The following is a 72,089-nucleotide window of genomic DNA, read 5'->3' as shown; positions in this document are numbered from 1 at the left end:
TGAGCCCCACGTTGGGCGCTAAAAAGGACTGTTGTGGTTTAACCCCAGCTGGCTACTAAGCACTACACAGCCGTTTGCTCACTGCCCCCCCCCAGTGGGATGGGGGAGAGAATAGAAAAAAAGGTAAAACTGATGCGGTGAGATAAAGACAATTTAATAGGACAGAAAAGGAAGGGAAAATAATAATAATGGCAAAATAATATACAAAACAAGTGATGCACAATGCAATTGCTCACCACCTGCTGACCAATGCCCAGCCAGTTCCCGAGCAGTGGCCCCGCCCTCCCAGCCAACTCCCCAGTTTTTGTTCAGCATGACGTCATATGGTATGGAATAGCCCTTTGGCCAGTTTGGGTCAGCTGTCCTGGCTGTGTCCCCTCCCAGCTTCTTATGCACCTCCAGCCTCCTTGCTGGCAGGGCAGTATGAGAAGCTGAAAAGTCCTTGACTTAGTGTAAGCACTGCTCAGCAACAACTAAACCATCAGTGTGTTATCAACATTATTCTCATCCTAAATCCAAAACACAGCACTATACCAGCTACTAGGAAGAAAATTAACTCTACCCCAGCCAAAATCAGCACAACAGTGCAGCTGCCTACCTCAGAGAGCACAAGCTTACGGTGACCTTGCCAGGATTGGGACTGATCATTTTTGGATGTCTAGTTATTCCAAATCTCCTGCCTAGACTACCTTAACATTCTCTTTGATGACAGAAGTTTGAAAACACATTTTAAAGAAAAATATAAATATAAAACAAAAATACATTGAGCAAGTGGTTTTATCTTGACTATCCAGAGATGAAAATGTTCATGACTTGTGAGCCCCTTGGCAAATACCCTCATGGCATTTTCTCATCCTTTGTACTGTTAGTAGGATGTATTTCTCCATTCACTAGAGTCTGTCAGTTTTCATAATAGCATCTATCAAACTCCAGTATGCATAAAAAAGTATTCTTTATGTAGTTGAACTATTTGTTACAGCTGAGTCAAATTCTTAGCTTTGTTTGCTCAAGGAAGCTGCAAGTATTACAGTAAGTTTAACACCAAAAATATAATCTATAACATTCTTAACGACTCATGCCCACACTGAGCACTTTCAGCTCTTTCTCCTTACTTTTATTTATTTATTTATTTTTGCATTAATTGATGTGTGATGTTGCCCACAGCTCTCATTTCTGGTGCTTGCAAATACAAAGTTCCAAGTTTTGCCTAGGCTGGCTGGCAAGCGAGGCTCTCCGTACTGAAAGGTGCAGAATATGGTATGAGCTCCCTTTTATCATGCCAATTAATGTTTGACTTGTTTGTCTGCCATGCGATGAATTAAAAATGCATGATTTAGATGCTGGAGAGCTAGCCATTTTCTAGATATAATCCCCTGGATACTGCCATTCTTCCAGTTGATCTTTTTGCCCTCCGTGTGTTGGCGAGTACCATATATAGCCTACTGCTCAGATCTTTCCCTAACAGATGGCTCTCTTTACTAGTTGGGACTCAATCTGGTGATTCCCTTTAATATGCTTTAGACTGAAGAATATCCAGGGACAGGCAGCTGATTCATTTTCCTAAAGCAAAAACAGCTAAGAAGATAAAGTTAAGTAGACGTGCTTTCCGGACTATATGCTGTGCTGTATAACCCATAAATCAGAATATTTGTCAACATCAATTAAAGTGTAGTTTCTCCGGTAATAAACATTACATGGAGAAACAAATCAGCTTTCATTTATTCTGTCAGAAATGGAAGGAGAGCATTTCATGTTATTTTGTGGATAATCACTGTGGAGTAAACTAAGCACAATTACATATTTGATTTTAATTAAAACTCTGGGTACCTTTCGAGTTTCGTTAGGAAGATGTCCTGGGTAAGATTATAGCTGAGGCCTGCGCTGAGAAGTTAATTTGACATACAACATATTTTTCATGAGGTAACTGTCGCAGGAAGTTGTTCGTAATAGCGATCTTTCCCAGGCCTGTGGGGGCAACAAAAAGTAATGGCTCATCCTGAAGCAGCAACTTCTTCGGTATGCAGTACATCTGCATAACAGTCCCACTGGTGCTCACAGTAATGTCATTAAGCTGGGAGAATAAAAGAAAGAACCAAAAGATGCAGATAAAGGTGTTTCATTACCCACTGTACACACAACAACAATTGAACTCGGTCATAGAATAGTTTCGAGTCACAATAAAAGCAAAAACCACAGAAAATACCTGGGAATGACAAAGGAGTTACAGTTTATGAGCAGCGGGCTGGGTGGAATTGCCAAGTTGGAGACTTAAGCACAAAAGAACACTAAGAAATCCTGTTTGGTATTGAGGGAGGGAGGCTATTATACCCAAAGCTGGTAATGAGAATGCAGTGTCGTTAACTGTTTTCTTTTACAATATTTGACACCAGGATGGCTTAATGCTATGTTGTTTTCTCTTCAAGCTACAGTTTTCCTTTGCAAGAGTGTGAGAGCAGAATTCTAATGTGAGTATACACTGGGAAAAAGGGCCTCGCTGCTCTGCTTTGTCTTTTCCAATCTCTTACACTTTAACTGGAAGGTCATTTCATTTATTACACACAGAAAAGGGCAGGAGCCAGGCTTAAAGCTTGGTATGTACTCGTATATCAAACTGGCACTTATTTTGTTCTCCCTTATCTGGGTTAGCCTCCTGCCCTCATCGCTGCTATAGGTGCATGCGTCTGGCTAGAGAGAGGTCAAAATGACCTCATTGCATGCACTCCTCCTTCGCACCCTTCCAAAGGAGTTACCTTAACTTGAGGTATTGGCGTCAGAATTGCTCTGCTGATCCACTGGGCATTTTCTAACCTCAGCAGCTATTCCTCTGCATGAGAAAGCTACAAGGAACGTGTGCTTCATGCAGCAGGTTCACAAAGCAATTTCATCTATTCACAGCTGGCTTATTAAGGGAATCTAGCAAATGGCAGTATCATTGAAGCATTATGTTTCCTGCCCTTTTCCTTTTGAACATAGCTTTGAAAATGTAACCAATATAAGCTGATAGAAACCAATTGCTGGGGTTGATAGCTTGTCACTTATGTTTCCTGAAAACCAGAAGCTATTCACAGTCCCCTCCACTGGGGTCCAAATTGTGCTTTGAGCACCCATGGCTGCGAGTACCTCATTTTCCGTGGCTGTCCAGGGCTGCATGCAGTGCCGTGGCTGACCTGCCCACCCCACCCCAGTGTGTGAGCTGGCATCTCTCCTCCCAGCTCAGCCTGACCGCAGCACAACTACCAAACCTCCGAGCAGCCCGTGTGGGCTCTGGTACAGTAACTTAGGTCAAAGTGTGGAAATGCAGAGGACTGAAGAAAGAAAATTCTCATGTAATGCTGTATTTTTCATACAAATGCTCTCTTTGGTCGAGGTCAAACCACTCAGGCCTGCTCCCTTGTTTGTCCTGGATTAGCACTGACAATACATTTGTACCACACCAGCTATATTGCCTGCAGCAACATTTTGCTAGGAGCATGCAGACACACAGGTAAAGGTAACCCACCTCCTGCAAGAGCCTATGCTATGAACTGACAAGGCCGATAAAAGCTGGGAGGGAAAGTCAGAGAGGTGGTGTAATGTCCCAAGGTCAAAATAGCAATTCTGGGGCAAAAAAGTTAAGAGGGTCCCTGGCTGCCTGTGACTCACTCCAGGGTCCTTTCCAGCAGGATGCCATGGCAAAAAACAGAGGTGGATAAGACCCACTACCCTCAAGTGAGGATGTTTGTAACATTTATAGAAAGCCATGGCCAAATATACAAAATACATCAGTGGGTAGGGATCTAACAACATCCTCTTTATTTTAACAAGAAGCCTTTGAAGCCTTTTAAAGCTGCAGATTGAAGAGGAAGCACTTGGCCAATGCTCCTGCAGTCGAATATGGCCTCTCCTCTGGGATTTCCACCCATTTTAGTAAAAAAATGAATTAGTTCTGTTTGGAGTGTGTCCTGAAGTACTGTCTCTCTAATCACCTGCCCGACCAGAAGCTGGCCCTGGGCCTGGCTGTACATTACTGATGGGCTGGAATTAGACATCCTTGCAGATAGGAAAACATTTTATGTATTGCCTCACCCCTGCACAAATCACACACCAGGGGCCCTTGTTGTGCCCTTTAGGTGCAGAGCTTGAGGCTGCCATAGAAAAGGGGAAGGAGAAGAATCTGGGAGGGACAGAAAACTCCAAAGACTATTTAATTACCACAGACGTTTTGTGGCTCCAGAGACGTGCACTGTATACACCTGTGTGTATACAATTAAGCTGTGAATTAGCCACCGTTTGACCTGTACAATATTGGTAGCTGTCCTTACAGATTGGTTTCACTCCAGCCCAAATTCTCAGCCTAAAAGGTTAAATATATAATACCCTATACTGTCGATAATCCATTTTTCCTGCTTTCAGCAGTAGGAAGAAGGTGAACGTACAGCTAATTAAAATACATTTGTTGAAAAGGTCATGCAGTAAGCTGCAGTTCAGCTGAATAGAAGGATTACGATCCTATTCACCCAATCTGGTGACAAACATACTGAAAATGGAGCCCGAGATACAATTAATCTGTTTTGCTGTCACAGAATGGGAAATGGCTCAAACTTAACGGCATTCAGGTTCTGAAAAAAATCCCAATCCTTAGTGTTCCCAACATGCTCTGGTACAGTGGTAATAGGCTATGCCCATGCTTTTCACAAGGGATTTGAGGAGTCAGCTGCTCCAATTCTATTCAAATGCAATTTGAGTATCTCATTCACGTTCCTGTAAAAATACCAGTTTACTTTACAGAAGTAATTTGTACAGTGCAGTCACATATTAGTGACTACTACCTCCTGGCAAATAACTAAGAAATTAAAATCTATGCTCAGTTTGAAACCACTGATCATCTCCTTTTTCCTGGGAGAAAACTTACAACAAACAAAGTTGTGTGTGCCTACATTAAATGTTCTGCTGCGGAGTCTGATCTCAGTTCAGGAGTCTGATATTTGACTTTATCAAAGACGGGAACTGTTTTATGTTTAGATTTCACCAGCCACCAGAGGAATCTAAAGGTACCTCCTCTGCATGAATGCATAAAAAAAGAAGTTGTGAACATCGCATTTTTCATGCTATTCACTGTTCTGAGTCAGACACCTCCATGACACCATAGGCCTGAGAAGATTTTTATGCCAAGGGTAGTTGAACAACAAAGAGAAAAAGATTACATTCATCAGCCTCTCATATTATCCAGAAGAGATTCGAAAAGCCACATACTTGTGCTCCTTGTGATCAGTATTTACCCTGGGGCTCTCTGTTGAAGTGCCAGCTCCCCATCCTACTCAAATTTTAACACCAGGGCTCCTGCAGGAACTAAAGGAGCTCAGCACCTCGCAGAGCCTCTATGCGTGTGTGACCTATGAGGTGATGCTGTAGGACTGTATGACCCATGCATTTCTGAATAGTCAGCAGCGTGCCAGGGAAAAAGATGCACTGTTATCACTTGTACTAGAGCAGACTTCTCCCTGCATGGGAATGCAGAACACCAGCAGAAACAAGAAGGGAGTGAGAACATGGTACCTACTTGATTATATTCAGAGGTAAAAAAGCAAATAGGCAGACAGCAATCAGTTAGCCACAGATACTGGGCTTGCTGAAAATGAAAGGCAGCCCAAAGTAAAATCTATTTATAGTTCTTCAGGTTGAATTACAGGAGGTTTAAGTTCATTATACAACTACAAAGACTGACAGAATATGGAGTTTCAGAACACCCAAAATAATGCATGAAAAGACAGATGGTCAATGACCAAGACTAAAAGTTAGGTTCAAAATAAAATGGACTAAAAGCCAGATCCAACAGTGCTGAACTCTTAGCTGCCTTCTCCTGCTGAGATTCCAGATCTCTCATTCAACCTAAAAGGTTGCTGGCATAGGTGATCTTGTATGTCATCGTCACGCAGGGCAACACCATGCAAAGTTTTGCCCAGCTATCTCCAGAATTTGAAACAGCATTGAGAAAGAGGGCAAATTGGCATGAGCTACAGCGCTTCTGCACTGCAATGGGTAAACAACAGATCCAGACTCAACAGGGCACAGTAGAGACTCAGATGGCCATGGAGTGCCCTGTGCAATAACTATACCCTAACTGCATGACACACAGCACCGTTTCCCCAGTTGACAGCACATCCAGCCTGGTCTCCAATGGCACCACAAAACCGTGCGTCACACAGGCATTCTCATACGCAACATGGGCTCAGAAATAACCAGCATGCTGGGCAGGAAGCTGCCTAGAGCTAATTGACACATGCAGCTAATGACAACAATAAGTCTTAAGTCCTGTCCCTCAGGCAGAAGTCATCACCAGAACTCTCTCTTGAAAACTGATATCTGTACTCTTTCTTTCTTCCCAAGGCCTGAGCAGGATCTCAGTTCTTGATATCAATTCCACTGCTGAGGTAATTCTTATTACTTATTATTCTCCTTACTCCTTACACAAAGACAAAACCAGGAAGCTGTAGGCTAGCTTGGGAAAGGATGCTAAGCAACCCCTATGTTGAAGGTGTGCCACTATATAAAAATAATGCAAGATGGGTACAGGAACCAGGAAGAAGGGGCTGATGAGAGATATTTAAAAAGCAAACCTGAAGATAATATAAACCCCATAGCTTAAGGAAAGGATGCTTACCTGTGAGAAGAGAGGCCTGGGTTCCAGCACTGTTTAATCCAACAACCCCAGAACAAGGACCAAAGTGTAGTGTTTGTCATCCCAAGCGAGTCTCTGAACCAGTAGTCTATAGTATCATACACAGTCTGCTACATTATCTCTGAACTTGTTCAGTGCACACTGGCACAGCCTCAGAGGCACCTCCATCCTTGCCCCAGAGCAGACCTGAAGGTTAGAGGATTTGGAAGGCCTCTTCAGGCAAAGCGGAACTGAGCAGTGGTCGGTTGACCACTTGGCAGATGAGCACAGTAACCACAAGCAATAGTTGTACACTAAGGGAAAGAGGAGGCAGGTGCTTTCAGAGCTGTTCTGAAGGAGGACATAGCTGGATTGGCCTCCCCAGGGAGCCCGATCTGGCTGCTTATGGCCTCCGAAGGCTGGTCAGGCTGACCTGCAGATGACTCTTCAGAGAGAAAGTTTCCTCTGGGTTTGATATCAGGTCAGGGATGGGCTGCTCAGCTCTTTCAAAACTGGGGGAAGTTGATAGGGATCAAACAGAGTCTTTAGACATTTTCAGAGTCAAATTAATAAAATAATTAACTAAAGTAATAATAGAGTAAAAGGAGAAATTCTGCGAGCAATGCCTCCAAAAGCTGGTTTCTTTCTTGGATTATCTACTCTCTGACAGAACATGAGTTCTGACCGGAGATTTCTGAGACCACAGCTGGGGTTTGTTATTCCTTCATTGTCTCTCTCATAGAGTCTTCAGTGTCTAATAAGGATTAAACTCATGCTGCAGGCTTTCTCATAGTGGGCACCCTAATTAAAGTCTTACTCCTCTACACAGCTGTTTATTTTCATCAAACATGTGGAATTTAATATATTTAAGACTCTTATTCCACTTTTAAATCTGATTGAAACTAAATAATGAGTTCAAAATGTACTTGAAGAGAATCTGTAGGTAAAACAAATGTATACTGGATGATCACATCAGTCTTGTTTCCTTAAGAAACTAGGCAAAAATCTGCAGTACCTGTGAAGCTTAGGTACTTCCAGAGGTAGGTCACAGCGAAGGGAAGTTTTCAAAGGTATCTTTTGGAATCAGATGCTCAAGTTTGATTAAGTCCACCAGAAGATCTATTTCTGGGAGATTTTTCTTCATTAAAACCAAACCAAAACAAAACTAACAAGCACTCCAGAGGAAAGGGCTCATTTGTTTTCTTACCATGTTGGATAGAAATCCTCTTCTTTCGACCCACATGACCCTGCATAATGTTAGCTGTACTAATTGTAAACAAAAGTCACACTGTCAAAATAAAAGGGAGATGAATTAACAACAATAGAGTTCATTAAAGCTTGTTAATCTTTAAGAGGATGGGTGTGATGTAATTGCAAGAAAGGCTAAGAGCTATGTGGATAAAATATTTCAAGGGAATACATTACACTTTAAATGACAAAATATAATTAAAAGTGAGCAGTTAAATCAATTTTCAAAAGCACAGTTACAACTGTCTTTTTATTTCTTTAAATTTTATATACAGTGATGTTCTCTTGCCAGCTTTCTCAGACTGTCTGACCTACTGTGCTCTGCTCTGGTTTTAGCTGCAGGCCCCACCAGACTGGTTCTCATTGCTCCAAGGGAGACTGTACCCCTCATGTATTTTCCTCTCTTTTCCTCCTTTGTATCCCACCCCAGGTACTTAGCTACCAGGTCATCCTCGTAACAACACCTGCTGCAGCTTTCCTTTTTCTCACTGTCCTCTGCTTTCCTTCCTTAGCAAAGCTGATACTCATTCTGACAGCCAACCACAAAATCTACTATTTGCAAGTGACTCTCTCTTGTCTGTAAGCCAGACATCCAGGGACCTGCAGTATTCTGCTTCAGTCCCTGAGAGATCGACCTGTGTCACATGTCTCAGCCTCTCTTCTGGACTCTTTCTGTGTTTACTCTCTGCCCATAGCCCTCATCTCCTTCTCTGTAAATTCGCAGCTGTAATATTTTATCAACTATTTGAGATGCCTGAACTTCTGCTAACAGCGCTTTTTGTGGTTTGAATCTCTTCTCTCTTCTGCTGGGCACAGTAGTCTTGTGGTTACGGTTCAGGTCCTCTCAGCCAGTGTAGTGCTCTGTTCCCTGGACAACCTCTGCTATCACTGCAGTGCCAGACTTGTCTATCAGCCTGTATGTAAGGAAACCTGGGAAGTGTAAGCTTAACGCCGCAGCATCTGCACCCACAGCATACACTCGCCAAGAGGATTTTGCTTGTCTCCCTTTGCATTATTGCATGCTATCTCATCTCTCAGTTTAATGCTGCTTCTTCTGGTACTGCCTATCTCAGCTAGACAGCTCCTTGAATCACAAGCTTTTATGTATAAGCTATCTAAACAGCACACATACACTCAAGGTGTCTCTTCCTTCAAACGTAAGCACATATATTGCTCTCACAGTCAAAATAGGTGCTTTCCAGGGAGGAGAGACAGGACTAAATAGCAGCATATGGTGATTTCCCACCATACCATTACTTCTAAGTGCTCACAGTCGTACTTCTGAGGCCTGGTTTGTGACCAGAGATTGGATGCTTATACACACACACCTGCATTTGTCTGAATATACACACAGAGAGCTGTGAGTGACTATTGCCATGGCCCTGAGGGCACCCCCAGCACCAACTGTCCCTGTCTTGATCCCTGGGGTTCCCCCCACCGCGCCCAGGTCCCAGGACCCCATTTCAGCCCCCCAGATCCATCAGTCCCTGCCCCAGCGAGGCCACAGCAGGGCCGGTCTCCAGCTCCCCACAGCCCAGCCTTGCCTGGCCATGGGACCCCTGAGCTGGGCCCACCTGCAGGGCCACGCCTCAGCCTGGCCTTGGACCTTCCCCACGGCCCTGTGCGGCCATCCAGGGGCTGCGTCTGAGCCCAGATCCTGACCCCCACCCACAGGCTGATGTCCTGGCCCAGCCTCGACCTGTCCCCGGGAATGTGCCCCATGGCCAGGGCTGGGGTTGCCCTGGTGCCCCCCGGCTGCCCTGCTCCTGGCTGGGGCAGTGGGACGGGCCTTGGCTCTGCCATGGAGAGCCCCTGGCCCCCACAGGGCCCTGTCAGTTGTACCCCAGGGTCCGGCATTTTCTGCAAGCTTTCACAGAGAAAATATTGGGAATGGTTGGATCTCTGCTGCAAGTGCTGCACCTGGGTCACCTCCATGCCTGTGCCCACACTGAAATTACGACAATCTGTAAGATTTTCATATAATACACAGGGTTTTGGTACTTAACATTTGTGGAGGGCTTCTTGTAGTGGACTGGTGCAAAAAAATCAACCTGCCCTACATCTTTTGGCATCTCATACTTGCCTTGCTGTCAGGCTTACCACGTTGCCTCCTGGTGAAGGCTGTACCAGCCTGATGCTCCTGAAATGTCAGATTCTCCCCTCCTCACACCAATATCGCACGATGCCTCCCGTGTTTGGCTAGATGCTGAATGCCGATTTCCTTGACTGTAAATAACAATCACAGAGGACTCATTTGATAAGCAATGTATTGTGAAACTGCTATTCTATTAAAAACCTCTGTTCCCACAGCTGTCGGCGAATGAGTTTTCTGTCATTTTTTACAGGAGTCACCTATTACAAAGCACCTCCAGGTCCACAGGCAGCATTTGAAGTGTGCCCCATTGACCAGCGGCAGCAAAAAGATTGTCTCTGCAAATAAACTAAATGTCAACTGCCCTACTAGCATACGGTTTCTGGGAGAGACACAAGCCTAATTTTTCACTCTACCAAGGGAACAAGCTTTTTGTTCTCCTCTCGGCTCGGAGTAACCAGCTCCCACCTAAGCGCTGGGAGCTACCTGAGCACCTCAGGTCCTCAGGGTTCCGGAGCTGAGCATCTACCCACCCCTTTTGCATGCCAGTGGCATTGCTTCATCCCCTCTGCTCACAGGACCTGCTTGTGGTGGACTTCAGCCTCAGCCCACGCTGGCGTGGTTGGCATGTAGAGGAAGGCCTGTGCCAGCACTGGTGTGAGCTGGATGCTGTGGTGGGCCCTCCATAAAGATGTACTTCTAGACTCTGCTGTGAGATCCAGTGCTGGAAATGAGTGGTGGAGACCGCAGAATCCCTAGGCACGGTCTTAGCTCCTGCCTCCAACACGATGATCCGAACTAGCTCAGCATCTCCTGAGCAAAAAGATGACATTTGTTAAAAACTTATCATCTCATAAGACACCCCAGAACAACCTCAGTGCCTTGAAAGCACTCCAAAGAGCTGGGACCAGCAGTGCACTGCTATGGTATCATCTGCTGGCTGCTTTCACCGAGTATGGGGGCAGTTGTGGGCACAGCTGGCTGTGAAATTATCCGGGATGGGGAAATGAGAGAGAATCATGAAAAAGGCAAAAGGAAAAAGACTACAGAATTTACAACAAATATTTCAGTTTGTATGCTTGTATCCTGTATTACTTATTAGTAAGAACTCCTCAGTAACACCTCCTGACTTTAGGAATGGGGAGTCGTCTGATTACGTGCATGTGAAATGTCTAGCACCCTGCACATGCTATATAAATAATTCATAATGTTCCTAATGACATGACAATACTATTCACAATTTTCACAATTGTCATTTTTATCCTAGCCAAACAGGCAGATAAAAGCCTCATCTGTACTAAATGGAAAACACCATAAAAAACAAAAGTATAAACAGAAACCAAAAGAAGCAAAAGTATCCTTTCTAATATACCTGAATCTCTGACCCATCAGCTGTAAGCGCTTCTGTTTCAGGCTCAGGGTTAGAGTGTGAAATGCGTGGGACCAAAACTCTGCCTAAACATGAAGAGTTCAGGGGTCCCCAAAAGTTGCCTGTTCAATTTACAGGGGAAAAATAGTGTACCAGTCAAGGTAAAACCATTAGTTCAGTGATATTTATACTGTCAGCTTAGGCCATCTTCCAGATGAGGTATGTATAATAGTAGTAACAAAGATTATTACTGCAGGTTAATTGCATAACTACAAGTATATACAGTTGTTTAAATAACACTGCTGTGAACAGATCTGCTTGCCCACTGTCACTATATTTTAATATGCTTTCTTGCAGCATGAATTATGATTAATGAATTTCTAGGTGAATGGATTACAATATTGTGATTAAATGTAATACATTAACATGTCTCTGCTGGCATCTCTGTATTAGAAAGGAATTAGGGTGATTCTTTAGTCTTTGCTCGTGTGAGGGTTTCTAAAACATATTTTAGCAACTGCATATGTGACAGTTCTGGAAAACTGGAAGGAGTTTATTCCAAATAAAACTTATAATTAAAACATTTAAATAATTAATAGGAAATAAACTATACCTTCCTTTTAGAGCTTCTGAACTGTGTCTTTTGGGATGGGTACATTCTGTCCTTGGGGACTTAATACAGATTTTTCTCATTTGCTTTCTTTTAAGTCATACCTTGGTGGATTAAAACAAACCCACCTTATAATACCAGTTCAATGAAGTGCTTGAGTACCATGTATCTCCACTACTGTCATATATGTAAAGTTTTGTATAGGCTTATTTTTCTCATGAGAGCAGGGAGTTTATGATCATTTCTAGCACACTGAGAAAATACCTCGTGTTAAAAGGCTCATCATTAATTCTGGCAAGAAATCTAACTTAACTCAGTCACAATTAAAAATGGAACTATTGACTATAAATAATACATAAAGAATTCAATTTTTTAAATACTTATTATTTTTATAAAGAAATTTCAATTTTGTTTGAAGCCTTGAAGTTTTCTTTGCACTACTGTTTTAATGAAAAGATTATAATTCACCCTATTTTCTGATTAGAAGTATGTAAAAGAAACATACACATCCTGATTTTTTAATGTTTTTTCTTTCTGTCTGATCGTAAGAACATGAATGGCATTTTCCCTTTGGCTTTTTGTTTTGTTGTGTTTTACTTTGGTGCACATAAGCCACAGAAAAACAAAAGCTCAAATAAGTATTCCAGCCCAAGGATACAGACTGAAGACTAACAAAGAAATTATTCTGTTTTCAAAAGATTTATATTTCAAAGGATGATGTGGTATGTTGCAAGTACAGTTGATGGAGTACATTCTCCTTAAATATTGCATTCTAGTCTTAAAAGCCAAAAAGGTGCAACCCCTCTGCAAGATATTGACGAAAAACTCCACTAAATTGTTTGTGCCACCTTCAATTCCCTGAACAGTGGCCCTTTAATATTTTTTCTAATAGGAATCATAGATCCAGGCTGCAGCATACTAATGAGTCTAAGCCTACCAATTACATTTTGCTCTCCATTTCAGATTAAATGACTGTCTGTCTACGCACTCATGCAGCCCACCCCCTCCTCACACCACCGTGTCCTGGTTTTCAAAAATAGAAATAATAACAATAATAATGTACTGTATCTTTTCAGTTAGCTACAACTCTATATGCTTTGTGAGGCTAATGATAAAGCAAATGCCTGAATCTCAATGTTATGGTAGCTGCTTCATGAGGATAATCAACTTGCCATGCATCCCTGATGCTTTGCACAGCAGAACAGAGAGACAGGCTTTAAGGAGTCAGGAAGAGCAAAGTGCATATAGAAAAGAAAAATAACCCACAGATGAAACAGCAGAAGAAAGTTGATGGGTAAAAACAGTAGAACTGCTTGGAATTTTCCACTTCATTCTTTTCCTCTGGAAAAGACTTTTTTCCATGAAGTGCCCTTTCCATTATTTTCCTTTTGAAGAAGGTTCCTTCGAGCTTTCTGGCATCTCTTTTCTCCACAGCCCTGGTCCAGAAGATAACTGGGATAGCTGCTGTCTGTAGTCTATTCACCCTAGCTGCCAGAAGAGCAGTGATTTGGGGTGCTCAGCTTCCAGCAACACATGGGAAGGTTGCTCTCAGTCTCACCACTTGCCTGCCAGATGCAGGTGGACACCCAACCATGCAAAAACATTACACCTCCTTTGAGCTCACACCCCGTATGTCTGCAAAAGCAAGGAAGTTGAACCAGATCCATGCCTCTCATGATCTGCTCTCCACTTCTGTACATCAGGCCCCCATCTTGGCCATCAACACTGTACTCAGTATTTTATTAGTTGTGCCAAAACCATAACTACACCGACTTGGGACTTCCAAAATGGTAACACAGGCTTTGCTGTCAATAGAAAAATGTCCCCCAGCCCAAGTCTTAGTCTCTTGGGTTTCACAACAGATGGGGAAGTAAGAGGAGAGTGAGGCTGCAACTATAGGCTACTTTTATGAGAGCCAGAGGTTCGGTTTATGTAGAGTAGAATGTAGGAAATGTTTGACACAGACTTGTAGGAGAGGGCTATAATATTCCAGAACTTGAAAGTCGCATGCATCCAGGAGTAGCATGGGAAGGGTTAGAGCAGGACTACAAATAGACAAGTTGCACAAGATCAGAGACAAGCTAAGGCCTCTCAGCACGCCTGCGTTCACACACATCAGTGCCTTCACATAACTTCAGTCCCTGATCTGCAGGAAATGGAAAGCGTGCTTCCAAGGGATATTTTTCACTGCTCTTGCCCATAAGTAGTAGCCCAGTTCATTCTTTCCGTACTGGGAGGATGTTTTGTGCCAGGAGGATGAGCATTCAGTCCTATGGACCTGCAGCAGCCTGCATGGCTCTGGAACTTTAGAGGATGCAGAGCAGTTTTGGGGGCTTTTGTGCACTCATCTTCATAGAGGAGAGGGTGACTATTGCCCTCTGGAGCCTCCCAGCCCCCACCTTACATGTGGTAGCAGGAAACAAGTTTTAGGTTGACAGCTTCACCATTGGCCTGTAGGTAGTTGAGGTCCATGTTGACATTTTGCTGATGGAGACCCTGTGCAGGTGAGGACTGGGGGAACACACTGAGCAAAGAAATATCCCCATTGCTTGGTGAGACCCCTATCTATTGCTGTGCATGGCAGGAGGACAGGGATGAGGCCATTCTGGAAACTTCTTGCCTCTAAGTGCCATGGCCTTGTATTGCCCTTGTCTCAGCTGCAAAACCCCTGTTTGTTGCTATTTAATGAATTTCTCCTGAACATAACATGCATTTCCCTTCCTTCCTTTTTCCTGTGTTTCACCACAGGTTGACTCCTGCCCCATGCCAAACTCTTTTGCTCTGCTTTCGAAGCAAGAAGAAAACCACCTCTCTCCAGCCTGATAGGTCATGCACGAAGAGAGGGAAATGGGATCCTGCAAGAGGTTGGTGTGCTGCCTGAAGAGTGGATGCAGCAGCCCTCAAATTAGCTAAAATTAATGGAGGGGAATGGCTGACCTACACTGTAGAGCCATTCCTGGATTGCTTAATGATGAGGAGGAAAGGTAATAAACTTGCTGCCTAAACCATGTATCTCTCTTGTCCTGAGCCTCTGGAACATTGAAAAACCGGAGAGGAAGGATGATTGTCTTTCTCAGCTCCCTTCCAAAGCTGGTAATATGTTCCCAAACTCCTTGCTGGCTGTTGTACAAATGTGCTGGCTGGGCAGAAAGGGCCAGGTACCCAATTTCATCCCCATCTAATTCTCATATGGCCAGTCCATTTAGAGGGCTCCTGGGCCATCTTCTAGTATAGATTTGTGTGATGACTCTGATTGCCTTCTCTGCACAGACTCCAGAATGAGAGCAGAATTCACCCAACTGACACACAGGAGGGTGCATGATTACACTACCAAAATTAGTGGCAAAACTCCACATGGGAGCCATAGGTAAGTTTTAGAGAAATCACTGCTAGGTTACAAGCCACTAAATGAGTCCCACTGGTTTTGAATCAAGTACATACACTGTAAGAGAACCAAGCGAGTTAACCTACACTAGGGTTGTTAATTTTGCCTGGTAGGCACAACTGAAAAAAAATCCCACCACAAAATATAAAAATTACAGGTATTCTGTCTGTCCCTTCGGAGTTGAACCACATAAACTGCTGAACTGGCACAGCTACAGGAGGGAGCAGAAAGACCTTGCAGGGGAGGGAAAGGGATGGAGACTCAGTGGTTTGCATTGGGAGTTTTCTAGGGCAGATAGGTGGCTGCTGGACGAAGTCTCTGTTCCATCAGGGAAGACCGCCTTTGACAGTTCTCCATCCATCCTGTTCATCCTCCCCTCCCTCCAGGGTGCCAAATGCCAAATCAGGCATTTTGACACCTATGGAGAGGCAGGATCAGGAGGCCTTCAAAAGAATGAGCAAAACAAAAAGGGATTACTGTTTTTAAAAGTGATCAGTAGCACACAGGTCCTCACCTAACAGCCCTAATTTGGACTTGATCAAACAACTTTGTTGGAAAGAGTACTCAGGGGCAGCTCTGCTTTGATTACAAGTGCAAAGAGACATCATAGCCAGTTGCACCTTGTCTTTGACTTCAGTGGCATTAGGATTTCACCCAGTGAGTCAGTTTAATTGACGTTTACCATACTCAGATACTTTTTACATTTCATTCCCCTCAAATCTACTACTGTCAACTTCCGGTCAGGAATACGGCACCGGCGGCAGCCTTCAACATGATTAACTCTACTGCAGAAACAATTTTACTCTCAGGTAAAAATCTTACTCAACTGTATGAATAACCTATCTGGAAGAAGAACCATTTGCCAAGAAAGGTTAATTGACAATCAGAGGGCCTGATGGAAGGGTGAGAAACCTAAATATGACTAGGGTGGCTGAGCACCAAGAACGAGTGGGAGGACACATGAACCATCCAGAAGTACCAGAAACACCTGAACACTAAGGATGGAAAGGAGTTGATTAAAGTGTTATCACAGGTAAAAGCAGGAGCAACAGTAGAATCATCTTTTCAGAAATGATACATGCACAGCTAAATATAAAACCAAGCTTTGGTAATGAAACTTGCTATATAGGAGAACAGTTTTTCACAGCAAGCCATTAAGCCCTGTCTCCTGAGACCTTAAACCTAGACTCAGAAAGTACCTTGTAAGGCAGGGGCAAAACTGCCACAGCCTCCAGTATGGAAAAGATGACCCAATATATCTTTTTCTTCCAGTATTTCTATAATTCTATGAGTTTCATATTTTGAAAATAAAATTCATTTCTGTTCATCGTACGCTGCCACTGCCTGTTGCCTTGTGAAAGTAGAAACCTCTCCCCAAAAAGTTTCAGCTGCCCTTTATTGCAGTCTTTCGTCACTGTCACATCATCGTCTTCAGGCTATCTGCACCAGAAAAAAAATGTTTAGGAACTAAGATTAATAACAGGTTTATTGGAAGGGGTGAACATGCAATAGGATGCATGGTATTTAGCCTCTAGCTGTTAATGCAGCGTTTTACATACATTGGCACTCTTTGCCTGTGGAAAACAGGAATGCTGTTTCTGCTGATACTGGAAACGCGGCATGTTCACAACACTCTACTCTGAGAAGACAAGTAATTGTTGACCAGTTGCTATTAATAAACAAAGAAACCGTGACTTGGAGTACAGCAGTGCTTTCTGAGAAGGACATTTTTTCCAGTTTATCTAACCTACCATGTTTTTTTTAGCACTCCTGAAATGCAGTGTGCCATTTTTAAAATGAATTAAGGTTGAAATGGAGTAAAGCAGTAAAAGAAACAGTGGGAATGGAAAGGAATTCTTGATTAAAACAGGAATGACTGAAGCTAGATATACTAAAAAAGCTTGCTGTGGAAGAAAACTGCTCTGTCTCTAGCAAGTGACTTACTTACTTTCCCTTAGCACTAACCATGAACTACACTCTCAGAGAGAAATCAGAATTTCAACAGGACTCAGTAGGACCAGAAAGGCAACACAAAGGAAAGCTGGACAAACAACTGTGAATAAATTCCCTGAATATTTTGTCTTGCCCCTTCTTCCCCCACAGTGACAACAAATCTTCATCCTACCCATTTAGTCATTCTTGTGTATTGCGTGCTAAGTAGTTAGTCCAAATTTCACGGAGTGAAATTTGTTCCATTGGGAAATAATTGCTCAGTTGGGGGTGAGGAAGGGGAATGTTTTATTACACATCTTGGAAAAAGCGATGTGTTTGGATCATTAAGCCATTCTTTTCTCCCTGGATAAAATCAGATCAGAGGGCACTGGAGACATGACAGCAACGGGAGCAAAGATAGATGAACATATACACAGATAAGATGGATGGACAGATATGACAGATGCCGATAACAGAGTTTTAATATATGGGGTAGGAGAGATTACAAAAACTACAATCTTCCTCTGGCCAGATGTGGAAACTCTTTTCTGGAATGTTACATTTGGTGTTAAGAATTCTGTAAAAGCATTAAAGTGATCTGATGTATATGATTTATAATAACTATAAAGAAGCTACTGGCCTGTTAATGGAAAAATGGAAAGGCTCTGAGGAGCAGAAAATCATGGGCCAACAGAAATAATTTGAAAAATAGTATCCTCAAGTAACATAGACACTTTCTCACAGGTATCTGCAGAGAAGAAACTTCTTACTGAAATACACAGCAATCTTGTATCTAGTCCCTGTAACTGATTACATCATCTGCTATATTTAGAATACCTCCAGTGTAACCATGGAAACTGCTTTTGCTTAAACTCACATTATTCCATTCAACATTAGTTGACACTATAGAAATACTTTCAGAAGCTCACAAAACAATTAATGTATCACTGTTATTATATGCCTGTATATATAGCAACGTGGTTTTTGTCTTTTCTTGAAGCATGCATTATGCATACCCGGAGATGTCAGATTTCTGACAAAGACTACAAAGAGCCAGATGCATGGCAATGGAGTGAGCATACAAGACTACAGGAGAATTCAGAGTACATCCTCTATACTTTGCTTTTAGCCCAGCTGCCTAAGGAAAGGGCTCATGCTGTCACACTGCATGCACATGTCTGTGTGTCTGTCTTTCCCACACAACTTTTGAACCCCGTTTCAACCAAATTTGACAAAGACAAAAAGAGGAGGTTTTTAATCTCCCACAAGGTTTGCAAAGATAAACAGCTATGCAGAAGGAAGTCTTACCAGTCATCCCACTTAAAGACTAATAAGGGCAATCCTTATTAGACTTAGGAGAATCTATAAAAAAGAGGCTACGTGATTTCTGCAAGTCATGGAACTACTTATGATGATGATAATAATATTAGAAACCTAATAAAAACTATACCTATACATTGTATCACAAAAGTGCAAAAATACTTTATTTTGTTTCTTTATAAAAATGCAGCTTTGCAAAAATCATTAAGAAATCCCAAATAAGTATCACAACTTCAAACAAATACCAGAAAACCTAGAGAGGAATTCAGAAAAACACTTAGAAGCAGAAGTGCCAGACTCAGCCTTCCAAACTGTAGCAAGGAGCTACAATCATTTCAATATGAAATTGCTTTAAATTTCTGCAAGTGATTACCTGAGATTAAAAGGTAAAGTTAGTACTAGGAAACAAAGTACTACAAGGTAAGTCCAGATGCCCAGTTTTCACAGTGCAGGAATGTTACCATGAGGTCCCAGATGCATCTGTGCTCTTCAGCATATTTAGAACTGAGCTATAAATGGGAACAAGGTGACCACATTTGCAGACTACAGTTGATTGTGAATAATTGCAGAAGGATCTACTGATATTATGTGGCTAAGTGATAAAATGGCAAATTATATTCTGTGGTAATAGATATGAAGCAGAGTATGTGTATGGAAAGTAACCCAAACTATACATGTGCAGGGATGAGCTCTAACTTAGCAATTATTACTCAGAAAGAGACAGTGGATTTGTAGGCACCTCAGCACAATGATGGGTAAAAAAGGCAAATCGGATATTCAGAGTTATTGGAAAAGTTATCAGAGCAAAAGAGAAAAAGACCTTATGTCACTTATGAATTCAGGGCGCACACACATTTTTATGACTATGTGTGATTTTAGTCACCTCAGAAGTGATGTGAGAGAACTTGCTAACACGAGGAGGAAGAAGAAAACAGAGAGCCAGGCTATGGCATCCTTTCAAGAAGAGAAGAATAGATGAAAATTCCTCAGTCTGGAAGAGAGTCGGCTGAGAGGTGGTAAGATTAAAGCCTACAGAGACATGAATTGTATGGAGAAGATGAAGGGGGAGTGACCTCCTTCATGCTGGGGAGAGGATGAAACAGGAAGAAGGGAAATGGCCTTGACCCCAACTTCCACTTCATGTGAGAGTCCTGCCAGTGGCGTGTCTTTTACATCTGTCCCAAGTCCTGTATCCTCTCTCTGAGTAGTGCTAGCCAAGAATGCACCGCTGCATAAAGAGACTGCAGGAAAGCAGAGGAATCATTACAGAAGCAGGGAAGAGAGGTTTCTAGTAACTACATATCTAAATGAGCAAAACACTCACCAAAGACACTGCTTTTAAACCATTAGAGCTTCATGGGCAGCATGCTGTCACTAGCAATATCACAAGTCTGCAGTAACATCATGGCAAGACCAGCTGGATACTTCAGCTGAGTGGCACCACACTTGCTTTGAAAAGACTACAATTTTTCAGCATTTTCACCCTTTTTCTCAATAAGAGCAGCCAAAACTTGCTGTTGGCTACACCTACAATTACCAAGTTGTGGCATGGGTCCAGACCTGTAGAACAAAACGGATGGTGCTGAAGATCTGACATCTTCAGTACATGATTTGAGGAAGAGAAGGTGCTTCAGCTCAGCTCTAGTCAAGTACCATGGTCTGAAGGCAGCAGACCTCCTGCTGCCCTGCCTCTGCTCCCAGGAGGGCAGCCAGCCCCCCCAGCCCTGCTCCAGGGCTGTCCTGGCACCTCTCTTTGTGCGGCCAGGTTGTAAAACAGGTTGCTGAAATTATCTAAATTAAAAATAACCAAGCAGAAAAATCTACACAAAATATTGCTCTGCTGCAAATGATGGCCAACAGCTTGCCAGCTGCTGGGTGGGTTTTGTCCACATGACTTCTGTGGGAAAGCAGCCAAAAGGATTTTCAGTGGAGTGGCTGAGCAAAGGAGGACAAAATGAAATGATAGTGACAGTCAGTTGTTCCAGCAGCAGGATGTCCCCAAAGTGACCAGAAAGAGACACCTAAGTCAGTCCTGCAGTGTTGAGTGTCGGGGTCCCTTACATAGCATGGATCAGGGAATGAGTCCTTTCTGCAAGAGGAACTCTGCAAACCCTTGATGGTGGCAGATCACCAGGTACATTCTGCAAAAGCTTCCATATTGAACACAGAAAATCCATAAGTATTTCACGTTGAAAGAAAATGATCACTCACGTGTAGTAGATGATTGATTTTCAAACAAAATGACTGTCAACTTTTATGTTTTTAGCAAACTTTTCCCACGGCACCATTCCCTGTTCAATCTCAGGAGTCTCAAAGATGCTAGCTTGAAAAGCGTAACCTTCCAAAATATTTTGCAAACATTTCATGGTATGTCCACTTCTACCAGTGGAATTCTTTAACAGAAAAATCAGATCGTTACCAACATCCAGAAACTAATTAGTAGGGAAAAGTACATTTGAAACTGCAAATATACCTTTTTATACTCCCAGAGCATTACAAATTGAATGACAACTTGATTTTCAACCCCCATCCCCTTCTGCAATGTTAAAAATGTGACTGGAAAATAATATATCACCAACCTGAAACCTTGTTTTACAAATACAAGTTTTAGCCTAAGGCAATAGTTTCGAACAGTCAAGTGGGAAATCCTGAAAATAGGGGCTGTAATGTCCTCTTGGAGTGGAGAGGCACCCTGAACTAATGCATTGCCTGCATGTTGATGTTTTGTAGCATCTTATTCCTTCTAATGGGGCAGAGATGGTTTCAGATCTACATTAATTTGCTAAGCAAAGTCATTAGATACCTCCAAGTAATTTACATCTCACTTTAATTCTTCAGTCTAACATAGACAGTTCCATAGTCCCACATAATATGAACCAGCTGAATGGACTCCAATTTATCAAGAAACTATAAATTGCAAAATATCAAGCTGAAATGGCAGTAACAAACCCAGTGATCACTGTCCCAGAGATTTTAGATTGTTATTTAAGGCCTCCTGGGAGATCAATGCTGTATAACCTATTTCTCAGGATTCCTGTCAGCTATATGAACTCTTTGCAACTGCTTTCACTAATATATTATGACTTGTTTATGATACTGAAGAATAAGTGATGGAATCAGCATGGTCACGGTGGAATGGGAAATGATGTGGAAATTGTCTGGAAAAGGTATCATTTTTTTTCTGTCTCTATATGCATATACTGAAGGATAGTGCTATTACTAGCCTATCCCACATGCATCCTATTTAGATCCCTCAGACATTGTGTTTGAACCTAGATGTTCCCTCTTTGTGAAAAATACAGTATCTGGGATACTAATTGACTCCTAAAAAATAATCACAGAATTCAGACTCAAGATTTAACTTTAAAATTAAATTTAAAAGTTACCAAGAAGATCTGTCAGCAAAACTTTAAATCTGTGGATTTCTTCACAGATCATGTGGCTGCCAGGCAAGCAATACCCCACTTGACAGCAGTTGATATAACAGCTCATTTCGACCTCCACTGTGTCCCTGCCTGCTCCCACTGGTGCATATGGCTTCCAGGAACCAGGAGACTGAAACCCTCCAGCAGAGATTTCCTGCTCCAGCTGCTGCAGAAAAGATGGATCCAACAGGTTTTTTTGGGGAAGTAACACACCAAGTTCCCACTGAGCAGGAAATTTCTAATTACACCTCTGTTATTTCCCCACTTTCTCAACCAGCACTTCTCAGTGAATAAGCCAAGCCTCATCAGCAAGGCACTGGAAAGAGCAAGTAAAAGGCAAAGTTGGTCACCCTCCATCCCTTCTGTGGGAGCAGCTTCTGATAAGGAGGCTTGGAAAGCAGTTGTGGCTAAAAATGTCACACAGGGCAGTTCTGGGACCACTGCTGGCAAAATTTCATACCCCCTCTTTCTGATCCTTCTTGAAGCCAAGCTCCCTTGCTCTGTGTCCCACTCCTACGTTGTATGTGTTCATATCCTCATGTACAACCCGCAATGTTGTCGGCATCTCGGGAGCACGTCTTTCACTCTGACAGCAAAGGGAATCATGTCCCTCAGGAGGCTGCTGTATGCAAGCTGTTTTCAACATTATATCATGGATCTCCCGAAAGCCTCATGCTATCAGTACAATTACTCCCATTTTACAGAGGACATAACTGCAGCTGAGAGCTTACTAGTTTTCTCAGAGATTTCTCATGTGAATTATATTTTTAGCTCAGGAATACATTTAATTATATACATAAGTCCATTTATTGCTCTCTAGGACTACACTATTAAAGACTTATTTTAAAGCCCACTTCAAATCCTTTTGATTAAAGTCCATGCCCATATGTCTTTCTGAGGAAGAAAACTTCACCAAATTGGAGTCTTGTGTATAACATGGATGACTAAAAAATAAAATGCTGTTCACTATAGGCACCCAACAGAGCAAAGAAGTATATCAAGGGCTTTCATACTTGGTGTCAGGCACAATCAGATTCATTTTGGGTCTGCCTTCTGAGCAGAGAAAGTACCAGTAGACTGAAACTGTAAAACATAAAATAAGAGGAATAAACACGATGGTCTCATCTGATAATGAGAATGCAATGTGTTTTCTGTTGCCTTCCTTTCCCACTCTGACAAAAAAATCTATCTGTTTTCCACAAAGCATTAAAGAATAATAAAACCATTTGTCTAATAATGGAAAGTTTCATTTCCCATTCTTTGCAATGCCTTAGCATATCCTGCATCATTCCTACGAGGTAGTGAGTTTTGCGATCAATATGGTCCTAACTGTGCTTCTGTGACAAGGTGCTTTAAAAGATTATGCTCTACCGTCATTTCCCATGCAACTTGTCTGCTCCCTCTTTCTTCCCCCCCTGCACAATGATTTGCAGGATGCAGCCAGAATGGGATATTTGTAAAGCCATCACCTTATTTCATACACACAGATATACAGATCTCTCTCAGCAAAATATTGTACAGTATATTGAAATAAAAGCCATAATGAGAAGAGTTAAATTGTAGGATGTGTTGCAGCTGTTAAATAGAAACTATTAAAGCCTTTCTCTTTTCTGTCACAAGACATGGTATGTATCTTCACAGTATTATAATTCAAATAAATATTGCATTATAGTAGTTAGCTTCAAGTTCTGATTCTTAATCTAGTTATCTGTGTCACACTTTTATAATGCTACATTAAAGGACAGTGTTGCTTTGACCTAATGGAGAGAGACTAGTTTTTTGAATCTTTGCCCAACATTACGATTATATTTTGCTCACAGCACTTCATTGTAGACATATGCATGCCCAGATGTGCATGCACACATTGCCTAACTCAAGCTGTCAACAGAAGTGCCCTGCCTACCGATAAAACATGACCTTTTCAGGGTGAAATCTTGCAACTATTTAATGGCACGCAGTCATGCACATTAATTTTAGGAATTTGGAGGCTTGGCTACAGGGGGAGCTGCAAGTAGCAACTCAGTCACAAACCGAGATTTGGCAAAGCCATCAGGATTAATAGTCAGAGGCTTAAAGACAAAGCTGTCTGCAGTGCACAAAGGTGAGGAGACCCTCAGCTTCATGGCCCAGTTAAACCAGAACATCTCCAGCAGCACAACCTCTGTTGATTTTTGGACTTGGTACTGACTCAGCCTGGACCTACCAAATGCCTATCACTGTTTTCTGCAGCACAGAGATATTTCTTCTCTAGGCTTATGCCGCACAGGCTGACAGTGCTCAATGTACCTGAGCCAGCTCTGGCTGGGCTGGCTTGAGCACAAGAAACAAGCCTAGATGAACTATATGTTGTTCCTCTCCTGCCTTGCTAAGAAGCATGTGGTATTGATATAGGCTTCCCTAAGCAATGATTTACTTTCTCCTTGCTTAGCATATCAATTCAGATAGGATCAAAGTACTAGCTGACATGGCTGAAGACTAATCAGCTTATAATTTGCACAGGGTACTGTGCTAGTATTGTACATCATTAATAAATATGACAAAAATCAGACAACTCTGCTTGCTGATCATTCATATTACATAGGAAATTGACTGAGAATGTCATTAAAAAAAATCTGTATTCACTCAGAATCGGGAGCACTTTTTCCCATTTTTCTTTCCAGGAGTTGTCCAAATCTTTAAAAATATAGCAGAAGAGTTGCTTTGATTTTGTAAAATGTCAGCTATCCCTAAGTGGCTTTTTTCTAGATTATGAAAAGTATTGACAGGCTTTCTCATTTGCAACTCTAGGAAAGTTCCGCAAATCATTTTTTTTTGGTATGATTTTAAGTCAATAAATATCAGGCTATATGCAGAGGAAATGGGATGAAAAGTGAAGCAGCTGAAGAGTCATCAAGTGAATTGCTTCTTTTCAAAGATCTACTAAATTAGAACAAAATTTTTGAGACACTGGAAATCACTCAAAAAATCTTTGAAACTGCTCCACATCCCTTCAACGGTAAAAATATTTTGCAAAATGCAGTCTGAAGAGTTCATCTTTCTCCTCTGACTGTAGGTATGCATGGCTTTGAAATATTTTAGCAGGGGGCAAAAGGCCCTCCTAGCAATCCTGTGAGTTTTCTGGTGAAAACAGTCAGTAAATGAAAACCAACAGAAAATTTAGGATGTTGTCAAAGTGCAACCCAAGGGGGTAACCAGGACGCTGGGTTTCTGCAACCACTGAGTGATGCCACTCGCCTTCTACCTTTGTGCTGTGGTCCCACCGCAGTGGTCACCCATGGGCTGGTCTCGGAGGGAATCTCTCCTGCTTTTCATTAAGCCTTTTGCCCCTCTGACGCCAGCCATGCTGCCAAGTCCTCTGCCAGACTGTTTGCTTCCTCTGCAAAATGGTTTTTGCTTCAGCTGCTGGCCAGGCCTGCGTCATCTTCTGCGGTACCTGGAGCTTTGTAGTGCATCTCTCCTGGCCGAATTGATGTGATCAAAGGCAGCAGCCGTCTGACACGTTCAGCAGTTTTGCTATAGATGGAGGGATGCATTTCATAGTCAAAGTGAAATTTGGGGCTTTCAGTGATTATGCCTGGCTAGTCTTTCTCATTAAATTAGCAAATATCAGCAAGGGGAAAATAACTCAGAGAAATTATAGGGTTTTTAAAGGCTAATATTACACATAATATAATTTTTTAAAATGTTTTGGCTTAGGAAGATCAATTAACAAAAAGAATAGACTAAAATAATCTCTAAGTGCAAGCATCATGGAAAGGACTGAATGCTTAATAATTTCCAGCCATGACCAGTAATAATTGAGAATAATGCTTGTCTCAAGCATAATAATACTAAAGGATTGCAATGCCATTTTAGCTGGAAAAGTGGAAGAAAAAAAAGAGTTAGGTCTGCTTTGATATTTAGGATGCAGTCTTTGACTTTGTTAAGATAAAGTTGAAGAAGGAATGAATTATTCATATAAATGTTGCCGTAGTAACAAGCCAGCAAATAAAATAATGAAAGCAGCTCCTTGTTTTTAAGGAGGAAACTACAAATTTCAGCCTATTGGCTCTGAAAGTTCAACACTTTGTACACTCTGAGGCAACTCTAACTTATGCCTACACCTGCAACACATCAGATCTGCATGATCCTGATTCCCCCCATATGATCATTTTTAGCATTCAGAGGAGGGCAGGAGTAATTGCCTCAGCCCCCATGCTGCATGAGATGGGTATTGGAGCATCACCCAGAACCTAGTCCTGCAATGAGTGGAGATGGTTTTTTTTCTTTTCTTGTTCTAAAAACCTAGATAGCTCCATTCAAAATGCTTTATTAAAAGAAAACTAAGGCCAAAAAGCAAAGCACACCAAATCAGGAAATTTCAGTTCAAAAATGATGATGAGAAGATTTTCAAATAACACATTCTTGTGGAAACGGATGTGGATACATAGCTTGGCATTTCCAAAGCAATTAAATCAATTAGGGTGAAACCAACAAAAGGACTAGAGTAGGGTTTTTGTACTGCCTAGTGAAAATCAGAGCCCTGTGCTTGAAGCATGAACTCCCATTTGGTACCTGAGGAAAATTCGCCACCGAAAACTATCACAGCTGACACAGTGAGACTGGGTTGCCTGAAAAAAGGTGGTGGACAAGAAGGAATTATCCCAAGCCTGCTGGCATGGGGGACAACGAGATGCCAAAATGGTGATCCCTGGGACAAGGGTCTTTGTCCCCGATGCCCAGCCAGGGAGCACTGTGGGGTGAGGTAGCACACAATGCCTGACCTGGTCTGCTGCAGGTTGCTCACCCAGGCTGGGTGGGGAACATCTCTGGGAGATGAGTCGTTAACCTCCCAGAGCAACTGTGGTGCTCAGGACACTCACCTGGGAATGAGGATCCCAAGATTTCAGAGAGGACAGGCCTAAATCAGAGCATTGGGAGGCTGCCTGGTCATCTTGGATGTTCCTGCTGGCTTTCAGAGCCCTCCCTGACCTTGTTTGCTAAGGGATGAGCATGCACACAACTGCTTCTCACAGCTGTGGGTGCCTACACTCATCCAAAAACATTTGTTACTCTATGTTTAGTGTTTAAAATGGGGTTATTGTTCAGCTGGGTAGCAGCAATACAGCTGGTGACCAGGGCACCACAGGGAACGCTTGCCTGTCAGTGTGGACAATCCATGGTGTGAGACTTGTTTTCCTGAAAGTTGTTGTGGTTTTAATCGTATGTGCTTTGGCTTATTTTGCAAGTCTATTTCTATTCAGTTTTTTCTCATGTCATTAAAAATCAGCTCAGCAGCAGTATTTGGCTCTGTAAATAAACCTGAGGCTAGACTAGGAGCGATACCAGTTTATACCGCCAGAGAACCTGGCGTATATTCTTTCATATTCAATTCTTTTTTCTTTTTTTTTTTTCCCCGCCTGCTTTTTTTCTGAACATATTTCTTTTTTTTAAGCAATTGTACAAAATATCAGAGAAGACAGGGTGGAATGTGGTATCTTTGTAGCACATTACTTAATGTCCCAGGTGTAATCAATTGAGACAATCTCTAGCAGTAGAGAGTTTGAATAAGGGTCAGATTGATGTCAGAAAAAACTTAAATTCTTCTGCTTTCTAAAAAAGTTTTTTAAAAATATATATATTACTTGGCCAGAAAATTTAATATGGATAGAAGCTTTCAAACACAGCATTAGTATGTCCTCTGTGCCTGGTGTTTTTCCCTTCATTATCATCTAAGCTTGGCTTTGCAGACTACCCTACATCAGATCATTTCAAAGCAACATCTGTTGGTTTCAAGGTTAAGCTTGCTGTTACAATAAAGTATTGTTAAAATGTTATCTCTCTATAGAAATACCTTGGCCAAGGTCCACTTTATGCACAAATTATTGTCTTGGAATACTGCATGGAAACTAGAAGAAAAGATGAGCTAAATTACAAGGATATTTGTTTAGAGCAATCACTTTTGTTTAGAATAGCTTCAGTCTGAGAACACTGAAAGACCCTGGCTTTACACTACTTTTGAGTCTGTGTTCATGTAACAGGGGGCTCATCCTAGCATTCGCACTTCCCCAGTCAAAGTCCCAAAAGATCACTCCACTGGAGCAACTGCATCTCGTCTGTCAACGCAAAGGATAGGCAGGGGTGGATGAAGTGGGGCCATGGCTTGTAGGGGATCCCCATCAATGTCACATTGCTGGAAACCACCAGTGAGTTCGAGCAACTCCAAATGGACCCCCCAAAATGATGCTGACGGATTATCACAGACCCATTTGAGAGACAAAGCCTCAGCTGGGACAGGATTGACTCAACAGAATAGTAAACAAAAGTACTTTATTTGCATTTATGGTGGTTATTTTCATTCTGCTGAATTTAATAAACTAACGTTAGACAGACTCCTGGTAATTTTCATCTTACCAATTTGCCTTGCTTGTTATACAAAAAACTGCCTTTTACTCCACCTAAGCTATTTATTAGATCAACTTGTGAGAGTAGCGATGCTTGTGAAGTAGGCGACTACCTAGGCATTGCCACTGCTGCATTTGTTTTTCATGTCGATAGCCTGAACCCCCAATCTCAGAGTGGGGCACATTAATGCTTGTACCAGACAGCTCCACCAGGATCACGGGTTTCAAAAATTCTCCTTAGCAAATAGAAGTTTCATTAGAGGTCAGAAATATAAATTGGTGAAGTGACAGATTCTATGATATGATGGAAGCTCAATTATAAGTGGATAACATAATATAACAAGTGCAGATGAAATCCTATTAAGGTCTGAAAATCCAATATCTCATCTTCCTGACTTTTAATTGATCTTTACACATATTGTCATTGCAGTCAAATATTTGAAATGATTCCTGTACACATAAACAAATGTAAGCACATTAACTCTGTTAATAATTTTAACAAGTAATTTGTATTTCCCATTAGACTGTCTTACAATTTGCTTTACTATAATTAAAGATATCATCAGTGATAAGCTTTAATGTGTTATTTAAAGTCTGCCTGTTTATAAGATTTGCTTTTATCATTAACTGCAGGTTGATAAGATCCACACATACCCTCATTAAGAAATTAGATTTTATGTCTAAAACAAATAGGATGTTCAGGTGGGGAAGGACTGCTGATTTTTTTCATAAATCCTAAATATAGATCTTTCTTCCTAAGGCTGATCTGTGGTAAGCCAAGCAAGTTCATTACACCATGGCTTTCAGTCTGCTTTACCAGAAAAGCAACACTTTTGCCAAACAACATGTCCTTCACTCACCATAAAATTGCACATCTCTGCAGTGTGTAGAGGACTGATGGGCAAGAGAAGCTTTTCACACAAAGATAGTTATGGAAACTTGCTGTGGAGCAAAGTCACAGGTTGCTTTGCTTTTGGGTGGCATGAAAAACCCTAAAGAATGGAAGTCCTTTTGCCTGGGTTTCTCAAAGCCCAGAAAGTGGTGACTTTCAAACACCCAGCTAGAGAAACAAATGGGATACATGTGATATGGGGCACTGGTTAAATCCTTTGCAAGTACTTTGCTGCTTATGCCCTTCCCAATCAGACACAAAACAGCCCTCCTTCATCCTTGAGTAACACAACGGGCATCAACAGACTACCCGCCCCTGCCCTGTTTTGTGCAATTGTTTTGTCCCTCTTAACAGCAGTGCTCCGAACTGACTTTCGAGATGATTTCTTTTACGTTACTTGCCAAGAAGAGAAAGAGAATTAATATGTATGTTTCCAGCTTGAGGTTTGAACTATTTGCTTGTGGTACAAATGTGACTTTTGGGAGTCTTTCTTTAGATACACCCAACACTGCCACTTCGTAAACAAAAACAACTTTTGACACCAGCTATGACTAATCCATTGCTTTAGTTCAGTGAGTAGAACGTATGTTCAATTCAAAATCAAACAGCTGAAATTACCCTGCAAGGCTGGAAAATTCACGAGTGGTTTAATTTTATTTTTTTTTTTAAGTTATAAGACTTTTAGACAGGGGTAAATAATGTCCTAGTGAATAAATTGGCATAGTAGGTGGAGGTGAAAGTAATTTTCCTTAGTTTATTTTTCACTTGTGTTTTGTTTGGAGGGTTTTTTTGTCCTCAATTTTATTTTAAGGGATGAAACACTTATTCCCCAGCCTCAGCACCTGCTGCTTTACTGTTCTTATTTTTGTGTAGAGAGGAGATGATTTGGACCTTAATTAAAACTGGAATCACTTCTTACCACAGAATGATATTAAACATTTTGCTAGCAAGAACTAGCATGCAGTAAAAACTTTATCTTGCTGTTATTTTGATGACACTTTCAAGATTCCTCCAGGAGATTAAAAAAAGACTACAAAGACATCATTGGCAAGTAATAGATTGATGCTCTTCCATTCCACATGGCATTCAGAACAGCAAAATCATTTGCATCCTCCTTCCCCAGATCTCAGCTACCCTTCCTCTGTAACTTACATTTTCCAAACTGTCGAGAACAGAACAGATTCAAGTATAACATTAACTGAGAGCTGTTTAACTATTTATGCTGCTATAATTTTGTATTGATTTTATGTAAACTTTTAACCAAACACAGATTGCACTGCTTAAAGAAGACTTTTGGGAGTTCCTAATAAATTGCCTTTCCGATCTTTAATGGAGCATTAGTAATTATCGGATACAATGTGATTTAAAGTCATTTAGAAGCCACAGAACTGTAGCTTGATACAGTACATTTCTGTCTCACTAATAAATTGTGTTATATGCACTTTATATCTGACAAAAATACTAGAAAAAATACTGACAGTAATTTATCTTGATTGTAAAAGTCTATGTGATCATCACGATATCATATGTTAGATAATATTTTCATCGTTAAGGACTACTGTAGTGATTTAAGCATTTCTACAGGAAAAAGAATTAGCACAAGTAGGGTCAGATGCACAACAGAAGGTTGTAGCAGAAACTTGCTCCTATTTTCAACAAAGTCTAAGCCAAGGGAAAATAACCAGGTCCAGAGCAGGTAAGAAAATAAACAAATAAAAACATACTCGTTTGCAGTAGTTAAAATTAGAATAGGTTGCCTATAGAAAGATCGAAACAGAAAGAAATCTGATTATTCCAAAGCTAAGACAAAAATTCTGGTGATGACCAGATCTTTAGACTTCCCTTTCAGTTGTGGGTTAACAGCCAAGGAAACCCAATGAACGTGCATCACTGGGTAACAAGGATCATTGGGTAACCAGAAGCTGCTATGAAGCAGCAACCGGAGGCAAAGGCATTGGAGTGGGACACATGAATATCCCGACAAGTCCTCTGTGTCTTACCCATTTTATTTCCAGCCCTGATAGTACCTCTGATACTTGCTTTAGATACAAAAGGCTTCAGTAATTTTTCCATAGTCCTCCTGATGGTCGCCTGGCACAGCTGGTTTAAGGAGGCTGACTGTGCAGTGAATCGAGGATGTGCTAGGGAGAGAATTCACTTTTCTGTGTTGCTATTGCTTTACCTTTCACTGCTGACAATCCCCATATTTTCAGCAGTCTGTACCTAAGGCAAAGACTTTTTATTAGGCACCCCATAGCCATGGGCAAAGACCCCATCACCTCAGAGCTGTACACAAGCCTAAGAGAAAGTGTTTCCTACCCCTAGTCCCCAGCATCCTAAGGATGCTACAGTTCTCAGTTCATCCCTCTGTCCCTATCACAGCTCGCTACATTCACAGCCTGCTCGCAACGCTCATTGTCCCTTCATCATTGCTCCCTTCTTCGCTGCTCATCCCCACATGTTCCTGAAACGCCCCACCCATGTCCCATTCAACTGCTCATCCCCCATGTTCCAGCCTCCCACACCTGCCTTTTGTCTGCCCAGCTCCCACCTATACATATTTCTCCATCCAATATCTGAATCACCTCTTCAGTCTCCTTTCCCCATTAACCACTTCCACTTTGTCTATCTGGCTGTTACTGCCACTCAATTCTCTTTCATATTTCCACTCTATCCACAGCAAGCACTGCCCAGGTCTGCAATAAATTTCAGCTAACCCATTTCTTGTTCCTTCCATCAATCTACCCTGACGCTTTTTATCAGTTTCCTCCCTAGGGAATTACTTGCCCTTTACTTGGCCCCTATAACACTGTTGGAGTAACTGTATTCCTATCAAGTCTACTCATCTATCTTCAGCGTTTATGGTGCTCAGGTCATTACAGAGCATAGGCATTGCTACCTTTCCCGAGATCACCAATTACCATTGGAGCCACTTGCTTAAAACTCAACCCATTAATTAGATATTCTTACTAGTAGCTTCATCCCTTTCTCTCTACCTCATGTATACATTTCTATACCTTTACCAATCTATAAACAAAGGAACAAACCTGCAGGACTTGTAGATACTTTCTACCAGGCACAGCTGGACAGGCTGCCGTGAGTAACAACGCTCCCCACCTGCTTTGCAGATTGCCAGATCCCCAGGCCTGGTGCAGAGCCCATAAAAATCAGTCCATTGACTTCAGTGGTCAATGAATAGGGTCTGCTGCCTTATTTCTTTGTTTGTTAGAGCAGACAAGAGCAACACAATTAAGCAAACATTCTTAAGATTTAGGAGAGGGGTTTTTTTAAACTGCTCATTTCATGGTGTACCATAACTCATGGAGGTCATGGGCCTGACTCTAGAAAGCAGAAAGCTCACAAATATTCCATACAGCACTCGCTGGTGGAAAGAAGCTCAAACGTTCACAGCCAGCAAGCAGCTAGCTTACCTCATCCATTACCTCAATCAGCGTATTCCCATGTGTGCAGGAACCTTCTTAGGTAGATCTAAAATGAGACAGTGATTGATTATGGAAGGAACTGTTATATAACTTAGACATTATCTCGGTTTCCACAACCCTAATCACAAAGTTCCAAATGCATTCAAGTGACAAACCAATTTAAAAACAATTTGACTCCCAAGACAATCACAACGGGAAAAGACTTTAAACTGAGCAGGTATTACAATGCAATTAGCACAATTAACCCTTTGTCACAGCAGCAAATCAAGAGTTTCCACCTCTTAAGCGTTTCTTTAGAATGTCTGCGATTGGAAAATTGACTTCCAGCAGGGAGGAGTTAACACTATGGCAATCTCTTCCTTACAGATTTTTAACAGTCACCAGGTGGCAAAATCTATTTATCCACCATATGTTTGTAATAGGATCTCAATTTGTAAGATACAACATTAAATTTCTTGAATGAATATACCAAACAGAATAGCATGACAACTGGAGCCGCAATAACATGATGAAACATATTAAAATCAGTGTTAATATAATAATCAGCTGTGTTTTGTTCCATATGGCAATTTATGTTAACAGTTAAGCTAAACCCCATCTGTTTCTTCAAAAGCTGAATGTAATAAAAGAAGAAAGGTCACGATCATGAACTTCTGCCTCCAAGTCACTCTGCATGTATTTCATAACGAATGTATAGCTCACTGGTTTTCTATATGATGTGTGCGAAGTTAAAAGGCAAGTTTTCTCCACACGTAAAAAGTAACATTTTTGGAGACAATCTTGCTCCCTATCTCCTAACTTATTGAAGAGCCTGGAGGAGGTGCACAGATGGCAGCAGAATGGTCAACAGCAACGTTAAGAGCAGACCTAAATTTTTCCTGGGCTGAAGATCCTGTCATCTCAGGGTACACCTGATTCTGCAGCTATGACAAGACAAATGGTATATTCCACACATCTAACAGGTGTGCTGTGCTACCCTTCTGCTTGTACTGAAATGCGCTGACAGTACAGCAATGGAGTACATTTGTCTTTATCTTTATAACAACTGACAAGATGCATGATTACCACTGTAAGGGTATCAGGGATAAAAAAAAAAGGCCCTATCCATGAGCCTAGTTATTAGTCACATGCTGAAATGCTGACCAAGTCTAGCAGAGTAGGAATTATTTGTAAAATTGTCTTCCAAGAACATTATCTCCCACCCCATTTCCAATAAACAGATCAAACAGATATCACCTCCACCAGCTTTTCATATTTTTTTTGTGAGAATTTCTGGCAGTTTTGTAACTTAGCCAAGTTCCAACTATTAATGGCCACCTGAAATTCATGACATCTGTGGCTTTATTTCTTCAACCTTTGAGAAAAATCTAATTATTACATAAGCATCTCAGAAGAGTTGCTACCTGTGAATTTGCCCACTGTGGGGAAATATATATATACTGTGTTTGGTTTCGATGGCAAACCTCTCCTGGGGTACCTTCAAGGGAAATATAATTACTGGGCCCCATATTCAAACAGAGGATCCTCACCTGGGCATCTACCTTGCATCTTTTACTGCACTGAGATACATAAAGAAAAGCTCTAGGTTGTCAGTTTTGTCATACATGTGAAAAACAGCCTATTATGACACTTCTTGTGTCAGCCCTTTAAATAGTCCAGCATTCTTGAACCATCCTCCCTAACGTGGATGGATTCCCCACTTGCTGCCTGGAAGTTAACCTGGGGTGTAACTTTTGTAATTTCTATGAATACACTGATCTGTGAATATGATCATGCCATTGATGAACAGATGCGGTGTCCTCTGCAATGTGCAACAAATTCACTGTGTAAACAGCTCTAGGTTTCCCGTTTGGATCCAGGAGCTGCGATGCAGAAGGGTAAAAGTTTGTGTAACCTGGGAGACCCCTGTTAGCTACACAAATAAAGAGGATTAGGAGCATAGCTTATTCCTACCAATTATAATTTAAGCTTTGTGAATTAGCTCCCAGGGCTGAGTAAAGCCAACGTGGTTTTTTCCCTACCTATGAAAGCATAGATTTAGCGAAACATTTTCCATCCACAAGGAAATTACACATACAGCAGAGCTAGCTAGTACACAGGCAGGAGTTCCTTCTGTTCCTTCAAGGATGTGGATTATGAAGAGATCAAAGGTCTCTCGCAAGATCTCCCCCAAGACCCCAACAAGCGAGAGTATGTGCTCCTCGGTGAAGACAGTCGGTATAAACCAGCTCAGCTGCCCTCACTAAACAGCAGCTAACTGGACATAGAAGCACCAGCAGCCGCTGTTCAAGGCAGAGCATGGATGTGACATTTGAGTCTCCAGGATGGTGAATGTTGTTTTCAAGGTGTTTTCCCCCAACAGATGTTAGCAAAAGGGATAACTGGAAAAAAAAAATCTTTCTGTCTTTGAAAAAGCTTGAAGTCCTGGCATTGCTCAGAGCCACACTCACTTGCCTCCCTAGCAAGCCTTGTTTTTCTGTTGCTTGTCCTCTCTGTAAGCTTCTTGGCCAGGTATTTTGTCCTTATGCCTGCTTGCAAAAGCTATCAGTAAATTGTTTAGCCAGGCAAACACGCAACTAATAAATAATGATCAATTTGGAAAGTAGGTCTTCAGACAGGTGGTAAAGAGTCATTTCTACCACAGACAGGTATTACCTTGGGAGAGCTGTTGTGGCCTCTTTCCATATTCACAGTTCTGCACTGTTCTATTTTATTTATGATAAAGTAAAACAAAAATGAATTTAGAGGGAAATGATATCACTTCTATGCGATTAAAATTGAGATATAAACCACTGAAGCCAAGATATGCAAAGACACAACTGTCATTTTTCCTGACACCATGCAGTCTGACATAGTGTCAGACTTAACTTTGAATTTCCTGGCTTTGGTGGGTTCTTGTTCTAACCCCGAGACATCATTTAAATGTAGTTTGTCATTTCTGAATATAACTGTAACCCTTATATTATCAATAATAATAGGGTACCTTCTGCTCCTCAGGGGCAAACTCTCAAAAAAATGGCTTGTGAATCAATAAATACGTTATTGTGCTGCAGTTGAATTTATTTATTCATGAGATGCTTATCTTTCTATAAATTCCTTAGGAAAAATCCTTAATTCTACCATACTGAATTGACTATTTATCAGTTTTAAATTGGACCTTATTAATGTTTTTTCCATGCTGGAAAATGTCTCTCACGCAATATATCTTCGTACAGAATTACATTTCTTTCTGTCTCCCTTTTCTCTCCCAGGGACTAAACGCAGTGGTTCAGAATGGGAAATAAAAGATGGCAACGAGCTCCCATATACAAATCTGCTGCAACTGAGCGTCCTGTAAGCTCTCTTTGCAATCTACTCGCAGAAGCCTGTATGCCACGGCATAAGCACAGTCACATTTGGCTTCTCACTCATCGGTGACAGGCTGAGCTGTTTCTCCCTTTGTTTTATTGCCGGCTCATTGGCAGCTGCTGTAAGTAGAGATCAGCTCCATCACAACTGAGCACAATTATATTTATAGGGTACAAAGGTACTTACAAGCCCTTAAGCATAAAATGGAATTAGATGCTAAGGTTGTGATTCAGGTTTTACCTACTGACTGTGGCAGGAGATGTCTTCTCAAGATCTAGAAACTAAGAAAACAATGTTCTGCTGTGGGCTCATTTGAATAATCTCACCACTCATTAAACACAGCTGCAAGGCAAGGAATGACAGAGTTCAAAGGCAAACCAGAGGAATATATTACTAACAAAATTATTGTCAGAGCCTTTAGGTATGTTTCCCCAATATTCCTCAACATAATGCCATTAATTACAATAGGAACAATTTTGTCATTTGCAAACACTTGAAAAGGTTAGAAGAATACTCTGTACTGATAGCCTAAACGTCTACTTTCAGAAACACTGCTGCTAGAGAATTTCAAAGTGTTATACATTTTGATTAAGGACCGAAAGAGGGGTTTGGTTTGGGTGTTTGTGGCCTGTTTCATTTCATGTGATTGGTGAGCTGTAGAGCCCAGACAGCGTGTTCTTTTCTAAAAATGGCTGTTGATGTGATTTACAATATATTGCCTAATCCTAATATTTTCAAGAGGCTACAGACTGCAGGAAAAAAACAGCACTCAGAGATACATACAAGGTTATGTTTTGCTTGTGTTTTTACATATTATTATCATCAAGCTACTTCTCTGGCCAAATGGCATCCACTGGCTCATCAGAAATGCACCGTTCTCCGCCTTTTTGGCAAATGTTCCCTGATACTTTTTGGCAAATGTTCCCTGATACACCTGTTAGGACAGGCAGCGAGCACAGCAATGGGGCAGTCTCTCTCGATTCAGTTCCTGTGATCAGAGGGTGCCAAAATGCTTCAGGGCTACCAAAGTGTTGATGTTTCCAGTGCAATTTTCATCAGACTCTTTGCTAAATAAAATAAGCTTTCCAATATGGCTCAGGAGAATGGAGTAGTGTCTTTTTTCTTCTCTGCGAATCAGAACTGCTGCCATTCTTTAATATTTATCAACCTGAATCCGGAGGGAAATATTCAGCCTCTCATTTTCCAGAATATGTGTTTTTCCTCACCCAAAAAAGCTGCTGGATTCTATGAGGCAAAGAAATTCAAATGTGTTTGATTCGGGAGAAGGGGGATATTACGAGTGCTTGGAGGACTATGTGGCAAGTGGCCATTTTTCAGATCTGCTATTGTAATCAGAAGCAGAGTGACTGGAAGGTATTTTCCATGAAATACCTCTCTGGAGCTAAATCCAGGGACTGGGGCACTGTTTGTGAAAACACTGTCATTTTTAAAGGAAATGTACTTGTTTACACATCATAAAAAGTTTAATAGATACCTCTTCTTTAGGGAGAAGTGCAGACAGCTAGAGCTGAAGAAAGCTATTTTACGAATCCTTCAAGTGAGAAGGAGCACTAAAATCTGAAAGACTGTAAGTGCTACTTATGGAGCCTGTCGCTTTTAACTTTTGTAAAACTTGTAAAGGAAACATTTCATACAGAGGAGATATAAGTACTCCCAGTTAGACCTTGGCTTACATAGCACTTAGGCACCTCCTTATCTTTCAGCTTGTGAGTAGTAATGCTGACTCCCGAAGGACGTGCTTACAGCTGAGCGTGGTCTTCAGCCTGGACAGAGAAGAGGACCCGGCACAGTGGCAGTGTGCCATGCCGTGCCGTGCATGCTGTGCCCCTGACTCCTCTCCTTCTTCAGACCAGAGAGCAAAGGACCCTTCCAGGCACAGGGGTTATTCTGCAGAGGATATTAGCGGGCACACAAATGAAGTTTGATAATATTCACTGTTGATTTAAGTATTTTTTTGGTCCTGCAGATGCTTTGCTTAACCCTGCAAAGTCATTCGCAGGCAAGTTCACAGGAGAAACTCCTTTATTAACAACAAGCCAACACCAGCTGCTTTTAGCCTTTCTGTGTGGGAACAAATGTCATGAAAAAGAAGGAAAGAGAATATGCTTCTATTTTTTTCATGGGGAATTAAAAGCACTAAAAGCCATGGGCCTATCTCACTGCACAATTTAATTAGACTATTTTTCAGTGGTTTGTTTAGTTCTCTTATTTATATTTAATGTGGCTGCAAACAGCAAGCAAGGAGTTTGGTTCACTAGCGTAATGATGCATTATGCTAGCAACTAAACTCCTGAGACTTTGTGATCCTGGCATTCCTGGTCAGGTCAGCTCCTATTATTCAGTTTCTGGAGTCACGTGTGAAGAATATTAGCATTTGTTCTTCTAGTGAGGGGAGGAAGAGCACACCACCAGCACGCCGGTGGATGCTGTTGCTAGGCAGGAGCCGGAGTCCTGCAGTGGGGTCATGCTTGCTCCCCCCACATGGTATCTGGTGTCATCACAAATTACTGCAGATGGATTGAAGAAAGCAGCCCCATATTCTCTGGAAGGACAGAACATAAAGGGCGGATGGAAGAAATGTGGTGTTAAGAACAAATCCTTGCCATCAGTTGGCAGCGCTTGTCCCTAGCTCGTTCTGCTGGGAGGACAAACAGCACAAAGGGACAGACAGAGCTGGTTGTGTTGACAGCCCTGAACAGCTTGATACCCCCTTCGGCCACGAAGAGAAAGTATTGAAACTGAAACATGCACCCAAGCATTCAGGTTTCCAATAAAAAAGAACTGCAGGTGGTGGGATTTGGAAATCCTTGCCCTCGTCATCCCTGTTAAGCTGGTCTGCTGCCCTGGAGTTTATCTGAGCTCCAGGATCTCTTCAGACACTGCGCTCTAGGTTAATAGTTTCTACTTTCTGAGACAGAGAAAGCAGAGGTGCCTAGGGCATCTGCCAGTAACATAGGAATGTGACAAGGGGAATTTACATTTTGGTTTTCTGGGCCTTTCTTTTTAGCAACTTTTTTTTTTTTAAATCAAGCCTTGATGATCTAGTGGATGAGGTACTGATTGATTTCATATTCTCAAGTTGGTTATATTTTGCAATTTCTAGAGCACATTTCTGTGAGTATATATAACAAGTGTTGTATTTCATTTAACAGGAATGGATATTTTTAGCAAATTTTTTGAGGATGTATAACAAAAAGGCAGGCTGACAATGCAGTGGCACCTTTGTCAAGGTTCTAGAAAGTGAAAAGACCTATTGAGAGGTCTCAAATATTAACTTACACTTCTAACTAATGTAAGAAATACAATTGGAATAGGATAATAAGAAAAAATTGCTAGCCACTTCTTATGCAGAAAAGTTTCAAAATCTTTGTCCCAGAAAAGAAATAATTCTCAGGGACAATTAGTATTCCAATCAAGTCTTACATGCTATTCCAGTCATATCATACAGCATTGGTATAATGGATTAGACTGAAAGAATGAAGGCAATAAAATTAGATAATCTAAACCAGCTCAATATACACAGGGCTTTACATCCAAAACCAGTGTTGACATACTATATATACTTAGCTGGAAAGAAGGCAAGCAACTGAAGTCTACTGATGGTCTTGTGCTTGGAGAATTTTTTGCCCTCTCTACATATCTGAAAAAGAACTATACTGGCTTTGAAATGAGTACGTAAAAATAGAACGGTGGAAAAATCCATGGAAGAAACTCAAGCTGAACCTGAACACTATTTTAAGCATCGGGAGGCAAAAGTCTCTGCATGGAAAATGGGCAAAAATTCTTAAGAAGGCTGGTGAATATCTTGCTGGTGCTTAAGAGCAGACTATGTAAAACTGTCAGATGGATTCAATGCAATACTTTCATAAAATTAGCATGGCATACTTTAAAAACTAATAAAACTACAAACAAATGTACAGCTTATAATGTGTTCTGGGGTTATCATACATGTTGCGAGCAATTGGTAAATGCTGGCCTAAGGTGTGCCTAGTGTGGGTTATAGCCAAGGAGGCTGTACCCTGTGTTGAGACTTGTTTCCTGACTACCTCCCTAAGGAGGTGAAGTGTTGAATACACAGCTTTGCCCCATTAGCAAAGAATGGAAAAGTGAAAATCATTGACCATGTGCGACTTCACCTTGGGATTAGACAGGCCAGTCAAACCTAGGAAACTGCACAACAGACCTGTCAGATCTGAATGCCCCAGGATCACACATACAGAGCTTCATTAATGATGACATTGCTTGTCTGGAGAGGACCATCCAGCAGAAAAGGAAGAAGATTAGTTCAGACCCTATGGGTGTTTTAATATGAAAATGAAGAGAAAATTCTCAACAGGTGCTCAGAAATTTCTTAGGACTCTGACTAAGAGTTTGAAGAGCCAACATAGTTATTCATCTCTTTCTGTCTGCATCCAGAGTTTCCAAAAAAGCTGTAATTGAAACACAACCTTGACTTTTGTGTATATAATCAGCTCCAAGTTCCGGGTAAAAGATTGCCATTTCACAGAGCTCATGAGATTATATATGAATGTACATGATAACAGTAATGATAGTAAAAACAATAAAAAATTCCATGCACTGGAAATGCAGACACACAGACAGACTATAATTTGCATACAGCATTTGCATAGAAGGATTACTTCACTTCATGGCTTTACAGTGGCTATGGAGCAACCCTATGTAACTTTTTAGCAGCATCAGCAGTGCTGAGTGACGTGTTAAGATGGTTTATGTTACACAGCTGAAATAACGAAAGTCTAGAGATGCAGTCTGCAGTAAGCCAGGCTGGCCTGTAGCCAGGACACTCAGCTAAGTAAAGCTACTGGAAGCTTATGAAAAGCAGTCTCGGGATCTTTAATGACTGCAAAGGAGCAAGCTAACTGCTTTGCAACTCATCTGAAAAACAGTTCATCATCACAGTGGAGACATTCAGTCTTACGGCTGAGGCACTGTTGGGTAGTTGGGAGGTCTGGGTTTAACTCCCCACTCTGCCATATGCTTCCCTTGCAACAGTGGGGAAGTAAGTCCATCTCTCCATGACTCTGCTTCCTGCATGACACACATGGCAGCAACCAGCCTCCATTTCTTCCAGCCTTTGCCTACTTTGTCAAACAAGCGGAAAATGGGATGTGATGTGTTTGTACACATCCATCCCAATGTGGCCCTCCCCTTGGTGGGGGCTGTCCCTGCTCTGGGAAGCCACCTTCTGAGGCTGGGACAATGTGGTGGGACTGAGCACCGTGTCCTGTGCATGTGGGAGTGCACATGGTAGAAAGTGACAGGTACCCCAGAGGGTACCTGCGAGGGTGACCCTGACAAGGAAAGTCCTGCTGGAGGCTGGAAATCTGCACTGATGTCTATTCCTGCAAGAAAGTCCCCATGTCAGGCGCACTTCAGTAGAAGACCCAGGCTCCACAGCTGGTGCTGAGGCTCAAAAGCAGGAGAGATGCCTCAGCACTATAATGCAAACATGTGAGGAAGAAATACCACCATGAAAGAGGGCGAGGCCAGGGCCAAAAATAAGTGACTTTTTACAGGCCTGGTCTGGGAGCATGGGCAAGAGCAACAGTAGCCAGATGTTAGAACAAGGGCTTGTGAAGAACAAGTCAGAAGTACTGAGGGATTTACTGCTAGACATATTAATCTGGAATTAAATAATGTTATGTATTTCAAAGGAGGCATAATAAAATCCCCAGATACATTACTATAAATCATCTAATTTTAACCCCCTAAAATATTCATATTTCTAAAGTACTCTGATATTTAAGTCTAGAGATAGGGCATTCAAAGATTAATTTAATTAGCTATAGAATTATAGGCATTTAGTCTAAATCAAGAAAGACAGCTGTAGTTGTTGCCTAAGAATAACATATAAGACTGTAAGCTCATTCAGACTAAAATTACCTAATCACAAGCTGCCAGCAAGCTTTTGAAATAGGTACTACTATATGATCTGAGATATGGAAGAAAATACTTAAGAATTAATCATATTAAATAACAAACTCAGCAGATTAAGAAAAAGAAAGGGTAAATAAGCAGGCGGCACTGTTAGGAAACCAAAACCACAAAAGACAGTGGACCAGAAGGACCAAGAAGCTGTTCCACTCAAATTCTTTATCAGTGGAAATGCAGCCTACCAAACCGTTACATAAATCTGAATTGGTATGCTAAGATGATACAGACAGAGAAGCATAGCTATCCGAGTTCTAAGAATTAATATCATTAACGTAAAGGAAAACCGATTGGGTTAATTCTAACAAGTGTTTTAAACGTTTGAATAGAGAAACTCTCAAACAAGCATCTGCAGAAACACATTCACAAGGTCAAATAGTAATAGTTGTTATAGTAATATAATGAATTAAATGAATGGTTATTTCTCTGTTACAATAAGAATATCTGACAGATATATCAATACTTCTCTGAATTTATATGAGCATATGAAATATTTAAGCTAGACATTGAACATGTTAATCTGTACCTTTTCATTCATGGAAAAGGGTCATTCTGAAAGAAAATTAGACAGTCTATGCAAAAAAAGGCAAGCTAGAGAAACAAAAAAGCCAGTTTGAAACCAAAAAGCCAGTTTAAAACCAAGCCCCACAGTTTTGAAAAGAAACATATTAAATAATGGAAAGTGCATGTGTTCAGACAGCGTTACGTAACAAGTTGCCAGATGGGAACCCTCGAGGGCACAAAGGAAGTGCCTTGGGATCCTGCTTCTTCTTCTGTGTCCAGGTGTACGGATCTGAGCTGATAAGAGTGAAGTCAGTCTTTAAAAGCCCTATTAAATTTTCTCTATTAATTTTCCCTGTTCTGCTTGGAATTCTCCATTTTGGTGAGCATTCTAAGCAAGTAAGGCATAACGTCAGAAAAATGGCAAAATTTGGGTACCAAGCGGAACAGGAGAACAAATGGATGGACTCTGGAGCAAGAGCTATTTCAGAAAGCTGGACTTGGAGAGAAGAGCTGACTTCTATGGGACAGCAATGGATAACAGATCTGTGGGACAAGAAGTTGTAGACATATCTCTTATATATTTTATACAGAAAGTCAGGGATACCTGTGGTGTTTAGTGGAAAGCTCACTGAAGCCAATGGCTGTGTGTCTAGATTTCCCCTCAAGTCAATGGAGTGAATAAGCACTCCAAGGGTAACTTCATTTCATCCTAATGTAGGTGACTGGAAATAGGTCAGATTATTCACACTTTAAAAACTGCTTATTTCATTCATGTGGATAAAAGAGATCCGGCTGATACAGTCTACATGGATTTCCAAAAGACATTCAGCAAGGTCCTTCTACAAAGGCTCCTAAAGTAACTAAACAGGCATGGGATAAAAAGGAAGGTCGTTGCATGAATAAATAATTGATTAAACAATTGGAAGAAAGGGTAAGAGTAAATGGCCAATTTTCACAGTGGAGGGAGGTCACCAATGGAGTCCCACAGGGACTGTGCTGGGACTCATGCTGTTTAACATATTCTTAAATGCTGTGAAACAGAGGGTAGGCGGTGAAGTGACGAAGTTTACTGAGAATGCTGGGTTATTCAGGGTAGGAAAGTTGAAGACCAACAGTGCAATACTGTATATAAGGACCTCTTAAAGCTAAATGACTGGACATCAGAACTCGATGTAGAGAAATGTACGAGGAAAATGAGGAAAAACTTCTGATATATAACCATGCAATTTTATCTGCTATTACCATTCAGGACCAAGATCCTAGGCTTCTAATGGATAAGTAAAAAATTCCTTGAAAATGTTGGCAAGGTGTGGAGTTACAGTTAAAAAAATAGAAAGCCAACTTAAAGAATTATCAGGAAAAGAACACAGAACAAAACAGAAAACAACATTATGCTTTGAAAAGCAATGACTGAGGGAGGGATATAATAGAAGATTATGAAATTGTGAAGGGCAGGGAGAGACCAGACGGGAAAGAACTGTTTGCCATCTATTCCTGTACAAGAACAAGAAAGCATCAGTTGGTACTAGGAGGTGGTAGGTTCACAAAAAATAAGTGAAAGCAAGTTGTTCTTCACACAGCTTATACTTCAGCTGCAGAATTTCTTGCTTCAGATTGTTGGGGTTTTACATAGAAGTTTACATAGATTCAAAAAGCAACCAGTCCAATTAAGAGAAGAAAAATTGTTCAAGGGTAATTAAATGCAAAATAAATAAATTAAAAAATCACCCCAACCCCCCAGTATGTTGGTTTAGGAAACCACTGACCTGCAACTTGTAGGACACTTGGAGAATGTTTCAGTATTTTCATCGATGGCCAACAGCTTTTCAGACTCATCCTTTGGCATCTGCTGTCAGCCATTGCCAAGGGTAAGACACTGGGCTGGATAGACCTTTGCTCAACCCAGTTGGGCTGCTCTTATATTATTTAATGTGAATACAGGGACATTCTTGACAAACCTTTGTCTTTTGTGTCACAATGATTTCCATGCTCAGTGCTAGAGTTATAAAAGTACATCTCAAATGTGAAATAGAAAACTGAGTCATTTCAAAGAAGGAAAAAATGCAGAACAAAACAAAACAAAAAGCCAAAGAAAAGTATTTGGAAGAACAAGCACACACTGCCGTAGTGGTTACCAGATCTGCAAAACATGCGAGTTGAAAAACAGAGAGAAACTGAGAGTGACAATGCAATGAGTCCTTTAAAAGAAATAATAAGCTCAGACTGGGCTGCACAGAAACTAGTTCCCTTGACTACCGGAGACTTTTGGAATGGAAAAAACCCAGAGGTGACTGAGAGAATGAGCAAGTGCAGAAAGAGGGGAAAACTGAGACTCCAATTAAAATTCACCAAGAGAGTCTGAAAAAGATTCATGAGGACACCTCAGATGGCGTTATGCAAAAGACTGGGCAACAAGCAGACTTTATTGGGCCAACATGAATGCACAGACAGTAAAATTGGTCAGAAATCATTGCCACTGTGCAAAGTACCAGAGACAGAAGCACCAGGAGGCTATGACAATTTGTGATGCACCCAGCAGAGCTTGGCAGCAACCGGCAATTGATGTATTTGAACATGGAGGAAACCACCGCCCGCTGATAATTGATTATTACAGTTGTTCTTTTGAAACTAACAGAAGTAAGCAACACATTAGCCAGCACTCTAGTGAATCACACTGAGGTAATAGTCACCAAACACTGTACTTGCGATGAGCTCGTTTGAGATAATGGGTCACCATGCACGTTGGAGGAATTTTGAAGATTTGTAAAGTACTGGGGCTTCAAATGCAGCTGGTAGTTCTTATTACTGATAGTTTAATGGGCTGGCCAACACTTACAAATAGCCAAACAGATACTAATGCAGACAAGACCTTCCTTTAGGTTTACTGGCAAGCCCTTACGGAATCAGATGCTTTACTGGCTGAGATGCTAATAAGCTGAAAACTCTACTCATAAGTCCCATGGTGTATGCCTTCTACAGCCCAGAGCTGCAAATAACAGCCAAATAGGACAGAGGGGAGCAGAGGGGGGAAGGAGGCAGCAAGCCCAGCATGATCATTGAAGAAACTACAACACAGTTCTAGGTAACTCAGAGATAACGACATGGCTGGTGGCATCCGTGTGTGGAAACAGTACCTGTGGAACAATTCACTTTATCTGCAATACAGGTGGAAAATGGAGAGGACCAAGATTAACGTCAGATGTTAGAAGACAGCTCTGGCCATGCAACTACACTTGTCAACTTATAAAAATCTGATTCATGACGCTGAAACAGCATTTGAGAAAACCAACAACTACAATCCCACTATGACTTTAATGCCACTCGCTGTGAAGAAGGGAGATGACTCAGGCCTGAGCATCAAGTGATACTTGAACTGTACTAGGCCACTCAAAAAGTTCAAGCCCGAAGAGCTGATGTCGTAATGCCGTGATTACACAGAAACATTGGTAAGAGCATCTCCAGTTTTATGTTGCTTTCATGCACCGTTAGGTAACTGGTGCAACATCATTTACAGAAAGGCTCTTAAAATGTCTCCAGGAGATTGTTTCCTGATCACTCGCTCTGCATGGGCGCCGAGTGCAGATACTGAGAGCAAAGAGTGTTTTTGAAAAGCCCAAATAAAAAAAGCCTGTTTAAGTTTACATGTGTGGAGCATCATTCAAGTGAGCAGTCCAAATAAGACAAAATAAAGGTCAAATAAATAAAAATGAACGGTTACATTCAAAACAGAAATTCACACCTGTGCTGTGGAAGGGTTGGGGAAGATTTGTATGGCTGAGCTGGATCGCTTTCACCTCAGGATGAGAGGAGACCCTCTGTCATACTGCAACCATGTCACAGATATTCCCTCATACAAATATTGCCTCAACTAAGAAGATAAATTAAGGGCATTTTCACTATCATGAAGCAATGCATTCAGGTAGGTAGGTGATTACCATAGTCAGTATAAATGTTTGCTTTGGAAGGGACTTACTCTTCCAGTAGAGGTAGGTTCCTTCCATGCCCGTAGCACTGTCCCTGGGAGCAATCTGGCTGATAAACCACTAGGTGTGTGAGCTGAATGGCTCTTGTGATTCCTCTGTCTCAGTTAAATCTCCACTTAACACAGCAGGAGCTTAGACATGCGGAGCAGATGAAGAGACACTTACACGTAGCCACCTAAATTTAAGCGACTTAAACTGAATGTCATGCACCGTGACTATTTCTCTTCTCCTTTGTGGCTGCCTTTATTCTCTTGCCCTTATTCATCCTAGTTAAAAAACAGCAAAATTGTAATTCATGTGAATTAGCAGAAGTTAACTCTTTTTGTTTCTTTGTTTGTACAATTTATCTCCAGTCCCCTTGCCTCTGTCTGACTGGAAAAGCTAGGGAGAGTTTCTTTTTTATGCTTGCTAGAATCTAGCATAATGGGATCCAGGAACCAACTGGCTTTTTGGACTATATCACAATATAAGTTTATATTACTGATCTTAAGCTACTGGTTACATATTAGATCCTATATAATGTCACAACAGCAGAACTTGGCTCTTCATGATGTGTATACTTAGAATTGCAGTGTGACATCTTCACCTGGCAAATGTCAGACTGGAGAATATGAAGCCGATCATACATATATATGTATATACACACACACACTCACATATATATATGTAAATGAAATAATTGTGACTGTGTTTATCAAATTTCTGTTCTTCTTAATTACAAAGTAATCATCCATATTTCACATAAACAGCTGCAATCACATTAATTTTTTTGAAAACAGTATGGTCAATTAATTTTAATTAACTGTAATAAGTTTTCCTGTTGTTATTTTCTTTTCCTAATAACCTCTTATTCTCCCAGCTTTCTTTACCCCTCAGGATTTTCTTTAGTTTTCTATTCAAATATTGATGAAACTTAACCCTGGTTAGTTATCACATCTGACAAGATCATAACTTGATGTGTACTGTTATCCATTAAAAATCACTTAAGGCAATTGCTGTTACCACTGTAACATGATAAACCTGACAATAGACTGTTAGTTCAAAAGAACCCAGTAATTTCATTTATATCCATTCCTCAAAACATCTGCAGTGATGTGAAAGAAATGTCAAGTTAAAAATAACAATTCATGGGTCATGGTATCAACTGTGGTTTCATTACATTATGTCTGTGAGCAGGCAAAAGCTGCTCTGGCATTCAGACTTTAGGTGAGCTGGTAAGTGAAGAGAAGCTTAATCTATTCCATTTTAAGATTATTAATTATTCAAATACCTACAAAGAGTCTCCATTTTCCCCACGTTCCTAAAATGAGAACACAAGATGGTCTGCACAATGGGGGGCAGGCAAATGCTGGTGCACTCTGCTTGCAGTCTGAGCCTGCAGGGTCTGCATTAACCCAGAGCGGGATGCTAGGAGCCCATGGCTAGTGTGGTGCTGAAGGTGGCTAGCCAGCCAGCTGGGGAAGCTGGGACATGGGCTCAGTCTCAGTGTCGTGCCACCGTGGTTTCCTGCATTTTGTATGGGAACCGTGTTGCACCCCGCAGACAAATCTTGCCCATGTCTGCCTGCACTGTCCCATGATGGCATGCCTTAACCGTGGGATAACTGTTGTTTAAAAGATAGATCTTCCAGGTCCTTTCTAAACACCTTGCTCCCTATGCTGGAAGTCAAGTATTACAAAGCAGCTACCTTATCACTTAGAAAAATTAATATATGAATACAAATTGAAAGAGCTGGCAATCTAACAAAAAACCAGCAGAGGAAAGTACAGGTAACACCTTCCCCCTTCTATGCATTTATGGCAGTTGTATTGCAGTATCTAGGACTGACAGGACCTGGTAAGCTCATGTTCTGCTTTGAGACACCTGTGTTAAGAAAGAAAGTGAAGTTTTATCCTTATTTCAGAACTACATTGCTTTAAACTAACAAACCTTCAGGGCTGGCCTTACTTTTAGGGAACAAAAATTGCTTAGTCCTAAGTGAGACAGACAAAGCTGAAATCTAGCAGAACTGATATTTCAAGACATCCTTTGCTTTAAGCTATCTGCAAGAAAAATGAAGCTTAACTACAAGAGTGATATAAGCACTTTAGAAATCCCCGTACAAAAAGGGACAGACATTCAGAGATATGACGGTTATAGGTGCCCATTTCAGAATGTATCCACCTAATGTCACTGCCCAGCATTTGGGAAGAATAGATCTCATATATAAGAATGACACAGGTAATAAAAATTTAAAACATTTGCAAGCAGGGAAAATCCATAGATGGAGAAGCATTTCACCAGGGTTAATTTTTTTTTCCTGAAAGCATCATGTCTGCAGCTAGTGGCTGAGTGCATGCACAAATTAAGTTTACAGATTTCATAAAGCAATTCATTCTGCCTGAATGTAATAGGAGTAATTTTTCATGTAAGTCAGCAAAATACAATCCATAAAGGAAAAAATACTGCCATTATTTTAAACTCTATTGTTCTTATTCAATCCAAATGTGAACTGAAGCTAAATAATTTACTGTGTAAATTTCATTTTTAATTTTATGCTATTCCAAAAGAAAAGACAGTGAACGAGAGAGAGAGAGAGAGAAGCTTCTAAGCTTTAAATCTTTGTATCCTAATGTCTCAACAGTAAAATAATCTAAGGAGCGTGCTTCAGCAAAAATGATTGCTAGGATCTATAATAGGATTGTTATAACTCAATAGTGTTTTATAAATTTTTGATTCACTCTGAGTTTTTGACAGCTTGCCAAGTTCCAGTTTTTATCTGATCATCTTTGCATTAATAATACATTACAATAAGTTTCTCTGAAAAGTGGCCACTTTTTTCTCACTGAATACTTTACTTTTGCCAGCAAAATATTGACTTGGTTTTATAATCAATTCCTGTTTGGCTTGATCATGCTTAGCATGAAACTGAAATATTTGCTGCTAGACAGCTGCCAATACAAATGTCATCATTGTTCTACTTTAACGAATTCCATCAGTTGCTAAATGATCTGCCGTGCAGGTTGCAATATGGAACGGACTGAAGCCCAGAGCTTCAAAGACACCAGGATGTGAGTAGTTGTACTTACATGAGACTCCCGTCCCCCTGCTTCAAAACATTTCCTCTCAGCAACAGCATCCATTCCCATACAGTCAGCCTCTGAGTCACCTGTGGCTTGCTCACTGACTAGATTCAATCAAGGCAAAAATACTGAATAAAAGAAAAAATGTCAAAAATTATTTTAGTCACCTTCCTCCACCTTCTCAGACATGAATGAAAATTTATTTTCAAGCAGAAAAAAAAAACACTAGAAAAAGGACTTATTTCTCAAGAAATATTTCAGAAAAAAGTTTTCAGCTAGGTGCAATTCATGTATCCTTATCTTCCTACATAATTATAATATTTATATACAGATTAATTATGCTTGATTGGTATCAGGAAACAAAACATGCTGAGAAATACTACTGTTTAACCTAACTCAGTTAACTTACTTCCTGAAGGCTCAATACTAATTACCTTTTCCTTTGTGTTAGTATGCCATCTAGAAAGTCCCATCAGGTTCTGCCATGCCAACCTCAGTCCCTGAGTTTCCCCTTTGGGGAATGGAGCCAGAAGTCCTGCAATTTTCTCTTTCTGCCTTCAAAGTTGACAGCACAGCTCTTGGAAAAGTCCAAGATCGGCACTGAGCCAAAGGTCTACACTGTTGGCAAGAGATTAATTTGCCACATCGCCAGACCAGAGAAGGCAAGCTTGCACACCTCTAGAAACTCCATGATGCTGATGGATAGCATATATACTCTCAGAACAGGGGGGAAAACTTGCCACATCCTCAGCTACTCCCATTGTTAATAAGGGTAGTGCGAGTGACCTTTCGCAAGCTCCAAGATGAGGACTGCAGAGAGTGAGAACTTACCTGGAGAATATAAACATTGGAGTCTGGCCTAAACGAAGGTGTGCTGAGGTCCATCTGTCTGAAAGGCAAAACAAGTATGCCGAAGTGGCACAGGCACAGAACAAATGCCAAACACCCCACCTGATCCTCACAGTGCCATCTTTCCTGCCGTAGATCTCACTTTGACAAGGTTAAATGCTCTGATGCTCTGGCACCTCGTGTGTGTCTGCAATTGATATTATGTGTTGTTCAGTTCATGCCCAACTTAGATATCCAGAAAAAGTGACGAAATGAAAACCAGGCACGTGCAGGCACTGCAAACCAACAGATTTTGAATGTCAAGAATTTTGTAAAGTCACTCCTGATGTCCAGCCATTCTTTGTAATTAATTACTACCTTCAGGGTGTCCTGTTCAAAGAAAAAAGATAACATGAAAATATGAGTTTACATTTAAACACAATTACACATTATATTTATTGCTTAATATAGTAAATTTCTGCTCTCCCCCAGGCAACAGGCAATTGCTCTGAGAAATACAATATATGTGAGCTGCTAAACTATGCAAGCCCTTTAAAGCACTGCATACATCTATAGCGTCCCAGTAACAATGACACTGCAAATTATAATGTAACAAATATGCCCTTTATGAAAGTAATCTTCCTAGATCTGGTCATTACACAGGTACTTTCAGAAATATGTTTCATCTTTCCAAAACTTTAAATCCCTTTCGGAAAAGCATGTGAAATTTTGCCTCCTAAAACTGTAGGGCTTATCTATAGCAGTCCTGTAGCTCATGAGAGAACAGTGCCCCAAGTCTCAGCATTAATGATCTCAGAGAATAAACTCCCTTTATATAGTTTCATCTCACTTGGGGCAAACAAGGGAGACAAGAATGTGAGTTTGCTGCAGCTGCTATCTCTTGCCTGGAAGTGGCTGTCAATCAGCTTGAAAGGAAAGGAAGATGCATCCCTCTCATAGCAAGACACAAAGAACTGAATATAGTGGGAACCCACTAAATCAAGATGGCAAAAAGCATCATTTGGAATTAAAATTGGAAACAGCTGGGCACTGACCTTCTTCAACATCTGTGATTAGTCAATACATCTATGACGAATCAATTAACGTCTGATAGCTGGTATATCTATTGTGAAAGTCAAACAACAGAAATTCAATTGAAATAAATAAGCCTGCACATATACATCAGTGAAAAAATTGCTCTGCAATATTGCAAAACCAGTGCTCATTATTTTTAATGTATGTTTTCCATTTGCTAGAGGTGGGCTTCCCAGTCCTCAGGTTGGGTGAAGGTGGCAGATGGATGGTGCTGCAGAGAATGCTGAACAAATGTGAATGACACATGGGACTGAGTTAAAAATTACCTTTTGTCTCACCAAACAATAAAAAGATGACAGTTTCAGATTCGCTCACATCACTGTCTTTTTGCAAATCCACAACAGCAACTCCATCACTGATACAGCATATAATGCTCCCCATTCCAACAGGCAAGCATAACCTACATGGCAGCAAAGGAAGTCTGGAAGCAAGAAATGCCACCCTGATTTCCTTTCTGCCAGTATAATATGTATTTTTCAGATTTGAAAGAGTCAGTGAATTAACTGAGAAAATGGACGGGAAAGAAAAAATTAAAACTCTCTCACTGTTGTGAGCATACAAAATGAGAAATATCAACCCAATGCAATCAAGCACATGGAAAACAATTTTATTGTTTATATAATGAAAGTAAATAAGCAAGTTCATTCAACCCTGGCTTTCCAAACTCTGATTTGTTATACTTTCTTCCAATACAAAGGATTATTTGGTTTTGGTTTTACTTTCCACTGAAACATCAAAAGATGCAGCTGACCAGTGTCCCTTTGTCTGTGAACTCTCACCATGACTTGAGCTGAGCTAGAAGGTTGGTACTTTGCATTTTGTTGCACAGAGGTATCCTTTTGGTTTCACCACAGTGAAGAAAAATGACCAGAAATACCATCAGGCTGCAAAAATACATCAAATATTAGCTGGAAATATATAAGCAGGAGTCACTAATAGGAACAACAACACTGGTAGCTACTTCATCACTTTGCCAAAGGAGAAAGATGTTTTCTGTTTTGAGGGTTGTTTTTATTTTCCCCTGTTGAAACAATCATTCTTCCATTAAAGTACACTGGTCATGATATCGCTGGTTTATGTGATTTCCTAACACTATGGATGTCTGTGAGGCTTTGTCCAAGCATCTTGACACCTCATTTTCTCTGACAGCAATCATTTCTGTCACAAATGCCAGTGGAGAATGCTACAATGGAAGAAAGAGAAATTCGGTGCTTTCATAACCACACGTCATTGTTACAGTGATTGAAGGTCAAGCATCAGGAGTACACAGGGGTTTGTATGGCTGCAGCAACAATAACAGTGAGTGGCTGATGCCCAGGAAATCACCTTTTATTGTTTCCTTTTGTGTTACACAGATCCTTGTGTTTTACTGTAAACTGACTTGACCTGTGGTGCGCCATCTGAAAATCAATATCATGGTCTTTCCCCCTTTCTCTGTACCGCAGGTCAAACAAAAGGAAGGTGTATTTTCTTCTCTTATTTTTTTTTGACAGTTCATCTGAAGTGATCCAGTAGGTATCAAAGAAACTCAAAGGAAGCTGGTTCCATTAAGAGGAAAAGCGTTCAGAAACATGATGAGTTTTTCATCTGTTAAATGCGGAGCTGACTCACGCAATTGAGGAGGGGACCAAAACCCAGGTACTTATCATAAGAATATCACAAGTTCTCCTCTTTGGCCTGAGGCAACATGGGCATTTCATTACATCAGTGCATCTCATGGTGTTTTGTTTATAACAGCAGTGCCATATCTCAAGATGATCCCTACTTGGCTGTAAATCACACCTCCTCCAGCTTCTGACTCAGACAGAAACCCCTGAGCACACAAGAGCGACAGACAGAAACCGAAGTGGTTTTGAGCCACATAAATTTGTATTTTTAGTTGCAGACATTGGACAAAGGCTCAGTTTGTTTTCTAATTGAGCCAAACCAGTTTGTCCTCTCCTACTGCCAAGCCACTCACATGTATGTCCTTAGTTTTCCACATTCATAGTGTCTTGGGGAAAGAGAAGCATGTTAAATGTGTGGTCCCTACTTTTGATCAGAGGTGCTGGGAAGCGCATGATTCTTAAAAAGCTGCAGAGCCTGTGTCCTTTTTTCCTCTGTATTTCTTGCTCAGCTTCTTCGTTCTCATAGTTTCCTGCCACTGGCAGCAGCATTTCCACTTTAAATGGCGCTTTAACATAGATATTCCCCTATGTCTGCCATTCTTCCTTGGACTAACATTTGCATGGCAGATGGTGCAAATGGCCCAGCAAATATTTACTGGATCAGTGTTAGAAAAGCAAAGCAAAGCAAAGCAAAACAAAACAAAAACACCCCAGCTGCCAGACTGATGACTTTCTGGCACCATATTGTGTGCCACCAGTCACCAGGACGGGGAAAACACCACAGGAAGATAATTGATGTTGAACTTGCTGGATTTTTCAGAGTATCTTTTGAATCTTGTTGCTTGGAGCATCCCCAGAGGGGAGGTACAAGGACAGGAACTTTTCCCCTTCCTTCTCAAAGTCTGTGTTTTTCTCATTGTTTAGGTAAAAAAGAAGTATTATGACAGATTAATGTATTCCCCTTTCAAATAAATAACAGCCATATCTGGTATCAGAATTGTCTCAATTACAGAAAACAGATTGAGTTCCTTGCAAATGGAGTCTACTGAAACTCTCATGGCAAAGTCTGGGATAAATATATTAAAGATTTAAACAGTGATAGACGTAGAGGGAGGAGATCAACATTAAGAATAACCTATAACCTAAGTGCCTAGAAAGTTGGAGGCACTTACTTGCTAAGGCTTATCACAGGAAGAGCAGAGCAGTGAAGTAGCCGCCCAATGAAGTTGCCTTTTAGTTTCCAGGTTCCTGTCAATCGCTATTCCGCTTCTTTGCCATTTTCTTGGTAGTTGAACTAACTGGGTGTGAACATCTTTGATGGTGAAGGACAATGAAATGCCAGGAAGTCTTATGGAGCAAAAGCCCTTTTCTCTACTACAGTGATACTCTATATTATATTTAATGGTGCAGAATCAGTGCAAATTATATTACTATCCAAACTGAGATTATTTTCTAACACGTTACATACCCCATAATTTAAAAACCAGTCTGTTAAGACTCCAAAGGGAAAAAAAAGGAAAAGAGGAAAAATAACAGCCAAAAATGCCATTCTGCCATTCTGAATAGTTCAGCAGATGGTCAAAGAAGGATTTGTATGGAATGGGACACAACAGAAGATGGAGCATATCTGAAATTCTTGTTCCAACTGGAAGTCTGAACCACCTGAAAATCCAATTACACATATTCTATAGTTTATTTTTAATTGTAATTACAGTCTAAGAATTTTTTAATAAAGACTTTGAATATACATTTGTTTTAAGGAGAACACATTTTCCTTTTCTCATCAGTCCCTCAGGAAAGATTCAGTTTCTCTTTAAGCCTAAGAGCAGGAAAGATAGAAAGAGAATGCACACACAACAAATATCAGGCAAGAGAAGAAAGAAAATTCAGTCTCCTGTAATTGTATTTTGCCCATTTATCTTGCACTGTAAACTGTGAACTAAATGAGAATATGCCATGAACCGGAAAAGGGAAAAACAACACAGTCCTGATTAATCTAGTTCACCCAAAGTTCTCTCCTTGATCTCATGGCATTTCAGAAGACAGTGTTCATTAGTTGCCAAAGCTAAAAAAATGTCATCATATCCTTAGTGCCAAGAGAAAAGAGGAGAGGTCCTCCACTGGAAAACCAAAGTGATTACAAAATCCTTGCACAAAGGCCATGGAGGGTAGGGCTGTTTTGGGGTCTTGTCTCCAGGAATGCTTTTGTGGCTTTCAAACAAACCTTGATTTCCAAAACTCATATGCCTAACCAAAACCTGGGAACATCTGAATTTGCATCTGAACTCTGAGATAATCAAAATTGCAGCATCAGATAACGGGTATTCATGAACAGTGAAAAAGTTTAGCTACAGACACTATTTCATAGCCTAGTGGATCCTCCTCTCCTACTAGGTAGATTCATATAGTCTAGAAAAAGAATATATTCTTATACAGAGAACAAAGTTCAGAAAACCATCAGTGAGAATGGTCTATTTAAAGGCGTAGATTCACAGACTGGCATGATGAATGCAGAGAAGATGGATCAGGGTATTCAAAGTGCTTGAAGGCTCTGACCAACCTAAAGGAAAAAAGAAAAAATGGCAAAAAGCAGTTGGCTTTGAACCTCATGCCTGTCTACCTGCTTATTAAAAAAGCTGGTCACCTGGTTCCGGAGGTTCGGGGGTTCTCATCTTGCATGTTAGTAATTCTCCAGCTAATCTCAACTTGGCTGAATTTTCTGCTGAACTTCAGCAAACATATTCAGCTAAAAAATCGTATAACTTACTCAGCTGGCCTGTACTGATATCTAGAAAAGAAAATAAAAAAATACATCAGTGCTTAAGTAATTTGTCAATGTTTTAATCTTCTTCCAGCTGCACACCAAAGAGATTCTTTCTGCTATCATTTCTACCATTTCCTCTCAGAGATTCCTAAACAGAGGCTAATCTCTCTGAAGCACCTGCAAACTGCCACCTTCTTAAGCCAAAAAATTCACCAAAGGATATTGGATATTGAATTTCACTGGCCCAGGGTAGAATATCACCGGCTCTTTATTTTAACTCACTGCTTTTATGTGGTAAACAGAAGAGGTTAAGCAAGGAAAGGGAAGATGCATTTTTTGTGCCCAGTTTCCTTTTCTTTTTAGACAAAGGTGGTTTAAAACTACATGTGTTACTAGAAACAGGCATGCTACAGAAGGCTTTGGAGGGTAATATGCAGGCAAAGAGTCCAGGGTTTAAAAAAAATATAATTAATGAGGTTTCGATTTTGTAAGCAAATCTGTCCATTATATCATTAAGGAAGTAGCCGTGAAGTCACTGACCAGCTCCTCAGGTGGAGGGACCTGGCAAAGCTCCGCGGAAGCCCAGGGATGGGTTGCTTGGGGAAGGGTTCAGCCTTGTTTGTGTATGTATGTGCTCTCTTTGTCTGTACGTAGGACTTCCTATACGTATCCCTATATGTGGAGGTCTACATGTCACATACATCTCGTGCACACGTACATAAATTCCCACCTATATAAATACTACAGGAAAGGCTAGTCACAGCTTCTGTAACTGAGAGTGACAGCTGTCACTCTTGTGTCTTGCAGAGACAGCGCTGTGTTTTCACGGAGCTTATTGCTCTGTCAAAGGGACCGAAGTTTTCTGTGTGGGATTGCTACCTCAAATTGCACTGTTTCTTGAAATTTTCAGCCACAACATTCAGCAAATAAGATGTAGGGATGTTCTTTTGCCCATCTTGAAAAAAAGGTTTGTCTTGAAAGGAGGGAAAGAAAGCAATTCAAATGAATGCTAACACCACGGATAAGTGGAAATGTTGCAGGTCCCTACCTATAAAAGGGGATCAGCTGACCCTGCTCTTCCTAGGGTATTGTAAAGATTCATTGAAGTTCATAATGTGTTCAGATAGAGTGAGAAGAGCTGCAGAACAGTCAAGTAAGAAATGAATAATTCTGTCTTTAGAGCCCTGCCTGAGCAGTGTGCAGTAAATAAGGCCTGGGGCCAAACGCCAAGCAATGAGGATAAAAGAACATATTGAATAGCTGCTCATTAAGTGAGCACCATCCATCCTGTGCCCTGCTGAAGCAGGTGTCCTGGGGAAAAGTAATAGTATGCAACCTTGTAATTAAAACTGTATCATAATGCATATTCACCAGGAGGCAAAATTAAGGATGCCCTGAGAAATTCAGTCTGACGTTGCCTAACTTTTCAGTGCTGGACTCTGCAACTTTTATGTTCCTTTTGCCATATATATACTTTTTTTTTTTTTTTAATCGTTTTCTGTATTTCAAGAGGTGGAGACATATGACAGGATAGCAGAATATAGTCTTTGTGGCCACACATCCAAACAAGAATAAGAATGACTTCAAGCCAATGGACTGAAGCTAAAGCCACTGTGTGTGTCTGAAGAGCCCAGAGCACTGCTGAAAGGAAGAGAGGGGTAGAACTGAAAATCTGTAACCAAGGTAAAGAAAATCTGAGGGCCAGGGATAATCAGCCTGTGGCCTGTACGTAATCAGCTCTGATGCATATCAGGGTTAGACCTCGGTCCATACCTTGTCTTGCCTCACTGGCAATCTGGTTATATTTCATTACAAACTTTAGCTAGCAAATCTTCTGTTGAATAAACTCTATATTATTTGACTATGTCCTACTCATTCCACACTTTTCTTTCTATCTTGTTCTTTCTTTCTTTTAATCACGTTCATACTTGACTTATCCAAATGAAATTTTAAATTGTTTTCCATGTTTATTCTCTGTCTTTAAACTATTGCAGCACCTTTTCTCATTTTCTACCCTGGGGTGATCTTGCTTGTTATCAGCACTATTTCTCCTTGATTTATTGATAGTCTCTCTATACCTATGCATATCTAGCAGTGTGAAGATGATTGAAAATGACTGTAGAAATATATTTATGTTAACACATGCATGCATGTGTGCATATACACACACATCTTTTACACATGCATAAACTGGATATTAAAAGAATGTTAATGTCACAGAGACAAGGTCATACCAGTAAAGTAAATGACTCCATAAAGTTGTTTGAACTTGAACCACAAAAATTATTCCTCTTTCTGTGTACTGCCCTTTCAGTGGAACTACTTTTGCTTTTCATGAAATGGAAGTTTATTCCTTTGTTGACCTCCAGATGTTCTGGCTGAACAATGGATGTCCCAGTACCTCTCTCCGAATGCACAGTGGGGCTGAAAACCCCAGCCAAGACTGTTCCCTGGCTGTGCTGGAATAGAGGTGACCTGGCCACAAGACCTGCTCCTACCAGGGACATGACCCTCAGGCAACCACCCTGCAAGCATGAGGTTAGAGGAAATCTGGTTTTAACCAGAGACTAAATTCAGCATCCTCAGCCTTCACCCTATGGGCCCGTGCTCTGTTTTCTGCACTTGTCAGATTTTGCAGACAAAACTATTTACTTTCTCATGAGCTTCTGCTCATGGGATTTGTCTGGCTGCTCAACTTAAAATGCAAATACCTGTTGGGTTTTTTTTGTTTTTTGGGGGGTTTTTTTGTCAGCAGTATCAAACTGGGATCTTTCTGTATTTCAAGAGGAGGAATCTGTTGTTTGTAATTCACTCAGAGAAAATGGCTTCATAGCAACTTTCTGGTGGGGCACAAAGTCTAATTTATCCTGAACTGTCCCCAGCCCACCTAGGGCTTTCTTCTGACCCTAGTTTTCTCATCTCTAGCCCCAGCTAAGGAACCCCTGGTTTCCAGTCCCAGTTTCTAGACTGACACGTCGTTCTTTGGTAATATATTTTTTATATACACTACATATTTTAGAGATTACTTGTTTCAGAAATCTTTTGAATCATTGTTTTTTAAATACACTGTTTTCCCATCTACTTATTTTTAAAGCAAGAGATGTTTTAATACTCCAAATACTATTTTACAGGCCTTGAGGGAAGAGAAAACTTATAGAAGTTACCAGAATGATTTTTTGTATATAATAATTCAATAAATTTAACTTCTAATATCTAATTCTGTTGTTCATTCAGCCCCTTTGAAAGTCTCCCCTTTCCTAAGAAAACATTGCTTGAGGTTAAATCTCAAGAGCTTTTGACTTTCAGTCTCTAAAACAGTTATAGTCTCTAACAAAATATTGCACATGCTGAGGCTTAGGGCTAGCACAGCGTGAAGGTAAAATCATATGAGTTGGAAGAAAGAAGGAAGGAAACAGTGATGTGCTTTTTTCCCTTCAGACAAGTAGTTGGGAACAGCAGAACTAATGAAGATGAGTTTCCAACATATTTGTGTCTTCTGCTTGGCCTGCCCGGTGGCTAACAAAGCGCAAGCTGCAAGCAAATCTTTCCCTGCAGCTGGGAGCGTCATGTGTGCACGGCATGCTGTGAGGACGTCTCACTTAGACAGATTTGCTGAAGTCTAGCACCGGATGGGCTCAAGCCACAGCCTTCCCTCCAGTGTGAGCCACTCCAGAAATCTTGGTCCTCTCCTGCTCCTTCTATTTGCATAAAACTTGAATGATTTTAAGATTTTTTTTTTTCCCTGTCTGGAGTATGGAACACAGAAGCTCTTCCTGGTGTCTGGTGCAAGTGTGCCATGCACCAGGGCAACGCCTGGGCTCGGAACTGAAATCTGTACAGAGGGAGAAAAGGTGAATTCCTGTTCTTGTACGAGGATCACAGGTCAGGCTGTACCACACATGGGCAGGAAAGTGTGAATCTGTCTGTGAATGTGTTCTCTGATCCCTGTGCCTCTATGGCAGCTCTGATTGATTGACATTGACCGACTGGTTCACTAGTCATTAGACACAGAAACATGCAGACAGCATCACAGAAACCTTGTTTCTGGAGGAAACCAGGGTCAAGATACCATTAGCCTAGAGAATCTTTGGGATGCATTTAAAGTACTGGGAAGGAGACGGTTTAATGATCTAGATACAAATCACATAGCCAACGCCGGTCCCACAGTCTCCTTCAGCTCTTGCTTACAGCAACATCACCAAGAGCTGTTAAGACTGAGTGCAAGAAAAGCTGAAATAAACCACTATGAAATTGCAGCACTACCTTTCCTGAGGTCCAAGCACAATCAGAAATTACTTCAGGTTCTGGATCTTCAGGTTAGCTCAGGCAGCTTGAAATAAAAGAAATGTAAAAATTAAGCATGGCCAGCAGTTACGCCTGAAAACACCACCACCGGTTTAGTGTCCAAATGCAGAAACCTCACCTGAGATCTGTGCTCCCTTGCAGCTGACGGTTCTGTGCCTCCACCTAATAGCTCGGGGTCCGACGGCTGCGGTGGCTGGTGCCGTAGCGTCAGAGTATGCCAAGACGTTTAAGTGATCTAAATATCTTAGAGCCAGGCATCTGAAAGAAAAAAAAGGTACAGTGAGATGATAGAGAGAGGCTGTAAGTTACTAGGGGACATTGCTCTCTGGTCAGATCTGTTTAACATGGGAAATGACGGTCCCAGACCTCTGGACTTCCCACAGCCTGACACAAGGAGCACTTGCCCACCGGGGTCTTTCCCCTGAGTCTGCTGAACTCACTGCAAATAGCAGTGACTCCTGTAGAGGTTCAGCAAAACTTGTTGCATTTGGCAGCTGCTTGCTAGATATCAGGCGTGTGCTCAGAGGTGCGTTAATGCCTTTCCAAGCAAAACCAAAGTCAGGATTTGAGCACTGTGGGGAGAACCTCAGATTTAGCAGGGGAAGGAGGAGAACGTGAGGACAGCTTGAGCAGAGCAAACGCAACACAGCAGAGGTAGAGAGGAAGGAGCAGCTGAGCTTTACCCTGTGTCACTATGCTGTGGAGGGATGAGCACATGCTTTGCTGTGGTTGCTGAGGACCCAGTTCTTTGAGCAGCCGCTACTGCAGGGCCAAAGAGGGAAAGAACCAGAGAGTCTGCAACTGACGGTCTTCCTTGTCTCTTCTCTGGCTTTATAAAGCCTGCAGGAAGAAAAGAAAGGAGCAATGCCAGGGATCAAATGTGAGGGAGAGAAACAGTGCATGAGGACGTGGCTGGCTCCTCTGTTTTGCATCCCAGCCACCCCTTCCTGTGTTTAGAACAATAAGGGGCATTTTTCAGCAAAGCTGTTGAGAAGAACATTTTCTTGCAGTTTGCTTCACCTGATGCCAGGTGTAGAGTGGTGTTCCCCTCACAGACCAGCCAAAATTGCTGCTGACAGTTCTGGAAAGCCACAGAGACAACAGGAAAAAACAAAGGGGGTATGGGTGGGTGGAATGCTGAATAATAATAATAATAATAATAATAATAATAATAATAATAATAGCCAGAACCCTTGTACCCTTGTTTATGTTTAATATGAACAGGCAGCACAAACATGAAACATTGCCACATTTACCTGGAGAAGGGAACTCTAACCTGAAGTGGCTAAGGTCACCCTGGCTGTGCAGGTCCTCAGACATACCTGTGCTCTGAAGGTACATACATCACTGGTCTGCCACATCCAGAGAAACCAGGATGAGTTTAGCCATTTTTTGTTCACAATGCAATGAAATGGTAATTGTGTCACTTCTTTTCAAGATAAGCGGAGTGAAAGGACGGAGGGAGAATTATGAAAGAGCAGTTCAGAAAGTTCAGTCGCTTGTTCTTACTCATTTCTTCTTCTTCATGTGAGACCTTTCCAAGAAGGGTCCTTTTGTGAAAAATATCTTTCTGCTTTGTAGTACCAATTTCCACCTAGAACACATTGAGATTCCAGTGTAACACAGCTTCTACATACCTGCTTAATGATAAGCATTTATTTAAATCGCATCCTTAGTCAGCAAAGGATGCAAATCCCTTATGAGCCTCAAGGACTTGCAATAAATTTTCAGACTGGATGTGCTAGTTTTGACTGGGATAGAGTTAATTTTTTCCATAGTAGCTTGTATGGGACTGTGTTTTGGATTTGCGCTGATAACAGTGTTGATAACACAGGGATGTTTTCGTTACTGCTGAGCAGCGCTTACACAGAGTCAAGGCCTTTTCTGCTTCTCACCCCACCCCACCAGCGAGCAGGCTGGAGGGGCACAAGAAGCTGGGAGGGGACACAGCTGGGACAGCTGACCCCAGCTGACCAAAGGGACATTCCATACCATATGGCGTCATGCTCAGCATATAAAGCTGGGGGAAGAAGAAGGAAGGGGGGGACATTCAGAGTGATGGCATTTGTCTTCCCAAGGAACCGTTACCCGTGATGGAGCCCTGCTTTCCTGGAGATGGCTGAACACCTGCCTGCCCATGGGAAGCAGTGAATGAATTCCTTGTTTTGCTTTGCTTGTGTGCGCAGCTTTTGCTTTACCTATTAAACTGTCTTTATCTCAACCCACGAGTTTTCTCACTTTTATCCTTCCTGTTCTCTCCCCTGTCCCACCGGGGGGAGTGAGCAAGTGGCTGCGTGGTGCTTAGTTGCTGGCTGGAGTTAAACTATGAAAGTGGAGAATAATACATCAGTGTAGGAAAAAGACACCTTGAAAAACAGCAATGTGACAAATGGAATCAGAACCAAGCCTGAAAGGTGCATTTTTGAATATCAACAATAATAAAAAGTTATGCATAGTATATGAGAAGAACTGTCTCAGTACTGAATACTTTGTTATTATTATTCTTCTAACAAGTTAATAACACCCTTGTCATCTGGACAAGACATCCTACAGCTCTATATTGATATTTTAGCTCCAGGCAACTGGGCCATATGGAACAGAAGTCTGAAGCGTGTTGTGGGTGCTGTAGGCCAAATTGTCCCCACCAGGATGTTCATCTACATAGCCAGAAAAGAGCTTCACAAATGTGGACTTGGCATTTGCCCCATGGTAATGAAAATTCACAGTTTGGTGTCAGCAAATGCAGCAAGTGCAGAACACATCCTACAGACTTTATTAGCATTCTGAAGGTTTATCATTTCGCTGTGTTCAAGGAAAAAAGACAGAATTATCACAGATGATTTTCACTGACAGTCCATTCTGTTCCAGGATATGAAGTGAAGCTATTTGTTCAGCATTATGGCATTTTGGTTTAGGTATTGGACACCTCACAAGAGCCTGTTATATATTTATATATACAAATGCGGAGCTGTGGACTTTATAACAAGAGAAAATAAAAAGCAGAGCAACATCTGAATCAGATCTTAGCTTTTCTGAGTATTTTAAAGAATGGTTTATGTATTAAAAGAAACCTGAATATTGGAAATAAACAAATAAATTACCAAAATGGCATAAAGATAGTCACTAGATGATGAACAGTTACTTTGCCTCTCAGTTAATTTCTCTCTTACATGAGAAATAAGTTAGCTTATAAATCAATTTGTGCTTTGAAAAAAATAGAAAGAATTAAATCATAAGTCCTATACCAACGGAAAAAGTTAATAGAAATTTTAATGAAAGTACAAACTACATAGGATTTGAACTCAATATCCTTGAAATATAAGGCATCTATCCCCCAGGCTAAACAGCTTTTGGTACCATCTACAAACAAGACACATGATTTTCACAGGCTCTCCTGAAGAGCAGAGTTATTATCATACATTAGATTTTGCTTCTTGATTAAAAAATCATATTAATTAAATGCAATTAAATTAAATTAAATTAAGAGTTGAAGATGCAGCAATCCATTTATTATTATTTTCTCACAGTGTGGGCCACATTCTAATAGAGTGATCACCCTCCCTCCCAGCCTCCCAGTCACGATTACACAACATCCCTGGAGCACTGGCAGTAGCTGTGTGCGCAGAATAGACGCGTTACAGAAGTATATACAGATTTTAATTCTCTTTAGTGAGATTTTTCTCGCATGAAGAAAACTGGTTGTGGGGCCTCCTCTTCATCTTTGGGGTAATCTCTTCCTCTGAATTGTTTTTTCTTTGTCTTGCTGTCTCTGAATTGTCTTTTCTTTGTCTCATTGTGTCATGTGTCCTTGCATTGTACCGGTCTACTTCACTGTATCCACTCTAGAATTCCTGGAAACCTTCTTTCAAAGGACCGACATCTCTGCTGATAGCTACGCTTTCTGTGTCTGTGTTATACGATTATTGAGATTGTACATCTCAATGATCCTTGAGAAGAGACAAGTGGAGAAGAATGGAACAGATTCCTTAAAGTAAGAACAAATTAATTTTGTTTTGGTCTTGAAGGCAGGATCAGTCATCCAAAAGGCACTTTTGGTTTCATGTAGAGACTCCTGAGAAAACTTCAATCAAGACGCTTAAAGGCTAGAGGTCTAGGATATGTCCATTTGGAACTTCTTCCCCCCTAACCTCCAGGGTAAGCTGGCTCAGAGGAAACTGCAGCAGATAGTGGGCAGACTGCTCCTGCACATAAGTTACTGCGTCAGGTCCTTCTGCCCTACTCCACATAGGCTGGCAGTATGAAACACATGGTCTGCCCTGCTAAACTGGAGCTGAAGAAACGTGTTGGGTGCCCTGAACCATGATATGAGAAGAGGTAAGCCACTTCACCCAGCAGTATGGAAGTGGGTATGAAGTCCCAGCTGGCTGAAGAGCTGATAGCAGGTGAGGAGTCTGGGGCAGAAAAAAAGACCTGCACCAAGCAAACCATTTCTTGCCAGATAAGTCTCAGAGCAGTCCCGTTGGCAAACCTGTGGTCTCAAAATGAACATGTTCTCCATGGATTTTTATCTTCCTGAAAATGTGAGAAAAAAATTTCTGTTATTTGCAGCTCTTTGTGAGTGGGCAATCCTCAGGTAGGAGAACTATTGAGAGCCTGAGCAATTGCCCCTACAAAACTAAAACCAGGGTCTTCACTGATGAATGCACAGACATGCCACAAAATTACACCAGAGCCAGTTTTTTAATGTGCATATAATAGAATGTGGAATTATTTTCTGCTGTTGTGCTCTCCTTTCCTCCACTAAGCTGGCACTGCCATCCCCCCTTTGCTGAAATGCCTGCTGGTCTCAGGAGCATTCACCCCCCCTCCATGCTCCCACCATCTGCGAGAAACTTCTTCCTCTGTCTCACCCATTTTCTATCTCACTTCAATTCACTGCTGACAACATGTTCTCTCCCTTGCCCTCCTTAATTCCTTTTCCTTTCTCTCAGCAATATCATTTTATATGTTAATATTGTTATTTAGTGTTGTCTCAGGTTCCTGGATCCAGTTTATACCAAAGTAGCTTGTTGCATTGCATTTGCCACAGTATCTTTATACATTATGTTTTTATCTCATATGGCAGATTTGTTTCAAGGACATTATGAAAACGAGTCTGTTCATGATTATATACTGCTGATTCAAGACACAATTTTGTTTTCCTTTTGGAAAATCATGTTGACTAAATGTCTTTCTTTTTGATATCTCTGGACAGCTTCTGCATTGTGCTCCCTTGTGACAGTTAGTTTCAGAAACAGATTACACTATACTGTAAAATAATCTCTTTATACTATCCAATCCACAGCAAATACTAACAGGGACTGTACTGAAAGGAAGATGCATTCTGTAAATAGAGTGAGTCCATAACAGTTTTTCCTCCAATATTTATATAGTCAGAAACATGGGCTTAGAATGTGTTCTCCACCCCATAGCCAAATCCTGTTCAGATCTTCAACTTGCTTAACTGTGCTATTACTCAGGGGCACACCAGCCTGTAAAGTCAGACCAGGAATCATCCAGAAAGGCCAGGCCATTTTTTTACAGACAGATAGATATGCACATGTATGCTTACAGTCATCCTGTCCACTTCAGTCCTGCACTGCAAAGACAGTTTCTGAACCAAGGTGAACAGTAGCCAGGCACTTCATCACAACCAGCTCCTCAGACTTTCACAGTTCACTTATTCACATTGAACACTGCTGGTTAAGACTGGCCTTTTACTCATTATTGCATTTAAAAGTAGTTTTAAGGGTTTATTTGTAAGGTTTATTTGTAACATATGTTCACACATGAAGCAAAAAAAAAAAAAAAAAAAAGCTTGCCAGGTGTCCATTAGTTTTCAAAGAAAACCCTAACCAAACTAATCTTCTGAGTCTGAGAAATCAAATTGTAAGCCTTTCAGGAAAATTGCACTATAAAATAGGCCATGCATGAAAATATAATTAAAGTGGTTAGTAGTTTTCACTACAGGAGCCCTGTTCTGCTCTCTGAAACACCAGCCATCACTCCATTCATGTGAAATTGGATCAAATCTGCCATACAACTGCTCCATAGTGATAGTTCTTGGGCGCATGAAAACATGCTCTACTCTGTGTTCATCCATTAGACCTTTTCCTTCCTGCTGTTCAAGAATCCAGCAAGTACTTTCAAAGCAGAGGTTTTTGCACCCTAGAGGGCTTTCCACCAACATAAAACCATACCAAACTAGCACTCATTCACAGACCTTTGAAAGACAAAAAAAAAATCACATTTATTTACGGAGATAAAATGCTTAACCAAGAGATCATTCAGTTTTCCATGACAGCAGTTGCTACACATAGTCTAAACTTCCCCCTAAAATGACAAGATTTATATTATGTCCTAAAAAAAGTCTGTTTGTTTGTTTGTTTTCTAATGGAGGATGGCAGAAGGACTGATAGTACACCCCTAAAGTTATAACATGCAATACATAAAATTGATTCAATATATAAAAAAATATACAAAGGTAGCAGATCCACTAAGGAATATACCACAACTTTCCTAAATAAAGAGAGTGGGATATTGGGGAAGGAAGGAGAGGAGTGTGGATTTAAAGAAAAGGTTGGTTTTCTCCAGGGATACCCTTTTTCATTTCTAAAGCTTTTGGCCTGGAGGTCCATTTATCAGCTTGCTTAAACAGTGCGTATACATAGTTCAGAACAATAACTGTTTAAAGATATGAAAGGCTATGTATGATTCCGCTGAAATGCTTTTACATTATTTTCTTAAACCAAAGAATTCTGCATTCACATTGTAAAGTATTAAATAGAAAGATGTCCTGGTTTGTATTATCTAACCAATGAACCAGGGAACCAGCTGCAGATTCATTTTCTGTATGATTTCCCTGATGGATACATTCAGGATGCCATGGTCAGGAGCTGGTAAAACAACCCCTGGGAAGAGGTCAGAAATGATGCTATCAGAGAACAGAATGCTGTGGGACAGGCACAGAAAATAAAATAAAAAAAAACCTGATAAGGAATGTGCAGCCAGGGCCACCACTAACGTAATCATTTTAGCTTCTCTTATTTAAATCTCCTTTAATCCTTCATCTACAATTAATAAGATTTGCTATTTAAAAAAGTTCAGAGGGTTCCACATTCATTGCTGAAACATAAAAGTAAAATTCTGGCCTTTCATCATCTAAAATATATATAAAACTTTGTGAATCAAAAGTCTCTTTCAAACATCTCTGAGGGTGACAAGTAAAAAACTACCAAAAATGAACAGTTTATTGTCGAAATCCCACCACAGAGTAGTGAAGATATAAGCCAAGATGATACTCGGTGGTATACTGAGCTGGCATCAAAGAGAGTGAGCATTCCATCTATTTTGGAAAATAATTTTTCATTTAAAATAAAATGTAACCCATTAAAGGTGCAAAGATTGTCTTTCTCACACCCAATAGTGTCAGGCAGACTGGGTACATGGAAGGACAGAAGCAATACGTACAGGGAAATGACCCCAAATGAATGTTAAATGTGGACTCATAACAGCAATGACAATAATAACAATGTAAAAAAGGAACTGTGCATGCACATATTTTGTGTTCTTTTAGACCCAGATGAGATATTTGCACATACAACTCACACAAGAAGGCTATTTTCATAGCCCTGGATTGCTAAACAAACTCCTGTTTAATATATAGAGATAAGCCTGATGTGGTATGTAAGGAAGGTGGGAGCCTGTGTGCCTCCCCTTTATTAGCGTAACACAGACCCGTGCTGGTCTCAGCCTGCGCACTGGGAGCTGAAGGAATGCAGCCGGTCCCAGCAGAAAACCATTGCATCCTCTCTTTTCCTTCCAGCCTGGCTGCCAGGTGAAGCAATGTGCTGTGGGAGAAGCCCTGCTTGGAGATCCCTGGCTACCGAAGACCTCTGGCCAAGGACCTGGTACCGCCCTGCCCAGGGATGGGAAGGCACCAGTGTGCTGAGCAGGGGACACGTAGGCACTGCCAAGGCTGGGGGGACAGGGCCCGCTCTGCTCACCAGCCTGCCTGAGAGACTGCAATACCAAAGGGAAGTGGAGCAGGGAAGAGCCGAAAGGGCTACAAAACGGGGTTCCCCTTCTGACCAAAGCCAGAGGCTAATGAGAGGACACTAGTGTGCTGCAGGCACCATGGACCAGCTCCAAAGCTACACTGCCATAGGAAAAAAGATCTTGTCCATTCTTCTCTACATATTTGCTTTTGATCTGACTGGTTTTTTTCATCTGTTTTATAGCCAGGACTACCTTTTCCACCTTTAATTGTCTTGTTGTGTAGTAAGAGTTTCTGGAGAGAATACATTAAAAAAAATCCATCCTAAACAACTTAACAACAATAGGTGTAAAAGGCACCCTTTCCTGATTCTGTTTCAGAACCAGAAAAGAACCTGTGCATCTAAAACTTGTCCTTTTTTCTCCCTCATAAAGGATAATTCTTCTAAACTTGTTGCCATCAGAATGACCTACAGAATGAGCAGTGGTGCTGCCTTGAGAGATTTAGGACATGGCATTGTTTTAACATGAGACAAGACATCATTACTCTTCGTCCTTTCTATTGTTCTTATTGTATGTATGGAGGTAGGTGTATGCACCCAGGAAAAGAAATTAATCTACGCTGGATCAGTCCACTTGGTCAAGCACTTCCCCATTTCTCTTCAACAGTGTGTTTGAAATTGAACGAGGAAGTTTCTACATTTTGGAGAGGTTTTCTCCTGTAGCTTTGAAAGCAGATGACACCCTACCTGGATCCAAATAAACAACCTCTTTGGTGCCTGTCTCTGCTCCTTAGTTTCTAGCCTCATCCTCCCAATGTGCAGCATTACAGTGAGGTAGAGGTAGGCAATGGGAGAGGAGGCTCACTCCTGCTGATAACTGCTTGCACAGAGAGGGATCCTGGTGGGGGTGTCCCCTGAGACCATTAAACAAGCTAAGGATACTTTAGTGATGATATTGCAGCTATGGAAGATGACCAGCACCAGCAAGCTGTTGTTTTTCAGCGGGATACCTGAATAGGCATATCTCTTGTTTCTATCACTGCAATACAGAAGTATATGCAGTGTATCTCTTTTAAATGCTGTACCTTTATATGTGAGGACAAAGAGCAAAACACAGTGTATGTGTGTATTATATGTTGGATATACGTGCCAAAGACTCTCAACAGTGAATTGTTTCTGGTTGTTCAGTTTAATGGCATTTAAATAGACCTGATTTGAACAGTTAGCTTTCTGAGATGTCCTAATTGGATCTTCTGTCTTGAGCTAGCAGAGCTAGACTGGGTTTCACAAATAGGTAGTTTGAAAGAACGGTACTATTTCAGATAAAGTATGTAAAAATGACATTATTCACATTTCTAAGATCACAAATGGCATATTTCAACACACAACAATCTCTAAAATCCAAATTTCAAATGGCAAAAACCATTTGTTTGTCAGCGTGCCTTTAGTCATATCAGAGATTAGGTTGCAATCATGCCCAAAAGAAACAGTTGAAAACTACTCTGTGATCAAATTGTATAGATACCTTGAACTAAACTGCTCACTGTGACATTTAAAACACTCAGGTTGCTGCAAGGCAGTATAAACACACTGAAGGGAGGTTTCATACCATAAAAAAAAGAAATTTATTACACAATAAACATAATTCAGATCAACAAGGAGAATGGCAACTTCCAGAAGAAAAGCCTGTCAATCCCCCCCCATACACTTACAGATGTGCATCCACGGGAAAATAACAGTTCATAGCTTCCATTAAAATATATATTTAATAACTCTACATAGCTGTAATGACACTTTGAGATTTTTCAAACAATAAAAAAGCATTTCCAAATGCATTTCAAGGAGTAAAGGCTACTAGCAAATTCCCTGCCAAAACAACTTAAATTACCATGCCACTTTTCCATGCGTGTTCAAAAGCAAAATGGAGATGAATATGAAACACCAAGTCTAAGATCTATTTTTCAAAGTGTTGAAGCCAACACATGAAAGTGAAATATTTCTTAGTCTCCCTAACTATAGATCCACCGCATTAATGCAAGACAATGACTAAAAGCTATACCAAAGCATTTAAAGGCTAAAAAACAAGCAATCTGGTTTTCTCAAGGAGGGCATAATAAATTAGCTGTAGAAGAAACAAAAGTGTTCAGAATTCTAAGGCAACTAAAAAACTGCCTGTTAGACACTGAGGAATACCTAAGTGTGAAATTTCAAAACCTGAAATATCTAATTTACGTCTTTTTTTAAAATGCCTGTTCCTCTTAGGAATAGGAAATAAGGTACATGCACAATAACCTGAAAAACCTCAAGAAGATGCAGAGACAGATGGAAATGTAAACAAGTTTGAAGGATGTCTGCCAAAAGTCTGCTCTAATCCACTGTCCAATCATTAAAGAATAAACACCACACAAACCCCTTTGTTTTGAATGAATTACAACCTGGAATTACTTGGCAAATACACAATGCAGAACATCATGGAAATAAGGAAATAGAATCTAGCACAGAGGAACATATTTGCAAGTCATCTCCTTCTGTGCAAGACCACAAAAAGGTAAAAAATATGTCTTGAGGACTCTGTTAGCTACGGGTATAGAAAACAAACTTTGCACTTTTTGCTCCATAGCCCTGGCAGCAGCAGGTTGGAGGCACTGCAAGCTGCAGGATCCATGGGAAATTAGACTGGCTTACAAAAGTTGCCTCGGAGCTGCCCTTGGGATCTGACTTTCTGTCCAAGCAGGCAGGGACCCTCCGGGGAGGCTAGCACATCCTGGGGCAGCTAGTCTGTGGGGCAGCCAGCACTCCAAAAGTGACCCAAGGAGCAGCTCATTGCAGCCGTGGGTGCAGGAGACATGAGGTTGCCATCCTCGTAGCTGCATCTCAAATGTTGCATCCTCATAAGGTATGTAATAAAGAGACTAACTTTGATTCTTCCCCAGACCTAACCTCCTGGTAGTTTAGTTGGCCAATTTCCCTGCTGTGATTTACATCTCTCTCACAATAAAATACCTCTAGTTTTAGGAAGGGAGAATATCCGCAGCAATTTCCTATTCACTCCACTCTCTTGTGACAGCATGCTTCTTAAATTAAGGGCTATCATTGGAGAAGGTGCCCAGCACGGAGATATACTTCATAAAAAGAAGCTATAGATACCTGCAGCATATCAAGCTAGACTTGCAATGAAGCCATCAGTATTCAGTTCCTCTCTAACCAGTTTCGTGCTCTTAGCGGTCTCCTTTATTTGGTGGCATCAGCGACACCTACCAGGAGCTGTCTGGCCAGACAGGAAAATGGACACATTCCTTTTAATTAGATGACTCATTAGCTAATGAAATGCAAAGAAATTCTATGTTCTATTTCTCTTATAGATTAGACTGACTAGATTCACATAGGTAAAATCCTTTCACTTTCAAATTCCCAATATTTGCAACAGTATCCCAGATGCTCCCCATCCACATATTGTAGCAACTATGAAAGAATGATTTTTTGCTGACAATAGGCACAGAAAAAGACAAGACGTCCCTTTCATCAATGCCAGCATAGATTGGAAGTAATTCTATTAAGGTCAATGTGGACCCGTCAGACATTGCAAATCCATACTTCCCAGGGAGAGGAGAGCAGGAGCTGGAGGCAGAAATTCAGTAGGACAGTAGTAGGCAACTGTATTAGGAAAACATGGCATGGTAGGGTATAAATCTTTGATTCCATTTATATCTACATACACATAGACAATATATATCTGAGCAAGAAAATAGATTCTCTTATTCATCTGTTGAGGACGTCTATTAAGGATGCATTAGTATAGACCTGTTTTCCTTGTCTAGATTCATCCCAGTTGGTTTCCCCTTTTTCCAAGGAACTTCACCTCTAACTTAGGCAAATATTAGGGGCCT

The sequence above is a fragment of the Ciconia boyciana genome, chromosome 1 (assembly GCF_034638445.1).
Source record: "Ciconia boyciana chromosome 1, ASM3463844v1, whole genome shotgun sequence".
In the NCBI taxonomy this organism is placed as follows: Eukaryota; Metazoa; Chordata; class Aves; order Ciconiiformes; family Ciconiidae; genus Ciconia; species Ciconia boyciana.
This window is presented reverse-complemented; position numbering follows the sequence as displayed.